A 72,089-nucleotide genomic window follows, 5' to 3' on the forward strand; every position below is an offset into this window, starting at 1 on the left:
GTTATATGGAACGACGTTATACCGTATTACGTTATATTGGATGACGTAATAACGTATTACGTAATATGGGATGACGTTATCACATAATACGTTATATGGTATGACGTTATAACGTAATAGGTTATATGGTATGACGTTATACCGTATTACGTTATATGGAACGACGTTATACCGTATTACGTTATATTGGATGACGTAATAACGTATTACGTAATATGGGATGACGTTATCACATAATACGTTATATGGTATGACGTTATAACGTAATAGGTTATATGGTATGACGTTATACCGTATTACGTTATATGGAACGACGTTATACCGTATTACGTTATATTGGATGACGTAATAACGTATTACGTAATATGGGATGACGTTATCACATAACACGTTATATGGTATGACGTTATAACGTAATAGGTTATATGGTATGACGTTATACCGTATTACGTTATATTGGATGACGTAATAACGTATTACGTAATATGGGATGACGTTATCACATAATACGTTATATGGTATGACGTTATAACGTAATAGGTTATATGGTATGACGTTATACCGTATTACGTTATATGGGATGACGGTATACCGTATTACGTTATATGGGATGACGTTGTAACGTATTACGTTAAATGGGACGACGTTATAACTTATTACGTTATATGGGATGACGGTATAACGTATTACGTTATATGGGACGACGTTATAACATATTACATTATATGGGACGACGTTATAACGTATTACGTTACATGGGATGACGTAATAACGTATTACGTAATATGGGATGACGTTATCACATAATACATTAAATGGTATGACGTTATAACGGAAATAGGTTATATGGTATGACGGTATACCGTATTACGTTATATGGGATGACGTTATAACGAATTACGTTATATGGGACGACGTTATAACGTATTAAGTTATATGGGACGACGTTATAACGTATTGCGTTATATGGAACGACGTTATACCGTATTACGTTATATTGGATGACGTAATAACGTATTACGTAATATGGGATGACGTTATCACATAATACGTTATATGGTATGACGTCATAACGTAAATAGGTTATATGGTATGACGGTATACCGTATTACGTTATATGGGATGACGTTATAACGAATTACGTTATATGGTATGACGTTATACCGTATTACGTTGTATGGGATGACGTTATAACGTATTACGTTATATGGGATGACGTTGTAACGTATTACGTTAAATGGGATGACGTTCTAACGTATTTCGTTATATGGGAGGACGTTATAACGTATTACGTTATATGGTATGACGTTATAACCTATTACGTTATATGGTATGACGTTATAACGTATTACGTTAAATGGGACGACGTTATAACTTATTACGTTATATGGGATGACGTAATAACGTATTACGTTATATGGGATGACGTAATAATGTATTACGTTACATGGTATGACGTTATAACATATTACGTTATATGGAATGACGTTATAACGCAATAGGTTATATGGTATGACGTTATACCGTATTACGTTATATGGGATGACGTTATAACGTATTACGTTATATGGGATGACGTTATAACGTATTACGTTATATGGGACGACGTTATAACGTATTAAGTTATATGGGACGACGTTATAACGTATTGCGTTATATGGAACGACGTTATACCGTATTACGTTATATTGGATGACGTAATAACGTATTACGTAATATGGGATGACGTTATCACATAATACGTTATATGGTATGACGTCATAACGTAAATAGGTTATATGGTATGACGGTATAACGTATTACGTAATATGGGATGACGTTATCACATAATACGTTATATGGTATGACGTTATAACGTAATAGGTTATATGGTATGACGTTATACCGTATTACGTTATATGGGATGACGTTATAACGTATTACGTTATATGGGATGACGTTATAACGTATTACGTTATATGGGACGACGTTATAACGTATTAAGTTATATGGTATGACGTTATACCGTATTACGTTATATGGGATGACGTTATAACGTATTACGTTATATGGGAGGACGTTATAACGTATTACGTTATATGGGACGACGTTATAACGTATTAAGTTATATGGGACGACGTTATAACGTATTGCGTTACATGGAACGACGTTATACCGTATTACGTTATATTGGATGACGTTATAACGTATTACGTTATATGGTATGACGTTATAACGTATTACGTTATATGGGATGACGTAATAACGTATTACGTAATATGGGATGACGTTGTAACGTATTACGTTATATGGGATGACGGTATACCGTATTACGTTATATGGGATGACGTTGTAACGTATTACGTTAAATGGGACGACGTTATAACTTATTACGTTATATGGGATGACGGTATAACGTATTACGTTATATGGGACGACGTTATAACGTATTAAGTTATATGGTATGACGTTATACCGTATTACGTTATATGGGATGACGTTATAACGTATTACGTTATATGGGAGGACGTTATACCGTATTACGTTATATGGAACGACGTTATACCGTATTACGTTATATTGGATGACGTAATAACGTATTACGTAATATGGGATGACGTTATCACATAATACGTTATATGGTATGACGTTATAACGTAATAGGTTATATGGTATGACGTTATACCGTATTACGTTATATTGGATGACGTAATAACGTATTACGTAATATGGGATGACGTTATCACATAATACGTTATATGGTATGACGTTATAACGTAATAGGTTATATGGTATGACGTTATACCGTATTACGTTATATGGGATGACGGTATACCGTATTACGTTATATGGGATGACGTTGTAACGTATTACGTTAAATGGGACGACGTTATAACTTATTACGTTATATGGGATGACGGTATAACGCATTACGTTATATGGGACGACGTTATAACGTATTACATTATATGGGACGACGTTATAACGTATTACGTTACATGGGATGACGTAATAACGTATTACGTAATATGGGATGACGTTATCACATAATACATTAAATGGTATGACGTTATAACGGAAATAGGTTATATGGTATGACGGTATACCGTATTACGTTATATGGGATGACGTTATAACGAATTACGTTATATGGGACGACGTTATAACGTATTAAGTTATATGGGACGACGTTATAACGTATTGCGTTATATGGAACGACGTTATACCGTATTACGTTATATTGGATGACGTAATAACGTATTACGTAATATGGGATGACGTTATCACATAATACGTTATATGGTATGACGTCATAACGTAAATAGGTTATATGGTATGACGGTATACCGTATTACGTTATATGGGATGACGTTATAACGAATTACGTTATATGGTATGACGTTATACCGTATTACGTTGTATGGGATGACGTTATAACGTATTACGTTATATGGGATGACGTTGTAACGTATTACGTTAAATGGGATGACGTTCTAACGTATTTCGTTATATGGGAGGACGTTATAACGTATTACGTTATATGGTATGACGTTATAACCTATTACGTTATATGGTATGACGTTATAACGTATTACGTTAAATGGGACGACGTTATAACTTATTACGTTATATGGGATGACGTAATAACGTATTACGTTATATGGGATGACGTAATAATGTATTACGTTACATGGTATGACGTTATAACATATTACGTTATATGGAATGACGTTATAACGCAATAGGTTATATGGTATGACGTTATACCGTATTACGTTATATGGGATGACGTTATAACGTATTACGTTATATGGGATGACGTTATAACGTATTACGTTATATGGGACGACGTTATAACGTATTAAGTTATATGGGACGACGTTATAACGTATTGCGTTATATGGAACGACGTTATACCGTATTACGTTATATTGGATGACGTAATAACGTATTACGTAATATGGGATGACGTTATCACATAATACGTTATATGGTATGACGTCATAACGTAAATAGGTTATATGGTATGACGGTATAACGTATTACGTAATATGGGATGACGTTATCACATAATACGTTATATGGTATGACGTTATAACGTAATAGGTTATATGGTATGACGTTATACCGTATTACGTTATATGGGATGACGTTATAACGTATTACGTTATATGGGATGACGTTATAACGTATTACGTTATATGGGACGACGTTATAACGTATTAAGTTATATGGTATGACGTTATACCGTATTACGTTATATGGGATGACGTTATAACGTATTACGTTATATGGGAGGACGTTATAACGTATTACGTTATATGGGGCGACGTTATAACGTATTAAGTTATATGGGACGACGTTATAACGTATTGCGTTACATGGAACGACGTTATACCGTATTACGTTATATTGGATGACGTTATAACGTATTACGTTATATGGTATGACGTTATAACGTATTACGTTATATGGGATGACGTAATAACGTATTACGTAATATGGGATGACGTTGTAACGTATTACGTTATATGGGATGACGTTATAATGTATTACGTTATATGGTATGACGTTATAACATATTACGTTATATGGTATGACGTCATAACGTAAATAGGTTATATGGTATGGCGGTATAACGTATTACGTTATATGGGACGACGTTATAACGTATTACGTTATATGGTATGACGTTATAATGTATTACGTTATATGGTATGACGTTATAACATATTACGTTATATGGTATGACGGTTTACCGTATTACGTTATATGGGATGACGTTATAACGTATTACGTTATATGGGATGACGTTATAACGTATTACGTTATATGGGACGACGTTATAACGTATTAAGTTATATGGGACGACGATATAACGTATTGCGTTATATGGAACGACGTTATACCGTATTACGTTATATTGGATGACGTAATAACGTATTACGTAATATGGGATGACGTTATCACATAATACGTTATATGGTATGACGTTATAACGTAATAGGTTATATGGTATGACGTTATACCGTATTACGTTATATGGGATGACGTTATAACGTATTACGTTATATGGTATGACGTTATAACGTATTACGTTATATGGGATGACGTTATAACGTATTACATTATATGGTATGACGTTATAACATAATACGTTATATGGTATGACGTTATACCGTATTACGTTATATGGGATGACGTTATAACGTATTACGTTATATGGGATGACGTTGTAACGTATTACGTGAAATGGGATGACGTTGTAACGTATTACGTTAAATGGAACGACGTTATACCGTATTACGTTATATTGGATGACGTAATAACGTATTACGTAATATGGGATGACGTTATCACATAATACGTTATATGGTATGACGTTATAACGTAATAGGTTATATGGTATGACGTTATACCGTATTACGTTATATGGAACGACGTTATACCGTATTACGTTATATTGGATGACGTAATAACGTATTACGTAATATGGGATGACGTTATCACATAATACGTTATATGGTATGACGTTATAACGTAATAGGTTATATGGTATGACGTTATACCGTATTACGTTATATGGGATGACGTTATAACGTATTACGTTATATAGTATGACGTTATAACGTATTACGTTATATGGGATGACGTTATAACGTATTACATTATATGGTATGACGTTATAACATAATACGTTATATGGTATGACGTTATACCGTATTACGTTATATGGGATGACGTTATAACGTATTACGTTTTATGGGTTGACGTTATACCGTATTACGTTATATGGGATGACGTTGTAACGTATTACGTGAAATGGGATGACGTTGTAACGTATTACGTTAAATGGGACGACGTTATAACGTATTACGTTATATGGTATGACGTTATAACGTATTACGTTATATGGGATGACGTTATAACGTATTACGTTATATGGGACGACGTTATAACGTATTAAGTTATATGGGACGACGATATAACGTATTGCGTTATATGGAACGACGTTATACCGTATTACGTTATATTGGATGACGTAATAACGTATTACGTTATATGGGATGACGTTATAACGTATTACATTATATGGTATGACGTTATAACATAATACGTTATATGGTATGACGTTATACCGTATTACGTTATATGGGATGACGTTATAACGTATTACGTTATATGGGTTGACGTTATAACGTATTACGTTACATGGGATTACGTAATAACGTATTACGTAATATGGGATGACGCTATCACATAATACATTAAATGGTATGACGTTATAACGGAAATAGGTTATATGGTATGACGGTATACCGTATTACGTTATATGGGATGACGTTATAACGTATTACGTTATATGGGATGACGTTATAACGTATTACGTTATATGGGATGACGGTATACCGTATTACGTTATATGGGATGACGTTATAACGTATTACGTTTTATGGGTTGACGTTATACCGTATTACGTTATATGGGATGACGTTATAACGTATTACGTTTTATGGGTTGACGTTATAACGTATTACGTTATATGGGACGACGTTATAACGTATTACGTTACATGGGATTACGTAATAACGTATTACGTAATATGGGATGACGCTATCACATAATACGTTATATGGTATGACGTCATAACGTAAATAGGTTATATGGTATGACGGTATACCGCATTACGTTATATGGGATGACGTTATAACGTATTACGTTTTATGGGTTGACGTTATAACGTATTACGTTATATGGGACGACGTTATAACGTATTACGTTATATGGGATGACGTTATCACGTAATACGTTATATGGGATGACGTTGTAACGTATTAGGTGAAATGGGATGACGTTGTAACGTATTACGTTAAATGGGACGACGTTATAACATATTACGTTATATGGTATGACGTTATAACGTATTACGTTATATGGGATGACGTAATAACGTATTACGTAATATGGGATGACGTTGTAACGTATTACGTTATATGGGATGACGTTATAATGTATTACTTTATATGGTATGACGTTATAACACATTACGTTATATGGTATGACGTCATAACGTAAATAGGTTATATGGTATGACGGTATACCGTATTACGTTATATGGGACGACGTTATAACGTATTACGTTATATGGTATGACGTTGTAACGTATTATGTTATATGGGATGACGTTATAATGTATTACGTTATATGGGATGACGTTCTTACGTATTTCGTTATATGGGAGGACGTTATAACGTATTACGTAATATGGTATGACGTTATAACATATTACGTTATATGGTATGACGTCATAACGTAAATAGGTTATATGGTATGACGGTATACCGTATTACGTTATATGGGACGACGTTATAACGTATTACGTTATATGGTATGACGGTATACCGTATTACGTTATATGGGACGACGTTATAACATATTACGTTATATGGGATGACGTTATAACGTATTACGTTATATGGGATGACGGTATACCGTATTACGTTATATGGGATGACGTTATAACGTATTACGTTTTATGGGTTGACGTTATAACGTATTACGTTATATGGGACGACGTTATAACGTATTACGTTATATGGGATGACGTTATAACGTATTACGTTATATGGGACGACGCTATAACGTATTACATTATATGGGACGACGTTATAACGTATTACGTTACATGGGATTACGTAATAACGTATTACGTAATATGGGATGACGCTATCACATAATACGTTATATGGTATGACGTCATAACGTAAATAGGTTATATGGTATGACGGTATACCGTATTACGTTATATGGGATGACGTTATAACGTATTACGTTTTATGGGTTGACGTTATAACGTATTACGTTATATGGGACGACGTTATAACGTATTACGTTATATGGGATGACGTTATCACGTAATACGTTATATGGGATGACGTTGTAACGTATTAGGTGAAATGGGATGACGTTGTAACGTATTTCGTTAAATGGGACGACGTTATAACGTATTACGTTATATGGTATGACGTTATAACGTATTACGTTATATGGGATGACGTAATAACGTATTACGTAATATGGTATGACGTTATAACATATTACGTTATATGGTATGACGTCATAACGTAAATAGGTTATATGGTATGACGTTATAACATATTACGTTATATTGGATGACGTAATAACGTATTACGTTATATGGGATGACGTTATAACGAATTACGTTATATGGGACGACGTTATAACTTATTACGTTATATTGGCTGACGTAATAACGTATTACGTTATATGGGATGACGTTATCACGTAATACGTTATATGGGACGACGTTATAACTTATTACGTTATATTGGCTGACGTAATAACGTATTACGTAATATGGGATGACGTTATCACATAATACATTAAATGGTATGACGTTATAACGGAAATAGGTTATATGGTATGACGGTATACCGTATTACGTTATATGGGATGACGTTATAACGTATTACGTTGTATGGGATGACGTTCTAACGTATTTCGTTATATGGGAGGACGTTATAACGTATTACGTTATATGGTATGACGGTATACCGTATTACGTTATATGTTGATGACCTTATAATGTATTACGTTATATGGGATGACGTTCTAACGTATTTCGTTATATGGGAGGACGTTATAACGTATTACGTTATATGGTATGACGTTATAACGTATTACGTTATATGGGATGACGTTATAACGTATTACGTTATATGGTATGACGTTATAACATATCACGTTATATGGTATGACGTTATACCGTATTACGTTATATCGGATGACGTTAAAACGTATTACGTTATATGGGATGACGTTGTAACGTATTACGTGAAATGGGATGACGTTGTAACGTATTACGTTAAATGCGACGACGTTATAACGTATTACGTTATATGGTATGACGTTATAACGTATTACTTTATATGGGATGACGTAATTACGTATTACGTAATATGGGATGACGTTATCACATAATACGTTATATGGTATGACGTCATAACGTAAATAGGTTATATGGTATGACGGTATACTGTATTACGTTATATGGGATGACGTTATAACGTATTACGTTATATGGGATGACGTTATCACGTAATACGTTATATGGGATGACGTTGTAACGTATTACGTGAAATGGGATGACGTTGTAACGTATTACGTTATATGGGATGACGTTATAATGTATTACGTTATATGGTATGACGTTATAACATATTACGTTATATGGTATGACGTCATAACGTAAATAGGTTATATGGTATGACGGTATACCGTATTACGTTATATGGGACGACGTTATAACGTATTACGTTATATGGTATGACGTTGTAACGTATTATGTTATATGGGATGACGTTATAATGTATTACGTTATATGGGATGACGTTCTTACGTATTTCGTTATATGGGAGGACGTTATAACGTATTACGTAATATGGTATGACGTTATAACATATTACGTTATATGGTATGACGTCATAACGTAAATAGGTTATATGGTATGACGGTATACCGTATTACGTTATATGGGACGACGTTATAACGTATTACGTTATATGGTATGACGGTATACCGTATTACGTTATATGGGACGACGTTATAACGTATTACGTTATATGGGATGACGTTATAACGTATTACGTTATATGGGATGACGGTATACCGTATTACGTTATATGGGATGACGTTATAACGTATTACGTTTTATGGGTTGACGTTATAACGTATTACGATATATGGGACGACGTTATAACGTATTACGTTATATGGGATGACGTTATAACGTATTACGTTATATGGGACGACGTTATAACGTATTACATTATATGGGACGACGTTATAACGTATTACGTTACATGGGATTACGTAATAACGTATTACGTAATATGGGATGACGCTATCACATAATACGTTATATGGTATGACGTCATAACGTAAATAGGTTATATGGTATGACGGTATACCGTATTACGTTATATGGGATGACGTTATAACGTATTACGTTTTATGGGTTGACGTTATAACGTATTACGTTATATGGGACGACGTTATAACGTATTACGTTATATGGGATGACGTTATCACGTAATACGTTATATGGGATGACGTTGTAACGTATTAGGTGAAATGGGATGACGTTGTAACGTATTACGTTAAATGGGACGACGTTATAACGTATTACGTTATATGGTATGACGTTATAACGTATTACGTTATATGGGATGACGTAATAACGTATTACGTAATATGGTATGACGTTATAACATATTACGTTATATGGTATGACGTCATAACGTAAATAGGTTATATGGTATGACGTTATAACATATTACGTTATATTGGATGACGTAATAACGTATTACGTAATATGGGATGACGTTATCACATAATACGTTATATGGTATGACGTCATAACGTAAATAGGTTATATGGTATGACGGTATACCGTATTACGTTATATGGGATGACGTTATAAAGAATTACGCTATATGGGACGACGTTATAACGTATCAAGTTATATGGGACGACGTTATAACGTATTGCGTTATATGGAACGACGTTATACCGTATTACGTTATATTGGATGACGTAATAACGTATTACGTAATATGGGATGACGTTATCACATAATACGTTATATGGTATGACGTCATAACGTAAATAGGTTATATGGTATGACGGTATACCGTATTACGTTATATGGGATGACGTTATAACGAATTACGTTATATGGGACGACGTTATAACTTATTACGTTATATTGGATGACGTAATAACGTATTACGTTATATGGGATGACGTTATCACGTAATACGTTATATGGTATTACGTTATAACGTAAATAGGTCATGTGGTATGACGTTATACTGTATTACGTTATATGGGATGACGTTATAACGTATTACGTTATATGGGATGACGTTATAACGTATTACGTTATATGGGACGACGTTATAACGTATTACCTTATATGGGACGACGTTATAACGTATTACGTTACATGGGATTACGTAATAACGTATTACGTAATATGGGATGACGCTATCACATAATACGTTATATGGTATGACGTCATAACGTAAATAGGTTATATGGTATGACGGTATACCGTATTACGTTATATGGGATGACGTTATAACGTATTACGTTATATGGGATGACGTTATAATGTATTACGTTATATGGTATGACGTTATAACATATTACGTTATATGGTATGACGTCATAACGTAAATAGGTTATATGGTATGACGGTATACCGTATTACGTTATATGGGACGACGTTATAACGTATTACGTTATAGGGTATGACGTTGTAACGTATTATGTTATATGGGATGACGTTATAATGTGTTACGTTATATGGTATGACGTTCTAACGTATTTCGTTATATGGGAGCACGTTATAACGTATTACGTTATATGGTATGACGGTATACCGTATTACGTTATATGTTGATGACCTTATAATGTATTACGTTATATGGGATGACGTTCTAACGTATTTCGTTATATGGGATGACGTTAAAACGTATTACGTTATATGGGGTGACGTTGTAACCTATTACGTGAAATGGGATGACGTCATAACGTATTACGTTATATGGTATGACGTTATAACATATCACGTTATATGGTATGACGTTATAACGTATTACTTTATATGGGATGACGTAATAACGTATTACGTAATATGGGATGACGTTATCACATAATACGTTATATGGTATGACGTCATAACGTAAATAGGTTATATGGTATGACGGTATACCGTATTACGTTATATGGGATGACGTTATAACGTATTACGTTATATGGGATGACGTTATCACGTAATACGTTATATGGGATGACGTTGTAACGTATTACGTGAAATGGGATGACGTTGTAACGTATTACGTTAAATGGGACGACGTTATAACGTATTAGGTTATATGGTATGACGGTATACCGTATTACGTTATATGGGATGACGTTATAACGTATTACGTTATATGGTATGACGTTATAACATATTACGTTATATGGTATGACGTTATACCGTATTACGTTATATGGGATGACGTTATCACATAATACGTTATATGGTATGACGTTATAACGTAATAGGTTATATGGTATGACGTTATACCGTATTACGTTATATGGGATGACGTTATAACGTATTACGTTATATGGTATGACGTTATAACGTATTACGTTATATGGGATGACGTTATAACGTATTACATTATATGGTATGACGTTATAACATAATACGTTATATGGTATGACGTTATACCGTATTACGTTATATGGGATGACGATATAACGTATTACGTTATATGGGATGACGTTGTAACGTGTTACGTGAAATGGGATGACGTTGTAACGTATTACGTTAAATGGGACGACGTTATAACGTATTACGTTATATGGGATGACGTCATAACGTATTACGTAGTATGGGATGACGTTGTAACGTATTACGTTATATGGGATGACGTTATAATGTATTACGTTATATGGTATGACGTTATAAGATATTCCGTTATATGGTATGACGTCATAACGTAAATAGGTTATATGGTATGACGTTATAACATATTACGTTATATGGTATGACGTCATAACGTAAATAGGTTATATGGTATGACGTTATAACATATTACGTTATACTGGATGACGTAATAACGTATTACGTAATATGGGATGACGTTATCACATAATACGTTATATGGTATGACGTCATAACGTAAATAGGTTATATGGTATGACGGTATACCGTATTACGTTATATGGGATGACGTTATAACGAATTACGCTATATGGGTCGACGTTATAACGTATTAAGTTATATGGGACGACGTTATAACGTATTGCGTTATATGGAACGACGTTATACCGTATTACGTTATATTGGATGACGTAATAACGTATTACGTAATATGGGATGACGTTATCACATAATACGTTATATGGTATGTCGTCATAACGTAAATAGGTTATATGGTATGTCGGTATACCGTATTACGTTATATGGGATGACGTTATAACGAATTACGTTATATGGGACGACGCTATAACTTATTACGTTATATTGGATGACGTAATAACGTATTACGTTATATGGGATGACGTTATCACGTAATACGTTATATGGTATGACGTTATAACGTAAATAGGTTATGTGGTATGACGTTATACTGTATTACCTTATATGGGATGACGTTATAACATATTACGTTATATGGGATGACGTTATAACGTATTACGTTATATGGGACGACGTTATAACGTATTACATTATATGGGACGACGTTATAACGTATTACGTTACATGGGATTACGTAATAATGTATTGCGTAATATGGGATGACGCTATCACATAATACGTTATATGGTATGACGTCATAACGTAAATAGGTTATATGGTATGACGGTATACCGTATTACGTTATATGGGATGACGTTATAACGTATTACGTTATATGGGTTGACGTTATAACGTATTACGTTATATGGGACGACGTTATAACGTAATACGTTATATGGGATGACGTTATCACGTAATACGTTATATGGGATGACGTTGTAACGTATTAGGTGAAATGGGATGACGTTGTAACGTATTACGTTAAATGGGACGACGTTATAACGTATTACGTTATATGGTATGACGTTATAACGTATTACGTTATATGGGATGACGTAATAACGTATTACGTAATATGGGATGACGTTGTAACGTATTACGTTATATGGGATGACGTTATAATGTATTACGTTATATGGTATGACGTTATAACATATTACGTTATATGGTATGACGTCATAACGTAAATAGGTTATATGGTATGACGGTATACCGTATTACGTTATATGGGACGACGTTATAACGTATTACGTTATATGGTATGACGTTGTAACGTATTATGTTATATGGGATGACGTTATAATGTATTACGTTATATGGTATGACGTTCTAACGTATTTCGTTATATGGGAGGACGTTATAACGTATTACGTTATATGGTATGACGGTATACCGTATTACGTTATATGTTGATGACCTTATAATGTATTACGTTATATGGGATGACGTTCTAACGTATTTCGTTATATGGGAGGACGTTATAACGTATTACGTTATATGGTATGACGTTATAACGTATTACGTTATATGGGATGACGTTATAACGTATTACGTTATATGGTATGACGTTATAACATATCACGTTATATGGTATGACGTTATACCGTATTACGTTATATCGGATGACGTTAAAACGTATTACGTTATATGGGATGACGTTGTAACCTATTACGTGAAATGGGATGACGTTGTAACGTATTACGTTAAATGGGACGACGTTATAACGTATTACGTTATATGGTATGACGTTATAACGTATTACTTTATATGGGATGACGTAATAACGTATTACGTAATATGGGATGACGTTATCACATAATACGTTATATGGTATGACGTCATAACGTAAATAGGTTATATGGTATGACGGTATACCGTATTACGTTATATGGGATGACGTTATAACGTATTACGTTATATGGGATGACGTTATCACGTAATACGTTATATGGGATGACGTTGTAACGTATTACGTGAAATGGGATGACGTTGTAACGTATTACGTTAAATGGGACGACGTTATAACGTATTAGGTTATATGGTATGACGTTATACCGTATTACGTTATATGGGATGACGTTATAACGTATTACGTTATATGGTATGACGTTATAACGTATTACGTTATATGGGATGACGTTATAACGTATTACATTATATGGTATGACGTTATAACATAATACGTTATATGGTATGACGTTATACCGTATTACGTTATATGGGATGACGATATAACGTATTACGTTATATGGGATGACGTTGTAACGTGTTACGTGAAATGGGATGACGTTGTAACGTATTACGTTAAATGGGACGACGTTATAACGTATTACGTTATATGGGATGACGTCATAACGTATTACGTAGTATGGGATGACGTTGTAACGTATTACGTTATATGGGATGACGTTATAATGTATTACGTTATATGGTATGACGTTATAAGATATTCCGTTATATGGTATGACGTCATAACGTAAATAGGTTATATGGTATGACGTTATAACATATTACGTTATATGGTATGACGTCATAACGTAAATAGGTTATATGGTATGACGTTATAACATATTACGTTATACTGGATGACGTAATAACGTATTACGTAATATGGGATGACGTTATCACATAATACGTTATATGGTATGACGTCATAACGTAAATAGGTTATATGGTATGACGGTATACCGTATTACGTTATATGGGATGACGTTATAACGAATTACGCTATATGGGTCGACGTTATAACGTATTAAGTTATATGGGACGACGTTATAACGTATTGCGTTATATGGAACGACGTTATACCGTATTACGTTATATTGGATGACGTAATAACGTATTACGTAATATGGGATGACGTTATCACATAATACGTTATATGGTATGTCGTCATAACGTAAATAGGTTATATGGTATGTCGGTATACCGTATTACGTTATATGGGATGACGTTATAACGAATTACGTTATATGGGACGACGCTATAACTTATTACGTTATATTGGATGACGTAATAACGTATTACGTTATATGGGATGACGTTATCACGTAATACGTTATATGGTATGACGTTATAACGTAAATAGGTTATGTGGTATGACGTTATACTGTATTACCTTATATGGGATGACGTTATAACATATTACGTTATATGGGATGACGTTATAACGTATTACGTTATATGGGACGACGTTATAACGTATTACATTATATGGGACGACGTTATAACGTATTACGTTACATGGGATTACGTAATAACGTATTGCGTAATATGGGATGACGCTATCACATAATACGTTATATGGTATGACGTCATAACGTAAATAGGTTATATGGTATGACGGTATACCGTATTACGTTATATGGGATGACGTTATAACGTATTACGTTATATGGGTTGACGTTATAACGTATTACGTTATATGGGACGACGTTATAACGTAATACGTTATATGGGATGACGTTATCACGTAATACGTTATATGGGATGACGTTGTAACGTATTAGGTGAAATGGGATGACGTTGTAACGTATTACGTTAAATGGGACGACGTTATAACGTATTACGTTATATGGTATGACGTTATAACGTATTACGTTATATGGGATGACGTAATAACGTATTACGTAATATGGGATGACGTTGTAACGTATTACGTTATATGGGATGACGTTATAATGTATTACGTTATATGGTATGACGTTATAACATATTACGTTATATGGTATGACGTCATAACGTAAATAGGTTATATGGTATGACGGTATACCGTATTACGTTATATGGGACGACGTTATAACGTATTACGTTATATGGTATGACGTTGTAACGCATTATGTTATATGGGATGACGTTATAATGTATTACGTTATATGGTATGACGTTCTAACGTATTTCGTTATATGGGAGGACGTTATAACGTATTACGTTATATGGTATGACGGTATACCGTATTACGTTATATGTTGATGACCTTATAATGTATTACGTTATATGGGATGACGTTCTAACGTATTTCGTTATATGGGAGGACGTTATAACGTATTACGTTATATGGTATGACGTTATAACGTATTACGTTATATGGGATGACGTTATAACGTATTACGTTATATGGTATGACGTTATAACATATCACGTTATATGGTATGACGTTATACCGTATTACGTTATATCGGATGACGTTAAAACGTATTACGTTATATGGGATGACGTTGTAACCTATTACGTGAAATGGGATGACGTTGTAACGTATTACGTTAAATGGGACGACGTTATAACGTATTACGTTATATGGTATGACGTTATAACGTATTACTTTATATGGGATGACGTAATAACGTATTACGTAATATGGGATGACGTTATCACATAATACGTTATATGGTATGACGTCATAACGTAAATAGGTTATATGGTATGACGGTATACCGTATTACGTTATATGGGATGACGTTATAACGTATTACGTTATATGGGATGACGTTATCACGTAATACGTTATATGGGATGACGTTGTAACGTATTACGTGAAATGGGATGACGTTGTAACGTATTACGTTAAATGGGACGACGTTATAACGTATTAGGTTATATGGTATGACGGTATACCGTATTACGTTATATGGGATGACGTTATAACGTATTACGTTATATGGTATGACGTTATAACATATTACGTTATATGGTATGACGTTATACCGTATTACGTTATATGGGATGACGTTATCACATAATACGTTATATGGTATGACGTTATAACGTAATAGGTTATATGGTATGACGTTATACCGTATTACGTTATATGGGATGACGTTATAACGTATTACGTTATATGGTATGACGTTATAACGTATTACGTTATATGGGATGACGTTATAACGTATTACATTATATGGTATGACGTTATAACATAATACGTTATATGGTATGACGTTATACCGTATTACGTTATATGGGATGACGATATAACGTATTACGTTATATGGGATGACGTTGTAACGTGTTACGTGAAATGGGATGACGTTGTAACGTATTATGTTAAATGGGACGACGTTATAACGTATTACGTTATATGGGATGACGTCATAACGTATTACGTAGTATGGGATGACGTTGTAACGTATTACGTTATATGGGATGACGTTATAATGTATTACGTTATATGGTATGACGTTATAAGATATTCCGTTATATGGTATGACGTCATAACGTAAATAGGATATATGGTATGACGTTATAAGATATTACGTTATATGGTATGACGTCATAACGTAAATAGGTTATATGGTATGACGTTATAACATATTACGTTATACTGGATGACGTAATAACGTATTACGTAATATGGGATGACGTTATCACATAATACGTTATATGGTATGACGTCATAACGTAAATAGGTTATATGGTATGACGGTATACCGTATTACGTTATATGGGATGACGTTATAACGAATTACGCTATATGGGTCGACGTTATAACGTATTAAGTTATATGGGACGACGTTATAACGTATTGCGTTATATGGAACGACGTTATACCGTATTACGTTATATTGGATGACGTAATAACGTATTACGTAATATGGGATGACGTTATCACATAATACGTTATATGGTATGTCGTCATAACGTAAATAGGTTATATGGTATGACGGTATACCGTATTACGTTATATGGGATGACGTTATAACGAATTACGTTATATGGGACGACGCTATAACTTATTACGTTATATTGGATGACGTAATAACGTATTACGTTATATGGGATGACGTTATCACGTAATACGTTATATGGTATGACGTTATAACGTAAATAGGTTATGTGGTATGACGTTATACTGTATTACCTTATATGGGATGACGTTATAACATATTACGTTATATGGGATGACGTTATAACGTATTACGTTATATGGGACGACGTTATAACGTATTACATTATATGGGACGACGTTATAACGTATTACGTTACATGGGATTACGTAATAACGTATTGCGTAATATGGGATGACGCTATCACATAATACGTTATATGGTATGACGTCATAACGTAAATAGGTTATATGGTATGACGGTATACCGTATTACGTTATATGGGATGACGTTATAACGTATTACGTTATATGGGTTGACGTTATAACGTATTACGTTATATGGGACGACGTTATAACGTAATACGTTATATGGGATGACGTTATCACGTAATACGTTATATGGGATGACGTTGTAACGTATTAGGTGAAATGGGATGACGTTGTAACGTATTACGTTAAATGGGACGACGTTATAACGTATTACGTTATATGGTATGACGTTATAACGTATTACGTTATATGGGATGACGTAATAACGTATTACGTAATATGGGATGACGTTGTAACGTATTACGTTATATGGGATGACGTTATAATGTATTACGTTATATGGTATGACGTTATAACATATTACGTTATATGGTATGACGTCATAACGTAAATAGGTTATATGGTATGACGGTATACCGTATTACGTTATATGGGACGACGTTATAACGTATTACGTTATATGGTATGACGTTGTAACGTATTATGTTATATGGGATGACGTTATAATGTATTACGTTATATGGTATGACGTTCTAACGTATTTCGTTATATGGGAGGACGTTATAACGTATTACGTTATATGGTATGACGGTATACCGTATTACGTTATATGTTGATGACCTTATAATGTATTACGTTATATGGGATGACGTTCTAACGTATTTCGTTATATGGGAGGACGTTATAACGTATTACGTTATATGGTATGACGTTATAACGTATTACGTTATATGGGATGACGTTATAACGTATTACGTTATATGGTATGACGTTATAACATATCACGTTATATGGTATGACGTTATACCGTATTACGTTATATCGGATGACGTTAAAACGTATTACGTTATATGGGATGACGTTGTAACCTATTACGTGAAATGGGATGACGTTGTAACGTATTACGTTAAATGGGACGACGTTATAACGTATTACGTTATATGGTATGACGTTATAACGTATTACTTTATATGGGATGACGTAATAACGTATTACGTAATATGGGATGACGTTATCACATAATACGTTATATGGTATGACGTCATAACGTAAATAGGTTATATGGTATGACGGTATACCGTATTACGTTATATGGGATGACGTTATAACGTATTACGTTATATGGGATGACGTTATCACGTAATACGTTATATGGGATGACGTTGTAACGTATTACGTGAAATGGGATGACGTTGTAACGTATTACGTTAAATGGGACGACGTTATAACGTATTAGGTTATATGGTATGACGGTATACCGTATTACGTTATATGGGATGACGTTATAACGTATTACGTTATATGGTATGACGTTATAACATATTACGTTATATGGTATGACGTTATACCGTATTACGTTATATGGGATGACGTTATCACATAATACGTTATATGGTATGACGTTATAACGTAATAGGTTATATGGTATGACGTTATACCGTATTACGTTATATGGGATGACGTTATAACGTATTACGTTATATGGTATGACGTTATAACGTATTACGTTATATGGGATGACGTTATAACGTATTACATTATATGGTATGACGTTATAACATAATACGTTATATGGTATGACGTTATACCGTATTACGTTATATGGGATGACGATATAACGTATTACGTTATATGGGATGACGTTGTAACGTGTTACGTGAAATGGGATGACGTTGTAACGTATTATGTTAAATGGGACGACGTTATAACGTATTACGTTATATGGGATGACGTCATAACGTATTACGTAGTATGGGATGACGTTGTAACGTATTACGTTATATGGGATGACGTTATAATGTATTACGTTATATGGTATGACGTTATAAGATATTCCGTTATATGGTATGACGTCATAACGTAAATAGGATATATGGTATGACGTTATAAGATATTACGTTATATGGTATGACGTCATAACGTAAATAGGTTATATGGTATGACGTTATAACATATTACGTTATACTGGATGACGTAATAACGTATTACGTAATATGGGATGACGTTATCACATAATACGTTATATGGTATGACGTCATAACGTAAATAGGTTATATGGTATGACGGTATACCGTATTACGTTATATGGGATGACGTTATAACGAATTACGCTATATGGGTCGACGTTATAACGTATTAAGTTATATGGGACGACGTTATAACGTATTGCGTTATATGGAACGACGTTATACCGTATTACGTTATATTGGATGACGTAATAACGTATTACGTAATATGGGATGACGTTATCACATAATACGTTATATGGTATGTCGTCATAACGTAAATAGGTTATATGGTATGACGGTATACCGTATTACGTTATATGGGATGACGTTATAACGAATTACGTTATATGGGACGACGCTATAACTTATTACGTTATATTGGATGACGTAATAACGTATTACGTTATATGGGATGACGTTATCACGTAATACGTTATATGGTATGACGTTATAACGTAAATAGGTTATGTGGTATGACGTTATACTGTATTACCTTATATGGGATTACGTTATAACGTATTACGTTATATGGGATGACGTTATAACGTATTACGTTATATGGGTTGACGTTATAACGTATTACGTTATATGGGACGACGTTATAACGTAATACGTTATATGGGATGACGTTATCACGTAATACGTTATATGGGATGACGTTGTAACGTATTAGGTGAAATGGGATGACGTTGTAACGTATTACGATAAATGGGACGACGTTATAACGTATTACGTTATATGGTATGACGTTATAACGTATTACGTTATATGGGATGACGTAATAACGTATTACGTAATATGGGATGACGTTGTAACGTATTACGTTATATGGGATGACGTTATAATGTATTACGTTATATGGTATGACGTTATAACATATTACGTTATATGGTATGACGTCATAACGTAAATAGGTTATATGGTATGACGGTATACCGTATTACGTTATATGGGACGACGTTATAACGTATTACGTTATATGGTATGACGTTGTAACGTATTATGTTATATGGGATGACGTTATAATGTATTACGTTATATGGGATGACGTTCTAACGTATTTCGTTATATGGGAGGACGTTATAACGTATTACGTTATATGGTATGACGGTATACCGTATTACGTTATATGTTGATGACGTTATAATGTATTACGTTATATGGGATGACGTTCTAACGTATTTCGTTATATGGGAGGACGTTATAACGTATTACGTTATATGGTATGACGTTATAACGTATTACGTTATATGGGATGACGTTATAACGTATTACGTTATATGGTATGACGTTATAACATATCACGTTATATGGTATGACGTTATACCGTATTACGTTATATGGGATGACGTTAAAACGTATTACGTTATATGGGATGACGTTGTAACGTATTACGTGAAATGGCATGACGTTGTAACGTATTACGTTAAATGGGACGACGTTATAACGTATTACGTTATATGGTATGACGTTATAACGTATTACTTTATATGGGATGACGTAATAACGTATTACGTAATATGGGATGACGTTATCACATAATACGTTATATGGTATGACGTCATAACGTAAATAGGTTATATGGTATGACGGTATACCGTATTACGTTATATGGGATGACGTTATAACGTATTACGTTATATGGGATGACGTTATCACGTAATACGTTATATGGGATGACGTTGTAACGTATTACGTGAAATGGGATGACGTTGTAACGTATTACGTTAAATGGGACGACGTTATAACGTATTACGTTATATGGTATGACGGTATACCGTATTACGTTATATGGGATGACGTTATAACGTATTACGTTATATGGTATGACGTTGTAACGTATTACGTGAAATGGGATGACGTTGTAACGTATTACGTTAAATGGGACGACGTTATAACGTATTACGTTATATGGTATGACGGTATACCGTATTACGTTATATGGGATGACGTTATAACGTATTACGTTATATGGGACGACGTTGTAACGTATTACGTTAAATGGGACGACGTTATAACGTATTACGTTATATGGTATGACGTTATAACGTATTACGTTATATGGGATGACGTAATAACGTATTACGTAATATGGGATGACGTTGTAACGTATTACGTTATATGGGATGACGTTATAATGTATTACGTTATATGGTATGACGTTATAACATATTACGTTATATGGTATGACGTCATAACGTAAATAGGTTATATGGTATGACGGTATACCGTATTACGTTATATGGGACGACTTTATAACGTATTACGTTATATGGTATGACGTTGTAACGTATTACGTTATATGGGATGACGTTCTAATGTATTACGTTATATGGTATGACGTTATAACATATTACGTTATATGGTATGACGGTATACCGTATTACGTTATATGTTGATGACGTTATAATGTATTACGTTATATGGGATGACGTTCTAACGTATTTCGTTATATGGGAGGACGTTATAACGTACTACGTTATATGGTATGACGTTATAACGTATTACGTTATATGGGATGACGTTATAACGTATTACGTTATATGGTATGACGTTATAACATATTACGTTATATAGTATGACGTTATACCGTATTATGTTATATGGTATGACGTTGTAACGTATTACGTTATATGGGATGACGTTCTAATGTATTACGTTATATGGTATGACGTTATAACATATTACGTTATATGGTATGACGGTATACCGTATTACGTTATATGTTGATGACGTTATAATGTATTACGTTATATGGGATGACGTTCTAACGTATTTCGTTATATGGGAGGACGTTATAACGTACTACGTTATATGGTATGACGTTATAACGTATTACGTTATATGGGATGACGTTATAACGTATTACGTTATATGGTATGACGTTATAACATATTACGTTATATAGTATGACGTTATACCGTATTATGTTATATGGGATGACGTTATAACGTATTACGTTATATGGGATGACGTTGTAACGTATTACGTGAAATGGGATGACGTTGTAACGTATTACGTTAAATGGGACGACGTTATAACGTATTACGTTATATGGTATGACGTTATAACGTATTACGTTATGTGGGATGACGTAATAACGTATTACGTAATATGGGATGACGTTATCACATAATACGTTATATGGTATGACGTCATAACGCAAATAGGTTATATGGTATGACGATATACCGTATTACGTTATATGGGATGACGTTATAACGTATTACGTTATATGGGTTGACGTTATAACGTATTACGTTATATGGGACGACGTTATAACGTATTACGTTATATGGTATGACGTTATAACGTATTACGTTATATGGGATGACGTTATAATGTATTACGTTATATGGTATGACGTTATAACATATTACGTTATATGGGATGACGTTATAACGTAATAGGTTATATGGTATGACGTTATAATGTATTACGTTATATGGTATGACGTTATAACATATTACGTTATATGGGATGACGTTATAACGTAATAGGTTATATGGTATGACGTTATACCGTATTACGTTATATGGGATGACGTTATAACGTATTACGTTATATGGTATGACGTTATAACATATTACGTTATATGGTATGACGTTATACCGTATTACGTTATATAGGATGACGTTATAACGTGTTACGTTATATGGGATGACGTTGTAACGTATTACGTTATATGGTATGACGTTATAACATATTACGTTATATGGTATGACGTTATACCGTATTACGTTATATGGGATGACGTTATAACGTATTACGTTATATGGGATGACGTTGTAACGTATTACGTGAAATGGGATGACGTTGTAACGTATTACGTTAAATGGGACGACGTTATAACGTATTACGTTATATGGAACGACGTTATACCGTATTACGTTACATGGGATGACGTAATAACGTATTACGTAATATGGGATGACGTTATAACATATTACGTTATATGGGATGACGTTATAACGTAATAGGTTATATGGTATGACGTTATACCGTATTACGTTATATGGGATGACGTTATAACGTATTACGTTATATGGGATGACGTTATAACGTATTACGTTATATGGGACGACGTTATAACGTATTAAGTTATATGGGACGACGTTATAACGTATTGCGTTACATGGAACGACGTTATACCGTATTACGTTATATTGGATGACGTAATAACGTATTACGTAATATGGGATGACGTTATCACATAATACGTTATATGGTATGACGTCATAACGTAAATAGGTTATATGGTATGACGGTATACCGTATTACGTTATATGGGATGACGTTATAACGTATTACGTTATATGGGATGACGTTGTAACGTATTTCGTTATATGGGAGTACGTTATAACTTATTACGTTATATGGGATGAAGTTATCACGTAATACACTATATGGTATGACGTTATAACGTAAATAGGTTATATGGTATGACGTTATAACGTATTACGTTATGTGGGATGACGTAATAACGTATTACGTAATATGGGATGACGTTATCACATAATACGTTATATGGTATGACGTCATAACGTAAATAGGTTATATGGTATGACGATATACCGTATTACGTTATATGGGATGACGTTATAACGTATTACGTTATATGGGTTGACGTTATAACGTATTACGTTATATGGGACGACGTTATAACGTATTACGTTATATGGTATGACGTTATAACGTATTACGTTATATGGGATGACGTTATAATGTATTACGTTATATGGTATGACGTTATAACATATTACGTTATATGGGATGACGTTATAACGTAATAGGTTAAATGGGACGACGTTATAACTTATTACGTTATATGGGATGACGTAATAACGTATTACGTTATATGGGATGACGTTATCACGTAATACGTTATATGGTATGACGTTATAACGTAAATAGGTTATGTGGTATGACGTTATACTGTATTACGTTATATGGGATGACGTTATAACGTAATACGTTATATGGGAGGACGTTATAACGTACTACGTTATATGGTATGACGTTATAACGTATTACGTTATATGGGATGACGTTATAACGTATTACGTTATATGGTATGACGTTATAACGTAATAGGTTATATGGTATGACGTTATACCGTATTACGTTATATGGGATGACGTTATAACGTATTACGTTATATGGTATGACGTTATAACATATTACGTTATATGGTATGACGTTATACCGTATTACGTTATATAGGATGACGTTATAACGTGTTACGTTATATGGGATGACGTTGTAACGTATTACGTTATATGGTATGACGTTATAACATATTACGTTATATGGTATGACGTTATACCGTATTACGTTATATGGGATGACGTTATAACGTATTACGTTATATGGGATGACGTTATAACGTATTACGTTATATGGGACGACGTTATAACGTATTAAGTTATATGGGACGACGTTATAACGTATTGCGTTACATGGAACGACGTTATACCGTATTACGTTATATTGGATGACGTAATAACGTATTACGTAATATGGGATGACGTTATCACATAATACGTTATATGGTATGACGTCATAACGTAAATAGGTTATATGGTATGACGGTATACCGTATTACGTTATATGGGATGACGTTATAACGTATTACGTTATATGGGATGACGTTGTAACGTATTTCGTTATATGGGAGTACGTTATAACTTATTACGTTATATGGGATGAAGTTATCACGTAATACACTATATGGTATGACGTTATAACGTAAATAGGTTATATGGTATGACGTTATAACGTATTACGTTATGTGGGATGACGTAATAACGTATTACGTAATATGGGATGACGTTATCACATAATACGTTATATGGTATGACGTCATAACGTAAATAGGTTATATGGTATGACGATATACCGTATTACGTTATATGGGATGACGTTATAACGTATTACGTTATATGGGTTGACGTTATAACGTATTACGTTATATGGGACGACGTTATAACGTATTACGTTATATGGTATGACGTTATAACGTATTACGTTATATGGGATGACGTTATAATGTATTACGTTATATGGTATGACGTTATAACATATTACGTTATATGGGATGACGTTATAACGTAATAGGTTAAATGGGACGACGTTATAACTTATTACGTTATATGGGATGACGTAATAACGTATTACGTTATATGGGATGACGTTATCACGTAATACGTTATATGGTATGACGTTATAACGTAAATAGGTTATGTGGTATGACGTTATACTGTATTACGTTATATGGGATGACGTTATAACGTAATACGTTATATGGGAGGACGTTATAACGTACTACGTTATATGGTATGACGTTATAACGTATTACGTTATATGGGATGACGTTATAACGTATTACGTTATATGGTATGACGTTATAACATATTACGTTATATAGTATGACGTTATACCGTATTATGTTATATGGGATGACGTTATAACGTATTACGTTATATGGGATGACGTTGTAACGTATTACGTGAAATGGGATGACGTTGTAACGTATTACGTTAAATGGGACGACGTTATAACGTATTACGTTATATGGTATGACGTTATAACGTATTACGTTATGTGGGATGACGTAATAACGTATTACGTAATATGGGATGACGTTATCACATAATACGTTATATGGTATGACGTCATAACGTAAATAGGTTATATGGTATGACGATATACCGTATTACGTTATATGGGATGACGTTATAACGTATTACGTTATATGGGATGACGTTATAACGTAATAGGTTAAATGGGACGACGTTATAACTTATTACGTTATATGGGATGACGTAATAACGTATTACGTTATATGGGATGACGTTATCACGTAATACGTTATATGGTATGACGTTATAACGTAAATAGGTTATGTGGTATGACGTTATACTGTATTACGTTATATGGGATGACGTTATAACGTAAAACGTTATATGGGAGGACGTTATAACGTACTACGTTATATGGTATGACGTTATAACGTATTACGTTATATGGGATGACGTTATAACGTAATAGGTTATATGGTATGACGTTATACCGTATTACGTTATATGGGATGACGTTATAACGTATTACGTTATATGGTATGACGTTATAACATATTACGTTATATGGTATGACGTTATACCGTATTACGTTATATAGGATGACGTTATAACGTGTTACGTTATATGGGATGACGTTGTAACGTATTACGTTATATGGTATGACGTTATAACATATTACGTTATATGGTATGACGTTATACCGTATTACGTTATATGGGATGACGTTATAACGTATTACGTTATATGGGATGACGTTGTAACGTATTACGTGAAATGGGATGACGTTGTAACGTATTACGTTAAATGGGACGACGTTATAACGTATTACGTTATATGGAACGACGTTATACCGTATTACGTTACATGGGTTGACGTAATAACGTATTACGTAATATGGGATGACGTTATAACATATTACGTTATATGGGATGACATTATAACGTAATAGGTTATATGGTATGACGTTATACCGTATTACGTTATATGGGATGACGTTATAACGTATTACGTTATATGGGATGACGTTATAACGTATTACGTTATATGGGACGACGTTATAACGTATTAAGTTTTATGGGACGACGTTATAACGTATTGCGTTATATGGAACGACGTTATACCGTATTACGTTATATTGGATGACGCAATAACGTATTACGTAATATGGGATGACGTTATCACATAATACGTTATATGGTATGACGTCATAACGTAAATAGGTTATATGGTATGACGGTATACCGTATTACGTTATATGGGATGACGTTATAACGTAATACGTTATATGGGACGACGTTATAACTTATTACGTTATATTGGATGACGTAATAACGTATTACGTTATATGGGATGACGTTATCACGTAATACGTTATATGGTATGACGTTATAACGTAAATAGGTTATGTGGTATGACGTTATACTGTATTACGTTATATGGGATGACGTTATAACGTAATACGTTATATGGGACGACGTTATAACTTATTACGTTATATTGGATGACGTAATAACGTATTACGTTATATGGGATGACGTTATCACGTAATACGTTATATGGTATGACGTTATAACGTAAATAGGTTATGTGGTATGACGTTATACTGTATTACGTTATATGGGATGACGTTATAACGTATTACGTTATATGGGATGACGTTATAACGTATTACGTTATATGGGACGACGTTATAACGTATTACATTATATGGGACGACGTTATAACGTATTACGTTACATGGGATTACGTAATAACGTATTACGTAATATGGGATGACGCTATCACATAATACGTTATATGGTATGACGTCATAACGTAAATAGGTTATATGGTATGACGGTATACCGTATTACGTTATATGGGATGACGTTATAACGTATTACGTTTTATGGGTTGACGTTATAACGTATTACGTTATATGGGACGACTTTATAACGTATTACGTTATATGGGATGACGTTATCACGTAATACGTTATATGGGATGACGTTGTAACGTATTAGGTGAAATGGGATGACGTTGTAACGTATTACGTTAAATGGGACGACGTTATAACGTATTACGTTATATGGTATGACGTTATAACGTATTACGTTATATGGGATGACGTAATAACGTATTACGTAATATGGGATGACGTTGTAACGTATTACGTTATATGGGATGACGTTATAATGTATTACGTTATATGGTATGACGTTATAACATATTACGTTATATGGTATGACGTCATAACGTAAATAGGTTATATGGTATGACGGTATACCGTATTACGTTATATGGGACGACGTTATAACGTATTACGTTATATGGTATGACGTTGTAACGTATTATGTTATATGGGATGACGTTATAATGTATTACGTTATATGGGATGACGTTCTAACGTATTTCGTTATATGGGAGGACGTTATAACGTATTACGTTATATGGTATGACGGTATACCGTATTACGTTATATGTTGATGACCTTATAATGTATTACGTTATATGGGATGACGTTCTAACGTATTTCGTTATATGGGAGGACGTTATAACGTATTACGTTATATGGTATGACGTTATAACGTATTACGTTATATGGGATGACGTTATAACGTATTACGTTATATGGTATGACGTTATAACATATCACGTTATATGGTATGACGTTATACCGTATTACGTTATATCGGATGACGTTAAAACGTATTACGTTATATGGGATGACGTTGTAACGTATTACGTGAAATGGGATGACGTTGTAACGTATTACGTTAAATGGGACGACGTTATAACGTATTACGTTATATGGTATGACGTTATAACGTATTACTTTATATGGGATGACGTAATAACGTATTACGTAATATGGGATGACGTTATCACATAATACGTTATATGGTATGACGTCATAACGTAAATAGGTTATATGGTATGACGGTATACCGTATTACGTTATATGGGATGACGTTATAACGTATTACGTTATATGGGATGACGTTATCACGTAATACGTTATATGGGATGACGTTGTAACGTATTACGTGAAATGGGATGACGTTGTAACGTATTACGTTAAATGGGACGACGTTATAACGTATTACGTTATATGGTATGACGGTATACCGTATTACGTTATATGGGATGACGTTATAACGTATTACGTTATATGGTATGACGTTATAACATATTACGTTATATGGTATGACGTTATACCGTATTACGTTATATGGGATGACGTTATCACATAATACGTTATATGGTATGACGTTATAACGTAATAGGTTATATGGTATGACGTTATACCGTATTACGTTATATGAGATGACGTTATAACGTATTACGTTATATGGTATGACGTTATAACGTATTACGTTATATGGGATGACGTTATAACGTATTACATTATATGGTATGACGTTATAACATAATACGTTATATGGTATGACGTTATACCGTATTACGTTATATGGGATGACGTTATAACGTATTACGTTATATGGGATGACGTTGTAACGTATTACGTGAAATGGGATGACGTTGTAACGTATTACGTTAAATGGGACGACGTTATAACGTATTACGTTATATGGGATGACGTCATAACGTATTACGTAGTATGGGATGACGTTGTAACGTATTACGTTATATGGGATGACGTTATAATGTATTACGTTATATGGTATGACGTTATAAGATATTCCGTTATATGGTATGACGTCATAACGTAAATAGGTTATATGGTATGACGTTATAACATATTACGTTATATGGTATGACGTCATAACGTAAATAGGTTATATGGTATGACGTTATAACATATTACGTTATATTGGATGACGTAATAACGTATTACGTAATATGGGATGACGTTATCACATAATACGTTATATGGTATGACGTCATAACGTAAATAGGTTATATGGTATGACGGTATACCGTATTACGTTATATGGGATGACTTTATAACGAATTACGCTATATGGGTCGACGTTATAACGTATTAAGTTATATGGGACGACGTTATAACGTATTGCGTTATATGGAACGACGTTATACCGTATTACGTTATATTGGATGACGTAATAACGTATTACGTAATATGGGATGACGTTATCACATAATACGTTATATGGTATGTCGTCATAACGTAAATAGGTTATATGGTATGACGGTATACCGTATTACGTTATATGGGATGACGTTATAACGAATTACGTTATATGGGACGACGTTATAACTTATTACGTTATATTGGATGACGTAATAACGTATTACGTTATATGGGATGACGTTATCACGTAATACGTTATATGGTATGACGTTATAACGTAAATAGGTTATGTGGTATGACGTTATACTGTATTACCTTATATGGGATGACGTTATAACGTATTACGTTATATGGGATGACGTTATAACGTATTACGTTATATGGGACGACGTTATAACGTATTACATTATATGGGACGACGTTATAACGTATTACGTTACATGGGATTACGTAATAACGTGTTACGTAATATGGGATGACGCTATCACATAATACGTTATATGGTATGACGTCATAACGTAAATAGGTTATATGGTATGACGGTATACCGTATTACGTTATATGGGATGACGTTATAACGTATGACGTTATATGGGTTGACGTTATAACGTATTACGTTATATGGGACGACGTTATAACGTAATACGTTATATGGGATGACGTTATCACGTAATACGTTATATGGGATGACGTTGTAACGTATTAGGTGAAATGGGATGACGTTGTAACGTATTACGTTAAATGGGACGACGTTATAACGTATTACGTTATATGGTATGACGTTATAACGTATTACGTTATATGGGATGACGTAATAACGTATTACGTAATATGGGATGACGTTGTAACGTATTACGTTATATGGGATGACGTTATAATGTATTACGTTATATGGTATGACGTTATAACATATTACGTTATATGGTATGACGTCATAACGTAAATAGGTTATATGGTATGACGGTATACCGTATTACGTTATATGGGACGACGTTATAACGTATTACGTTATATGGTATGACGGTATACCGTATTACGTTATATGGGACGACGTTATAACGTATTACGTTATATGGGATGACGTTATAACGTATTACGTTATATGGGATGACGGTATACCGTATTACGTTATATGGGATGACGTTATAACGTATTACGTTTTATGGGTTGACGTTATAACGTATTACGTTATATGGGACGACGTTATAACGTATTACGTTATATGGGATGACGTTATAACGTATTACGTTATATGGGACGACGTTATAACGTATTACATTATATTGGACGACGTTATAACGTATTACGTTACATGGGATTACGTAATAACGTATTACGTAATATGGGATGACGCTATCACATAATATGTTATATGGTATGACGTCATAACGTAAATAGGATATATGGTATGACGGTATACCGTATTACGTTATATGGGATGACGTTATAACGTATTACGTTTTATGGGTTGACGTTATAACGTATTACGTTATATGGGACGACGTTATAACGTATTACGTTATATGGGATGACGTTATAACGTATTACGTTATATGGGATGACGGTATACCGTATTACGTTATATGGGATGACGTTATCACGTAATACGTTATATGGGATGACGTTGTAACGTATTAGGTGAAATGGGATGACGTTGTAACGTATTACGTTAAATGGGACGACGTTATAACGTATTACGTTATATGGTATGACGTTATAACGTATTACGTTATATGGGATGACGTAATAACGTATTACGTAATATGGTATGACGTTATAACATATTACGTTATATGGTATGACGTCATAACGTAAATAGGTTATATGGTATGACGTTATAACATATTACGTTATATTGGATGACGTAATAACGTATTACGTAATATGGGATGACGTTATCACATAATACGTTATATGGTATGACGTCATAACGTAAATAGGTTATATGGTATGACGGTATACCGTATTACGTTATATGGGATGACGTTATAAAGAATTACGCTATATGGGACGACGTTATAACGTATCAAGTTATATGGGACGACGTTATAACGTATTGCGTTATATGGAACGACGTTATACCGTATTACGTTATATTGGATGACGTAATAACGTATTACGTAATATGGGATGACGTTATCACATAATACGTTATATGGTATGACGTCATAACGTAAATAGGTTATATGGTATGACGGTATACCGTATTACGTTATATGGGATGACGTTATAACGAATTACGTTATATGAGACGACGTTATAACTTATTACGTTATATTGGATGACGTAATAACGTATTACGTTATATGGGATGACGTTATCACGTAATACGTTATATGGTATGACGTTATAACGTAAATAGGTTATGTGGTATGACGTTATACTGTATTACGTTATATGGGATGACGTTATAACGTATTACGTTATATGGGATGACGTTATAACGTATTACGTTATATGGGACGACGTTATAACGTATTACATTATATGGGATGACGTTCTAACGTATTTCGTTATATGGGAGGACGTTATAACGTATTACGTTATATGGTATGACGTTATAACGTATTACGTTATATGGGATGACGTTATAACGTATTACGTTATATGGTATGACGTTATAACATATCACGTTATATGGTATGACGTTATACCGTATTACGTTATATGGGATGACGTTAAAACGTGTTACGTTATATGGGATGACGTTGTAACGTATTACGTGAAATGGGATGACGTTGTAACGTATTACGTTAAATGGGACGACGTTATAACGTATTACGTTATATGGTATGACGTTATAACGTATTACTTTATATGGGATGACGTAATAACGTATTACGTAATATGGGATGACGTTATCACATAATACGTTATATGGTATGACGTCATAACGTAAATAGGTTATATGGTATGACGGTATACCGTATTACGTTATATGGGATGTCGTTATAACGTATTACGTTATATGGTATGACGTTATAACATATTACGTTATATGGTATGACGTTATACCGTATTACGTTATATGGGATGACGTTATAACGTGTTACGTTATATGGGATGACGTGATAACGTATTACGTTATATGGTATGACGTTATAACGTAAATAGGTTATATGGTATGACGATATACCGTATTACGTTATATGGTATGACGTTATAACATATTACGTTATATGGTATGACGTTATACCGTATTATGATATATGTGATGACGTTATAACGTATTACGTTATATGGGATGACGTTGTAACGTATTACGTGAAATGGGATGACGTTGTAACGTATTACGTTAAATGGGACGACGTTATAACGTATTACGTTATATGGTATGACGTTATAACGTATTACGTTATATGGGATGACGTTGTAACGTATTACGTGAAATGGGATGACGTTGTAACGTATTACGTTAAATGGGACGACGTTATAACGTATTACGTTATATGGTATGACGTTATAACGTATTACGTTAAATGGGACGACGTTATAACGTATTACGTTATATGGGATGACGTTATAACGTAATAGGTTATATGGTATGACGTTATAATGTATTACGTTATATGGTATGACGTTATAACATATTACGTTATATGGGATGACGTTATAACGTAATAGGTTATATGGTATGACGTTATACCGTATTACGTTATATGGGATGACGTTATAACGTATTACGTTATATGGTATGACGTTATAACATATTACGCTATATGGTATGACGTTATACCGTATTACGTTATATGGTATGACGTTATAACATATTACGTTATATGGGATGACGTTGTAACGTATTACGTGAAATGGGATGACGTTGTAACGTATTACGTTAAATGGGACGACGTTATAACGTATTACGTTATATGGGATGACGTTATAATGTATTACGTTATATGGGATGACGTTATAACGTATTACGTTATATGGTATGACGTTATAACATATTACGTTATATGGTATGACGTTATACCGTATTATGATATATGGGATGACGTTATAACGTATTACGTTATATGGGATGACGTTGTAACGTATTACGTTATATGGGATGACGTTGTAACGTATTACGTGAAATGGGATGACGTTGTAACGTATTACGTTAAATGGGACGACGTTATAACGTATTACGTTATATGGTATGACGTTATAACGTATTACGTTAAATGGGACGACGTTATAACGTATTACGTTATATGGGATGACGTTATAACGTAATAGGTTATATGGGATGACGTTATAACGTATTACGTTATATGGTATGACGTTATAACATATTACGCTATATGGTATGACGTTATACCGTATTACGTTATATGGTATGACGTTATAACATATTACGTTATATGGGATGACGTTGTAACGTATTACGTGAAATGGGATGACGTTGTAACGTATTACGTTAAATGGGACGACGTTATAACGTATTACGTTATATGGTATGACGTTATAACGTATTACGTTATATGGGATGACGTTGTAACGTATTACGTGAAATGGGATGACGTTGTAACGTATTACGTTAAATAGGACGACGTTATAACGTATTACGTTATATGGTATGACGTTATAACGTATTACGTTAAATGGGACGACGTTATAACGTATTACGTTATATGGGATGACGTTATAACGTATTACGTTATATGGTATGACGTTATAACATATTACGTTATATGGTATGACGTTATACCGTATTATGATATATGGGATGACGTTATAACGTATTACGTTATATGGGATGACGTTGTAACGTATTACGTGAAATGGGATGACGTTGTAACGTATTACGTTAAATGGGACGACGTTATAACGTATTACGTTATATGGTATGACGTTATAACGTATTACGTTAAATGGGACGACGTTATAACGTATTACGTTATATGGTATGACGTTATAACGTATTACGTAATATGGGATGACGTTGTAACGTATTACGTTATATGGGATGACGTTGTAACGTATTACGTGAAATGGGATGACGTTGTAACGTATTACGTTAAATGGGACGACGTTATAACGTATTACGTTATATGGGATGACGTTATAATGTATTACGTTATATGGTATGACGTTATAACATATTACGTTATATGGTATGACGTCATAACGTAAATAGGTTATATGGTATGACGGTATACCGTATTACGTTATATGGGACGACGTTATAACGTATTACGTTATATGGTATGACGTTGTAACGTATTATGTTATATGGGATGACGTTATAATGTATTACGTTATATGGGATGACGTTCTAACGTATTTCGTTATATGGGAGGACGTTATAACGAATTACGTTATATGGTATGACGGTATACCGTATTACGTTATATGTTGATGACCTTATAATGTATTACGTTATATGGGATGACGTTCTAACGTATTTCGTTATATGGGAGGACGTTATAACGTATTACGTTATATGGTATGACGTTATAACGTATTACGTTATATGGGATGACGTTATAACGTATTACGTTATATGGTATGACGTTATAACATATCACGTTATATGGTATGACGTTATACCGTATTACGTTATATCGGATGACGTTAAAACGTATTACGTTATATGGGATGACGTTGTAACGTATTACGTGAAATGGGATGACGTTGTAACGTATTACGTTAAATGGGACGACGTTATAACGTATTACGTTATATGGTATGACGTTATAACGTATTACTTTATATGGGATGACGTAATAACGTATTACGTAATATGGGATGACGTTATCACATAATACGTTATATGGTATGACGTCATAACGTAAATAGGTTATATGGTATGTCGGTATATCGTATTACGTTATATGGGATGACGTTATAACGTATTACGTTATATGGGATGACGTTATACCGTATTACGTTATATGGGATGACGTTATAACGTATTACGTTATATGGGATGACGTTGTAACGTATTACGTTAAATGGGATGACGTTTTAACGTATTACGTTAAATGGGACGACGTTATAACTTATTACGTTATATGGGATGACGTAATAACGTATTACGTTATATGGGATGACGTTATCACGTAATACGTTATATGGAACGACGTTATAACGTAACTAGGTTATGTGGTATGACGTTATACTGTATTACGTTATATGGGATGACGTTATAACGTAATACGTTATATGGGACGACGTTATAACTTATTACGTTATATTGGATGACCTAATAACGTATTACGTTATATGGGATGACGTTATCACGTAATACGTTATATGGTATGACGTTATAACGTAAATAGGTTATGTGGTATGACGTTATACTGTATTACGTTATATGGGATGACGTTATAACGTATTACGTTATATGGGATGACGTTATAACGTATTACGTTATATGGGACGACGTTATAACGTATTACATTATATGGGACGACGTTATAACGTATTACGTTACATGGGATTACGTAATAACGTATTACGTAATATGGGATGACGCTATCACATAATACGTAATATGGTATGACGTCATAACGTAAATAGGTTATATGGTATGACGGTATACCGTATTACGTTTTATGGGTTGACGTTATAACGTATTACGTTATATGGGACGACGTTATAACGTATTACGTTATATGGGATGACGTTATCACGTAATACGTTATATGGGATGACGTTGTAACGTATTAGGTGAAATGGGATGACGTTGTAACGTATTACGTTAAATGGGACGACGTTATAACGTATTACGTTATATGGTATGACGTTATAACGTATTACGTTATATGGGATGACGTAATAACGTATTACGTAATATGGGATGACGTTGTAACGTATTACGTTATATGGTATGACGTTATAATGTATTACGTTATATGGTATGACGTTATAACACATTACGTTATATGGTATGACGTCACAACGTAAATAGGTTATATGGTATGACGGTATACCGTATTACGTTATATGGAACGACGTTATAACGTATTACGTTATATGGTATGACGTTGTAACGTATTATGTTATATGGGATGACGTTATAATGTATTACGTTATATGGGATGACGTTCTAACGTATTTCGTTATATGGGAGGACGTTATAACGTATTACGTTATATGGTATGACGGTATACCGTATTACGTTATATGTTTATGACCTTATAATGTATTACGTTATATGGGATGACGTTCTAACGTATTTCGTTATATGGGAGGACGTTATAACGTATTACGTTATATGGGATGACGTTATAACGTATTACGTTATATGGTATGACGTTATAACATATCACGTTATATGGTATGACGTTATACCGTATTACGTTATATCGGATGACGTTAAAACGTATTACGTTATATGGGATGACGTTGTAACGTATTACGTGAAATGGGATGACGTTGTAACGTATTACGTTAAATGGGACGACGTTATAACGTATTACGTTATATGGTATGACGTTATAACGTATTACTTTATATGGGATGACGTAATAACGTATTACGTAATATGGGATGACGTTATCACATAATACGTTATATGGTATGACGTCATAACGTAAATAGGTTATATGGTATGACGGTATACCGTATTACGTTATATGGGATGACGTTATAACGTATTACGTTATATGGGATGACGTTATCACGTAATACGTTATATGGGATGACGTTGTAACGTATTACGTGAAATGGGATGACGTTGTAACGTATTACGTTAAATGGGACGACGTTATAACGTATTACGTTATATGGTATGACGGTATACCGTATTACGTTATATGGGATGACGTTATAACGTATTACGTTATATGGTATGACGTTATAACATATTGCGTTATATGGTATGACGTTATACCGTATTACGTTATATGGGATGACGTTATCACATAATACGTTATATGGTATGACGTTATAACGTAATAGGTTATATGGTATGACGTTATACCGTATTACGTTATATGGGATGACGTTATAACGTATTACGTTATATGGTATGACGTTATAACGTATTACGTTATATGGGATGACGTTATAACGTATTACATTATATGGTATGACGTTATAACATAATACGTTATATGGTATGACGTTATACCGTATTACGTTATATGGGATGACGTTCTAACGTATTACGTTATATGGGATGACGTTGTAACGTATTACGTGAAATGGGATGACGTTGTAACGTATTACGTTAAATGGGACGACGTTATAACGTGTTACGTTATATGGGATGACGTCATAACGTATTACGTAGTATGGGATGACGTTGTAACGTATTACGTTATATGGGATGACGTTATAATGTATTACGTTATATGGTATGACGTTATAAGATATTCCGTTATATGGTATGACGTCATAACGTAAATAGGTTATATGGTATGACGTTATAACATATTACGTTATATGGTATGACGTCATAACGTAAATAGGTTATATGGTATGACGTTATAACATATTACGTTATATTGGATGACGTAATAACGGTTTACGTAATATGGGATGACGTTATCACATAATACGTTATATGGTATGACGTCATAACGTAAATAGGTTATATGGTATGACGGTATACCGTATTACGTTATATGGGATGACGTTATAACGAATTACGCTATATGGGTCGACGTTATAACGTATTAAGTTATATGGGACGACGTTATAACGTATTGCGTTATATGGAACGACGTTATACCGTATTACGTTATATTGGATGACGTAATAACGTATTACGTAATATGGGATGACGTTATCACATAATACGTTATATGGTATGTCATCATAACGTAAATAGGTTATATGGTATGACGGTATACCGTATTACGTTATATGGGATGACGTTATAACGAATTACGTTATATGGGACGACGTTATAACTTATTACGTTATATTGGATGACGTAATAACGTATTACGTTATATGGGATGACGTTATCACGTAATACGTTATATGGTATGACGTTATAACGTAAGTAGGTTATGTGGTATGACGTTATACTGTATTACCTTATATGGGATGACGTTATAACGTATTACGTTATATGGGATGACGTTATAACGTATTACGTTATATGGGACGACGTTATAACGTATTACATTATATGGGACGACGTTATAACGTATTACGTTACATGGGATTACGTAATAACGTATTACGTAATATGGGATGACGCTATCACATAATACGTTATATGGTATGACGTCATAACGTAAATAGGTTATATGGTATGACGGTATACCGTATTACGTTATATGGGATGACGTTATAACGTATTACGTTATATGGTATGACGTTATACCGTATTACGTTATATGGGATGACGTTATAACGTATTACGTTATATGGGATGACGTTGTAACGTATTACGTGAAATGGGATGACGTTGTAACGTATTACGTTAAATGGGACGACGTTATAACGTATTACGTTATATGGAACGACGTTATACCGTATTACGTTACATGGGATGACGTAATAACGTATTACGTAATATGGGATGACGTTATAACATATTACGTTATATGGGATGACGTTATAACGTAATAGGTTATATGGTATGACGTTATACCGTATTACGTTATATGGGATGACGTTATAACGTATTACGTTATATGGGATGACGTTATAACGTATTACGTTATATGGGACGACGTTATAACGTATTACGTTATATGGAACGACGTTATACCGTATTACGTTACATGGGATGACGTAATAACGTATTACGTAATATGGGATGACGTTATAACATATTACGTTATATGGGTTGACGTTATAACGTATTACGTTATATGGGACGACGTTATAACGTAATACGTTATATGGGATGACGTTATCACGTAATACGTTATATGGGATGACGTTGTAACGTATTAGGTGAAATGGGATGACGTTGTAACGTATTACGTTAAATGGGACGACGTTATAACGTATTACGTTATATGGTATGACGTTATAACGTATTACGTTATATGGGATGACGTAATAACGTATTACGTAATATGGGATGACGTTGTAACGTATTACGTTATATGGGATGACGTTATAATGTATTACGTTATATGGTATGACGTTATAACATATTACGTTATATGGTATGACGTCATAACGTAAATAGGTTATATGGTATGACGGTATACCGTATTACGTTATATGGGACGACGTAATAACGTATTACGTTATATGGTATGACGTTGTAACGTATTATGTTATATGGGATGACGTTATAATGTATTACGTTATATGGGATGACGTTCTAACGTATTTCGTTATATGGGAGGACGTTATAACGTATTACGTTATATGGTATGACGTTATAACGTATTACGTTATATGGGATGACGTTATAACGTATTACGTTATATGGTATGACGTTATAACATATCACGTTATATGGTATGACGTTATACCGTATTACTTTATATGGGATGACGTTAAAACGTATTACGTTATATGGGATGACGTTGTAACGTATTACGTGAAATGGGATGACGTTGTAACGTATTACGTTAAATGGGACGACGTTATAACGTATTACGTTATATGGTATGACGTTATAACGTATTACTTTATATGGGATGACGTAATAACGTATTACGTAATATGGGATGACGTTATCACATAATACGTTATATGGTATGACGTCATAACGTAAATAGGTTATATGGTATGACGGTATACCGTATTACGTTATATGGGATGACGTTATAACGTATTACGTTATATGGGATGACGTTATCACGTAATACGTTATATGGGATGACGTTGTAACGTATTACGTGAAATGCGATGACGTTGTAACGTATTACGTTAAATGGGACGACGTTATAACGTATTACGTTATATGGTATGACGGTATACCGTATTACGTTATATGGGATGACGTTATAACGTATTACGTTATATGGTATGACGTTATAACATATTACGTTATATGGTATGACGTTATACCGTATTACGTTATATGGGATGACGTTATAACGTGTTACGTTATATGGGATGACGTTATAACGTATTACGTTATATGGGATGACGTTATAACGTATTACGTTATATGGGACGACGTTATAACGTATTACGTTATATGGGATGACGTTATCACGTAATACGTTATATGGGATGACGTTGTAACGTATTACGTGAAATGGGATGACGTTGTAACGTATTACGTTAAATGGGACGACGTTATAACGTATTACGTTATATGGTATGACGGTATACCGTATTACGTTATATGGGATGACGTTATAACGTATTACGTAATATGGGATGACGTTATAACATATTACGTTATATGGGATGACGTTATAACGTAATAGGTTATATGGTATGACGTTATACCGTATTACGTTATATGGGATGACGTTATAACGTATTACGTTATATGGGATGACGTTATAACGTATTACGTTATATGGGACGACGTTATAACGTATTACGTTATATGGAACGACGTTATACCGTATTACGTTACATGGGATGACGTAATAACGTATTACGTAATATGGGATGACGTTATAACATATTACGTTATATGGGTTGACGTTATAACGTATTACGTTATATGGGACGACGTTATAACGTAATACGTTATATGGGATGACGTTATCACGTAATACGTTATATGGGATGACGTTGTAACGTATTAGGTGAAATGGGATGACGTTGTAACGTATTACGTTAAATGGGACGACGTTATAACGTATTACGTTATATGGTATGACGTTATAACGTATTACGTTATATGGGATGACGTAATAACGTATTACGTAATATGGGATGACGTTGTAACGTATTACGTTATATGGGATGACGTTATAATGTATTACGTTATATGGTATGACGTTATAACATATTACGTTATATGGTATGACGTCATAACGTAAATAGGTTATATGGTATGACGGTATACCGTATTACGTTATATGGGACGACGTAATAACGTATTACGTTATATGGTATGACGTTGTAACGTATTATGTTATATGGGATGACGTTATAATGTATTACGTTATATGGGATGACGTTCTAACGTATTTCGTTATATGGGAGGACGTTATAACGTATTACGTTATATGGTATGACGTTATAACGTATTACGTTATATGGGATGACGTTATAACGTATTACGTTATATGGTATGACGTTATAACATATCACGTTATATGGTATGACGTTATACCGTATTACTTTATATGGGATGACGTTAAAACGTATTACGTTATATGGGATGACGTTGTAACGTATTACGTGAAATGGGATGACGTTGTAACGTATTACGTTAAATGGGACGACGTTATAACGTATTACGTTATATGGTATGACGTTATAACGTATTACTTTATATGGGATGACGTAATAACGTATTACGTAATATGGGATGACGTTATCACATAATACGTTATATGGTATGACGTCATAACGTAAATAGGTTATATGGTATGACGGTATACCGTATTACGTTATATGGGATGACGTTATAACGTATTACGTTATATGGGATGACGTTATCACGTAATACGTTATATGGGATGACGTTGTAACGTATTACGTGAAATGCGATGACGTTGTAACGTATTACGTTAAATGGGACGACGTTATAACGTATTACGTTATATGGTATGACGGTATACCGTATTACGTTATATGGGATGACGTTATAACGTATTACGTTATATGGTATGACGTTATAACATATTACGTTATATGGTATGACGTTATACCGTATTACGTTATATGGGATGACGTTATAACGTGTTACGTTATATGGGATGACGTTATAACGTATTACGTTATATGGGATGACGTTATAACGTATTACGTTATATGGGACGACGTTATAACGTATTACGTTATATGGGATGACGTTATCACGTAATACGTTATATGGGATGACGTTGTAACGTATTACGTGAAATGGGATGACGTTGTAACGTATTACGTTAAATGGGACGACGTTATAACGTATTACGTTATATGGTATGACGGTATACCGTATTACGTTATATGGGATGACGTTATAACGTATTACGTTATATGGGACGACGTTGTTACGTATTACGTTAAATGGGACGACGTTATAACGTATTACGTTATATGGTATGACGTTATAACGTATTACGTTATATGGGATGACGTAATAACGTATTACGTAATATGGGATGACGTTGTAACGTATTACGTTATATGGGATGACGTTATAATGTATTACGTTATATGGTATGACGTTATAACATATTAAGTTATATGGTATGACGTCATAACGTAAATAGGTTATATGCTATGACGGTATACCGTATTACGTTATATGGGACGACTTTATAACGTATTACGTTATATGGTATGACGTTGTAACGTTTTACGTTATATGGGATGACGTTCTAATGTATTACGTTATATGGTATGACGTTATAACATATTACGTTATATGGTATGACGGTATACCGTATTACGTTATATGTTGATGACGTTATAATGTATTACGTCATATGGGATGACGTTCTAACGTATTTCGTTATATGGGAGGACGTTATAACGTACTACGTTATATGGTATGACGTTATAACGTATTACGTTATATGGGATGACGTTATAACGTATTACGTTATATGGTATGACGTTATAACATATTACGTTATATGGTATGACGTTATACCGTATTATGTTATATGGGATGACGTTATAACGTATTACGTTATATGGGATGACGTTGTAACGTATTACGTTAAATGGGATGACGTTGTAACGTATTACGTTATATGGGATGACGTTGTAACGTATTACGTTATATGGGACGACGTTATAACGTATTACGTTATATGGAACGACGTTATACCGTATTACGTTATATGGGATGACGTAATAACGTATTACGTTATATGGGATGAAGTTATCACGTAATACACTATATGGTATGACGTTATAACGTAAATAGGTTATATGGTATGACGTTATAACGTAATAGGTTATATAGTATGACGTTATACCGTATTACGTTATATGGGATGACGTTATAACGTATTACGTTATATGGGATGACGTTGTAACGTATTACGTTAAATGGGATGACGTTGTAACGTATTACGTTAAATGGGACGATGTTATAACTTATTACGTTATATGGGATGACGTAATAACGTATTACGTTATATGGGATGACGTTATCACGTAATACGTTATATGGTATGACGTTATAACGTAAATAGGTTATGTGGTATGACGTTATACTGTATTACGTTATATGGGATGACGTTATAACGTAATACGTTATATGGGATGACGTTATAACGTATTACGTTATATGGGACGACGTTATAACGTATTACGTTATATGGAACGACGTTATACCGTATTACGTTACATGGGATGACGTAATAACGTATTACGTAATATGGGATGACGCTATCACATAATACGTTATATGGTATGACGTCATAACGTAAATAGGTTATATGGTATGACGGTATACCGTATTACGTTATATGGGATGACGTTATAGCGTATTACGTTATATGGGATGACGTTATAACGTATTACGTTATATGGGACGACGTTATAACGTATTACGTTATATGGGATGACGTTATCACGTAATACGATATATGGTATGACGTTATAATGTATTACGTTATATGGGATGACGTTCTAACGTATTTCGTTATATGGGAGTATGTTATAACGTACTACGTTATATGGTATGACGTTATAACGTATTACGTTATATGGGATGACGTTATAACGTATTACGTTATATGGTATGACGTTATAACATATTACGTTATATGGTATGACGTTATACCGTATTATGTTATATGGGATGACGTTATAACGTATTACGTTATATGGGATGACGTTGTAACGTATTACGTGAAATGGGATGACGTTGTAACGTATTACGTTAAATGGGACGACGTTATAACGTATTACGTTATATGGTATGACGTTATAACGTATTACGTTATATGGGATGACGTAATAACGTATTACGTAATATGGGATGACGTTATCACATAATACGTTGTATGGTATGACGTCATAACGTAAATAGGTTATATGGTATGACGATATACCGTATTACGTTATATGGGATGACGTTATAACGTATTACGTTATATGGGTTGATGTTATAACGTATTACATTATATGGGACGACGTTATAACGTATTACGTTATATGGTATGACGTTATAACGTATTACGTTATATGGGATGACGTTATAATGTATTACGTTATATGGTATGACGTTATAACATATTACGTTATATGGGATGACGTTATAACGTAATAGGTTATATGGTATGACGTTATAATGTATTACGTTATATGGTATGACGTTATAACATATTACGTTATATGGGATGACGTTATAACGTAATAGGTTATATGGTATGACGTTATACCGTATTACGTTATATGGGATGACGCTATAACGTATTACGTTATATGGTATGACGTTATAACATATTACGTTATATGGTATGACGTTATACCGTATTACGTTATATAGGATGACGTTATAACGTGTTACGTTATATGGGATGACGTTGTAACGTATTACGTTATATGGTATGACGTTATAACATATTACGTTATATGGTATGACGTTATACCGTATTACGTTATATGGGATGACGTTATAACGTATTACGTTATATGGGATGACGTTGTAACGTATTACGTGAAATGGGATGACGTTGTAACGTATTACGTTAAATGGGACGACGTTATAACGTATTACGTTATATGGAACGACGTTATACCGTATTACGTTACATGGGATGACGTAATAACGTATTACGTAATATGGGATGACGTTATAACATATTACGTTATATGGGATGACGTTATAACGTAATAGGTTATATGGTATGACGTTATACCGTATTACGTTATATGGGATGACGTTATAACGTATTACGTTATATGGGATGACGTTATAACGTATTACGTTATATGGGACGACGTTATAACGTATTAAGTTATATGGGACGACGTTATAACGTATTGCGTTATATGGAACGACGTTATACCGTATTACGTTATATTGGATGACGTAATAACGTATTACGTAATATGGGATGACGTTATCACATAATACGTTATATGGTATGACGTCATAACGTAAATAGGTTATATGGTATGACGGTATACCGTATTACGTTATATGGGATGACGTTATAACGTATTACGTTATATGGGATGACGTTGTAACGTATTTCGTTATATGGGAGTACGTTATAACTTATTACGTTATATGGGATGAAGTTATCACGTAATACACTATATGGTATGACGTTATAACGTAAATAGGTTATATGGTATGACGTTATAACGTAATAGGTTATATAGTATGACGTTATACCGTATTACGTTATATGGGATGACGTTATAACGTATTACGTTATATGGGATGACGTTGTAACGTATTACGTTAAATGGGATGACGTTGTAACGTATTACGTTAAATGGGACGACGTTATAACTTATTACGTTATATGGGATGAGGTAATAACGTATTACGTTATATGGGATGACGTTATCACGTAATACGTTATATGGTATGACGTTATAACGTAAATAGGTTATGTGGTATGACGTTATACTGTATTACGTTATATGGGATGACGTTATAACGTAATACGTTATATGGGATGACGTTATAACGTATTACGTTATATGGGACGACGTTATAACGTATTACGTTATATGGAACGACGTTATACCGTATTACGTTACATGGGATGACGTAATAACGTATTACGTAATATGGGATGACGCTATCACATAATACGTTATATGGTATGACGTCATAACGTAAATAGGTTATATGGTATGACGGTATACCGTATTACGTTATATGGGATGACGTTATAACGTATTACGTTATATGGGATGACGTTATAACGTATTACGTTATATGGGACGACGTTATAACGTATTACGTTATATGGGATGACGTTATCACGTAATACGCTATATGGTATGACGTTATAACGTAAATATGTTATATGGTATGACGTTATAACGTAATAGATTATATGGTATGACGTTATACCGTATTACGTTATATGGTACGACGTTATAACGTATTACATTATATGGGACGACGTTATAACGTATTACGTTACATGGGATGACGTAATAACGTATTACGTCATATGGGATGACGCTATCACATAATACGTTATATGGTATGACGTCATAACGTAAATAGGTTATATGGTATGACGGTATACCGTATTACGATATATGGGATGACGTTATAGCGTATTACGTTATATGGGATGGCGTTATAACGTATTACGTTATATGGGACGACGTTATAACGTATTACGTTATATGGGATGACGTTATCACGTAATACGCTATATGGTATGACGTTATAATGTATTACGTTATATGGGATGACGTTCTAACGTATTTCGTTATATGGGAGGATGTTATAACGTATTACGTTATATGGTATGACGTTATAACGTATTACGTTATATGGGATGACGTTATAACGTATTACGTTATTTGGTATGACGTTATAACATATTACGTTATATGGTATGACGTTATACCGTATTACGTTATATGGGATAACGTTATAACGTATTACGTTTTATGGGATGACGTTGTAACGTATTACGTGAAATGGGACGACGTTGTAACGTATTACGTTAAATGGGACGACGTTATAACGTATTACGTCATATGGTATGACGTTATAACGTATTACGTTATATGGGATGACGTAATAACGTATTACGTAATATGGGATGACGTTGTAACGTATTACGTTATATGGGATGACGTTATAATGTATTACGTTATATGGTATGACGTTATAACATATTACGTTATATGGTATGACGGTATACCGTATTACGTTATATGATGATGATGTTATAATGTATTACGTTATATGGTATGACGTTATAACATATTACGTTATATGGTATGACGTTATACCGTATTACGTTATATGGGATGACGTTATAACGTATTACGTTATATGGGATGACGTTGTCACGTATTACGTTATATGGGATGACGTTATGATGTATTACGTTATATGGTATGACGTTATAACATATTACGTTATATGGTATGACGGTATACCGTATTAGGTTATATGTTGATGACGTTATAATGTATTACGTTATATGGGATGACGTTCTAACGTATTTCGTCATATGGGAGGACGTTATGACGTATTACGTTATATGGTATGACGTTATAACGTATTACGTTATATGGGATGACGTTATAACGTATTACGTTATATGGTATGACGTTATAACATATTACGTTATATGGTATGACGTTATACCGTATTACGATATATGGGATGACGTTATAACGTATTACGTTATATGGGATGACGTTCTAACGTATTTCGTTATATGGGAGGATGTTATAACGTATTACGTTATATGGTATGACGTTATAACGTATTACGTTATATGGGATGACGTTATAACGTATTACGTTATTTGGTATGACGTTATAACGTATTACGTTATATGGGATGACGTTATAACGTATTACGTTATATGGTATGACGTTATAACGTATTACGTTATATGGGATGACGTAATAACGTATTACGTAATATGGGATGACGTTATCACATAATACGTTATATGGTATGACGTCATAACGTAAATAGGTTATATGGTATGACGGTATACCGTATTACGTTATATGGGATGACGTTATAACGTATTACGTTATATGGCATTACGTTATAACGTATAATTCGTTATATGGTATAACGAAATGACGTTTTACGTTACATGTTATAACGTTATAACGTATCACGCTATACGGTATATCGAAATGACGTTTTACGTTGTATGATATAACGTTATAACGTATTACGTTATATGGTATAACGTTATACCGTATTACGTTATATGGTATAACGAAATGACGTTTTACGTTATATGGTATTACGTTATAACGTAATACGTTATATGGTATAACGAAATGACGTTTCACGTTATATGGTATTATGTTATTACGTATTACGTTATATGGTATAACGTTATAACGTATTACGTTATATAGTATGTCGTTATAACGTATTACGTTATATGGTATAACGTTATAACGTATTACGTTATATGGTATAACTATATAACGTATTACGTTATATGTCATTACGTTATAACGTATTACGTTATATGGTGTAACGTTATACCGTACTATGTTTTATGGTATAACGAAATGACGTTTTACGTTATATGTTATAACGTTATAACGTATCACGTTATACGGTATATCGAAATGACGTTTTACGTTGTATGGTATAACGTTATACCGTATTACGTTATATGGTATTACGTTATAACGTATTACGTTATATGGTATAACGTTATAACGTATTACGTTATATGGTATAACGTTATAACGTATTACGTTATATGGTATAACGTCATAACGTATTACGTTATATGGTATTACGTTGTCACGTATTACGTTATATGGTATAACGTTATAACGTATTACGTTATATGGTATAACGTTATAACGTATTACGTTATATGGTATAACGTTATCACGTATTACGTTATATGGTATTACGTTATAACGTATTACGTTATATGGTATAACGTTTTAACGTATTACGTTATATGGTATAACGTCATAACGTATTACGTTATATGGTATTACGTTGTCACGTATTACGTTATATGGTATAACGTTATCACGTATTACGTTATATGGTATTACGTTATAACGTATTACGTTATATGGTATTACGTTATAACGTATTACGTTATATGGTATAACGCCATAACGTATTACGTTATATGGTATTACGTTGTCACGTATTACGTTATATGGTATAACGTTATAACGTATTACGTTATATGGTATTACGTTATAACGTATTACGTTATATGGTATAACGTTATAACGTATTACGTTATATGGTATAACGTTATAACGTATTACGTTATATGGTATAACGTTATAACGTATTACGTTATATGGTATAACGTTTTAACGTATTACGTTATATGGTATAACGTTATCACGTATTACGTTATATGGTATAACGTTATAACGTATTACGTTATATGGTATAACGTCATAACGTATTACGTTATATGGTATAACGTTATCACGTATTACGTTATATGGTATTACGTTATAACGTATTACGTTATATGGCATTACGTTATAACGTATTACGTTATATGGTATAACGAAATGACGTTTTACGTTACATGTTATAACGTTATAACGTATCACGCTATACGGTATATCGAAATGACGTTTTACGTTGTATGATATAACGTTATAACGTATTACGATATATGGTATATCGTTATAACGTATTACGTTATATGGTATAACGTTATACCGTATTACGTTATATGGTATAACGAAATGACGTTTTACGTTATATGGTATTACGTTATAACGTATTACGTTATATGGTATTACGTTATAACGTATTACGTTATATGGTATAACGCCATAACGTATTACGTTATATGGTATTACGTTATCACGTATTACGTTATATGGTATAACGTTATAACGTATTACGTTATATGGTATTACGTTATAACGTATTACGTTATATGGTATAACGTTATAACGTATTACGTTATATGGTATAACGTTATAACGTATTACGTTATATGGTATAACGTTATAACGTATTACGTTATATGGTATAACGTCATAACGTATTACGTTATATGGTATTACGTTGTCACGTATTACGTTATATGGTATAACGTTATAACGTATTACGTTATATGGTATAACGTTATAACGTATTACGTTATATGGTATAACGTTATCACGTATTACGTTATATGGTATTACGTTATAACGTATTACGTTATATGGTATAACGAAATGACGTTTTACGTTATATGGTATAACGAAATGACGTTTTACGTTATATGGTATTACGTTATAACGTATTACGTTATATGGTATTACGTTATAACGTATTACGTTATATGGTATAACGCCATAACGTATTACGTTATATGGTGTTACGTTATCACGTATTACGTTATATGGTATAACGTTATAACGTATTACGTTATATGGTATAACGTCATAACGTATTACGTTATATGGTATTACGTTATCACGTATTACGTTATATGGTATAACGTTATAACGTATTACGTTATATGGTATAACGTTTTAACGTATTACGTTATATGATATAACGTTATCACGTATTACGTTATATGGTATTACGTTATAACGTATTACGTTATATGGTATAACGAAATGACGTTTTACGTTATATGGTATTACGTTATAACGTATTACGTTATATGGTATTACGTTATAACGTATTACGTTATATGGTATAACGTCATAACGTATTACGTTATATGGTATAAAGTTATAACGTATTACGATATATGGTATATCGTTATAACGTATTACGTTATATGGTATAACGTTATACCGTATTACGTTATATGGTATAACGAAATGACGTTTTACATAAATATGGTATTACGTTATAACGTATTACGTTATATGGTATAACGTTATCACGTATTACGTTATATGGCATTACGTTATAACATATTACGTTATATGGTGTAACGTTATACCGTACTATGTTTTATGGTATAACGAAATGACGTTTTACGTTACATGTTATAACGTTATAACGTATCACGCTATACGGTATATCGAAATGACGTTTTACGTTGTATGATATAACGTTATAACGTATTACGTTATATGGTATTACGTTATAACGTATTACGTTATATGGTATTACGTTATAACGTATTACGTTATATGGTATAACGCCATAACGTATTACGTTATATGGTGTTACGTTATCACGTATTACGTTATATGGTATAACGTTATAACGTATTACGTTATATGGTATAACGTCATAACGTATTACGTTATATGGTATTACTTTATCACGTATTACGTTATATGGTATAACGTTATAACGTATTACGTTATATGGTATAACGTTTTAACGTATTACGTTATATGATATAACGTTATCACGTATTACGTTATATGGTATTACGTTATAACGTATTACGTTATATGGTATAACGAAATGACGTTTTACGTTATATGGTATTACGTTATAACGTATTACGTTATATGGTATTACGTTATAACGTATTACGTTATATGGTATAACGTCATAACGTATTACGTTATATGGTATTACGTTATCACGTATTACGTTATATGGTATAACGTTATAACGTATTACGTTATATGGTATAACGTTATAACGTATTACGTTATATGGTATTACGTTATATGGTATAACGTTATCACGTATTACGTTATATGGTATAAAGTTATAACGTATTACGATATATGGTATATCGTTATAACGTATTACGTTATATGGTATAACGTTATACCGTATTACGTTATATGGTATAACGAAATGACGTTTTACATAAATATGGTATTACGTTATAACGTATTACGTTATATGGTATAACGTTATCACGTATTACGTTATATGGCATTACGTTATAACATATTACGTTATATGGTGTAACGTTATACCGTACTATGTTTTATGGTATAACGAAATGACGTTTTACGTTACATGTTATAACGTTATAACGTATCACGCTATACGGTATATCGAAATGACGTTTTACGTTGTATGATATAACGTTATAACGTATTACGTTATATGGTATTACGTTATAACGTATTACGTTATATGGTATAACGTCATAACGTATTACGTTATATGGTATAACGTCATAACGTATTACTTTATATGGTATTACGCTATCACGTATTACGTTATATGGTATAACGTTATAACGTATTACGTTATATGGTATAACGTTATAACGTATTACGTTATATGGTATAACGTTATAACGTATTACGTTATATGGTATTACGTTATATGGTATAACGTTATCACGTATTACGTTATCTGGTATAACGTTATAACGTATTACGATATATGGTATATCGTTATAACGTATTACGTTATATGGTATTACGTTATAACGTATTACGTTATGTGGTATAACGTTTTAACGTATTACGCTATATGGTATAACGTTATAACGTATTACGTTATATGGTATAACGAAATGACGTATTACGTTATATGGTATTACGTTATAACGTATTACATTATATGGTATTACGTTATAACGTATTACGTTATGTGGTATAACGTTTTAACGTATTACGCTATATGGTATAACGTTATAACGTATTACGTTATATGGTATAACGTTATAACGTATTACGTTATATGGTATGACGGTATACCGTATTACGTTATATGGGACGACGTTATAACTTATTACGTTATATGGGATGACGTAATAACGTATTACGTTATATGGGATGACGTTATCACGTAATACGTTATATGGTATGACGTTATAACGTAAATAGGTTATGTGGTATGACGTTATACTGTATTACGTTATATGGGATGACGTTATAACGTAATACGTTATATGGGATGACGTTATAACGTATTACGTTATATGGGACGACGTTATAACGTATTACGTTATATGGAACGACGTTATACCGTATTACGTTACATGGGATGACGTAATAACGTATTACGTAATATGGGATGACGCTATCACATAATACGTTATATGGTATCACGTCATAACGTAAATAGGTTATATGGTATGACGGTATACCGTATTACGTTATATGGGATGACGTTATAACGTATTACGTTATATGGGATGACGTTATAACGTATTACGTTATATGGGACGACGTTAGAACGTATTACGTTATATGGGATGACGTTATCACGTAATACGCTATATGGTATGACGTTATAACGTAAATATGTTATATGGTATGACGTTATAACGTAATAGATTATATGGTATGACGTTATACCGTATTACGTTATATGGTACGACGTTATAACGTATTACATTATATGGGACGACGTTATAACGTATTACGTTACATGGGATGACGTAATAACGTATTACGTCATACGGGATGACGCTATCACATAATACGTTATATGGTATGACGTCATAACGTAAATAGGTTATATGGTATGACGGTATACCGTATTACGTTATATGGGATGACGTTATAACGTATTACGTTATATGGGATGACGTTATAACGTATTACGTTATATGGGACGACGTTATAACGTATTACGTTATATGGGATGACGTTATAACGTATTACGTTATTTGGTATGACGTTATAACATATTACGTTATATGGTATGACGTTATACCGTATTACGTTATATGGGATAACGTTATAACGTATTACGTTTTATGGGATGACGTTGTAACGTATTACGTGAAATGGGACGACGTTGTAACGTATTACGTTAAATGGGACGACGTTATAACGTATTACGTCATATGGTATGACGTTATAACGTATTACGTTATATGGGATGACGTAATAACGTATTACGTAATATGGGATGACGTTGTAACGTATTACGTTATATGGGATGACGTTATAATGTATTACGTTATATGGTATGACGTTATAACATATTACGTTATATGGTATGACGGTATACCGTATTACGTTATATGGTATTACGTTATATGGTATTACGTTATAACGTATTACGTTATATGGTATAACGTTATAACGTATTACGTTATATGGTATAACGTTATAACGTATTACGTTATATGGTACAACGTTATAACGTATTACGTTATATGGTATAACGTTATCACGTATTACGTTATATGGTATTACGTTATAACGTATTACGTTATATGGTATAACGTTTTAACGTATTACGTTATATGGTATAACGTCATAACGTATTACGTTATATGGTATTACGTTGTCACGTATTACGTTATATGGTATAACGTTATCACGTATTACGTTATATGGTATTACGTTATAACGTATTACGTTATATGGTATTACGTTATAACGTATTACGTTATATGGTATAACGCCATAACGTATTACGTTATATGGTATTACGTTATCACGTATTACGTTATATGGTATAACGTTATAACGTATTACGTTATATGGTATTACGTTATATGGTATTACGTTATAACGTATTACGTTATATGGTATTACGTTATACCGTATTACGTTATATGGTATTACGTTATAACGTATTACGTTATATGGTATAACGTTATAACGTATTACGTTATATGGTATAACGTTATAACGTATTACGTTATATGGTATAACGAAATGACGTTTCACGTTATATGGTATTATGTTATTACGTATTACGTTATATGGTATAACGTTATAACGTATTACGTGATATGGTATGTCGTTATAACGTATTACGTTATATGGTATGACGTTATAACATATTACGTTATATGGTATGACGGTATACCGTATTACGTTATATGTTGATGACGTTATAATGTATTACGTTATATGGGATGACGTTCTAACGTATTTCGTCATATGGGAGGACGTTATGACGTATTACGTTATATGGTATGACGTTATAACGTATTACGTTATATGGGATGACGTTATAACGTATTACGTTATATGGTATGACGTTATAACATATTACGTTATATGGTATGACGTTATACCGTATTACGTTATATGGGATGACGTTATAACGTATTACGTTATATGGGATGACGTTGTAACGTATTACGTGAAATGGGATGACGTTGTAACGTATTACGTTAAATGGGACGACGTTATGATGTATTACGTTATATGGTATGACGTTATAACATATTACGTTATATGGTATGACGGTATACCGTATTACGTTATATGTTGATGACGTTATAATGTATTACGTTATATGGGATGACGTTCTAACGTATTTCGTCATATGGGAGGACGTTATGACGTATTACGTTATATGGTATGACGTTATAACGTATTACGTTATATGGGATGACGTTATAACGTATTACGTTATATGGTATGACGTTATAACATATTACGTTATATGGTATGACGTTATACCGTATTACGTTATATGGGATGACGTTATAACGTATTACGTTATATGGGATGACGTTGTAACGTATTACGTGAAATGGGATGACGTTGTAACGTATTACGTTAAATGGGACGACGTTATAACGTATTACGTTATATGGTATGACGTTATAACGTATTACGTTATATGGGATGACGTAATAACGTATTACGTAATATGGGATGACGTTATCACATAATACGTTATATGGTATGACGTCATAACGTAAATAGGTTATATGGTATGACGGTATACCGTATTACGTTATATGGGATGACGTTATAACGTATTACGTTATATGGCATTACGTTATAACGTATTACGTTATATGGTATAACGAAATGACGTTTTACGTTACATGTTATAACGTTATAACGTATCACGCTATACGGTATATCGAAATGACGTTTTACGTTGTATGATATAACGTTATAACGTATTACGTTATATGGTATAACGTTATACCGTATTACGTTATATGGTATAACGAAATGACGTTTTACGTTATATGGTATTACGTTATAACGTAATACGTTATATGGTATAACGAAATGACGTTTCACGTTATATGGTATTATGTTATTACGTATTACGTTATATGGTATAACGTTATAACGTATTACGTTATATGGTATGTCGTTATAACGTATTACGTTATATGGTATAACGTTATAACGTATTACGTTATATGGTATAACTATATAACGTATTACGTTATATGTCATTACGTTATAACGTATTACGTTATATGGTGTAACGTTATACCGTACTATGTTTTATGGTATAACGAAATGACGTTTTACGTTATATGGTATAACGTCATAACGTATTACGTTATATGGTATTACGTTATCACGTATTACGTTATATGGTATAACGTTATAACGTATTACGTTATATGGTATAACGTTATAACGTATTACGTTATATGGTATTACGTTATATGGTATAACGTTATCACGTATTACGTTATGTGGTATAAAGTTATAACGTATTACGATATATGGTATATCGTTATAACGTATTACGTTATATGGTATAACGTTATACCGTATTACGTTATATGGTATAACGAAATGACGTTTTACGTTATATGGTATTACGTTATAACGTATTACGTTATATGGTATAACGTTATCACGTATTACGTTATATGGCATTACGTTATAACATATTACGTTATATGGTGTAACGTTATACCGTACTATGTTTTATGGTATAACGAAATGACGTTTTACGTTACATGTTATAACGTTATAACGTATCACGCTATACGGTATATCGAAATGACGTTTTACGTTGTATGATATAACGTTATAACGTATTACGTTATATGGTATTACGTTATAACGTATTACGTTATATGGTATAACGTCATAACGTATTACGTTATATGGTATAACGTCATAACGTATTACTTTATATGGTATTACGCTATCACGTATTACGTTATATGGTATAACGTTATAACGTATTACGTTATATGGTATAACGTTATAACGTATTACGTTATATGGTATAACGTTATAACGTATTACGTTATATGGTATTACGTTATATGGTATAACGTTATCAGGTATTACGTTATCAGGTATAACGTTATAACGTATTACGATATATGGTATATCGTTATAACGTATTACGTTATATGGTATAACGAAATGACGTTTTAAGTTATATGGTATTACGTTATAAAGTATAACGTTATATGGTATAACGTCATAACGTATTACTTTATATGGTATTACGTTATCACGTATTACGTTATATGGTATAACGTTATAACGTATTACGTTATATGGTATAACGTTATACCCTATTACGTTATATGGTATAACGAAATGACGTATTACGTTATATGGTATTACGTTATAACGTATTACATTATATGGTATTACGTTATAACGTATTACGTTATATGGGATGACGTTGTAACGTATTTCGTTATATGGGAGTACGTTATAACTTATTACGTTATATGGGATGAAGTTATCACGTAATACACTATATGGTATGACGTTATAACGTAAATAGGTTATATGGTATGACGTTATAACGTAATAGGTTATATAGTATGACGTTATACCGTATTACGTTATATGGGATGACGTTATAACGTATTACGTTATATGGGATGACGTTGTAACGTATTACGTTAAATGGGATGACGTTGTAACGTATTACGTTAAATGGGACGACGTTATAACTTATTACGTTATATGGGATGACGTAATAACGTATTACGTTATATGGGATGACGTTATCACGTAATACGTTATATGGTATGACGTTATAACGTAAATAGGTTATGTGGTATGACGTTATACTGTATTACGTTATATGGGATGACGTTATAACGTAATACGTTATATGGGATGACGTTATAACGTATTACGTTATATGGGACGACGTTATAACGTATTACGTTATATGGAACGACGTTATACCGTATTACGTTACATGGGATGACGTAATAACGTATTACGTAATATGGGATGACGCTATCACATAATACGTTATATGGTATGACGTCATAACGTAAATAGGTTATATGGTATGACGGTATACCGTATTACGTTATATGGGATACGTTATAACGTATTACGTTATATGGGATGACGTTATAACGTATTACGTTATATGGGACGACGTTATAACGTATTACGTTATATGGGATGACGTTATCACGTAATACGCTATATGGTATGACGTTATAACGTAAATATGTTATATGGTATGACGTTATAACGTAATAGATTATATGGTATGACGTTATACCGTATTACGTTATATGGTACGACGTTATAACGTATTACATTATATGGGACGACGTTATAACGTATTACGTTACATGGGATGACGTAATAACGTATTACGTCATATGGGATGACGCTATCACATAATACGTTATATGGTATGACGTCATAACGTAAATAGGTTATATGGTATGACGGTATACCGTATTACGTTATATGGGATGACGTTATAGCGTATTACGTTATATGGGATGGCGTTATAACGTATTACGTTATATGGGACGACGTTATAACGTATTACGTTATATGGGATGACGTTATCACGTAATACGCTATATGGTATGACGTTATAATGTATTACGTTATATGGGATGACGTTCTAACGTATTTCGTTATATGGGAGGATGTTATAACGTATTACGTTATATGGTATGACGTTATAACGTATTACGTTATATGGGATGACGTTATAACGTATTACGTTATTTGGTATGACGTTATAACATATTACGTTATATGGTATGACGTTATACCGTATTACGTTATATGGGATAACGTTATAACGTATTACGTTTTATGGGATGACGTTGTAACGTATTACGTGAAATGGGACGACGTTGTAACGTATTACGTTAAATGGGACGACGTTATAACGTATTACGTCATATGGTATGACGTTATAACGTATTACGTTATATGGGATGACGTAATAACGTATTACGTAATATGGGATGACGTTGTAACGTATTACGTTATATGGGATGACGTTATAATGTATTACGTTATATGGTATGACGTTATAACATATTACGTTATATGGTATGACGGTATACCGTATTACGTTATATGTTGATGATGTTATAATGTATTACGTTATATGGTATGACGTTATAACATATTACGTTATATGGTATGACGTTATACCGTATTACGTTATATGGGATGACGTTATAACGTATTACGTTATATGGGATGACGTTGTAACGTATTACGTTATATGGGATGACGTTATGATGTATTACGTTATATGGTATGACGTTATAACATATTACGTTATATGGTATGACGGTATACCGTATTACGTTATATGTTGATGACGTTATAATGTATTACGTTATATGGGATGACGTTCTAACGTATTTCGTCATATGGGAGGACGTTATGACGTATTACGTTATATGGTATGACGTTATAACGTATTACGTTATATGGGATGACGTTATAACGTATTACGTTATATGGTATGACGTTATAACATATTACGTTATATGGTATGACGTTATACCGTATTACGTTATATGGGATGACGTTATAACGTATTACGTTATATGGGATGACGTTGTAACGTATTACGTGAAATGGGATGACGTTGTAACGTATTACGTTAAATGGGACGACGTTATAACGTATTACGTTATATGGTATGACGTTATAACGTATTACGTTATATGGGATGACGTAATAACGTATTACGTAATATGGGATGACGTTATCACATAATACGTTATATGGTATGACGTCATAACGTAAATAGGTTATATGGTATGACGGTATACCGTATTACGTTATATGGGATGACGTTATAACGTATTACGTTATATGGCATTACGTTATAACGTATTACGTTATATGGTATAACGAAATGACGTTTTACGTTACTTGTTATAACGTTATAACGTATCACGCTATACGGTATATCGAAATGACGTTTTACGTTGTATGATATAACGTTATAACGTATTACGTTATATGGTATAACGTTATACCGTATTACGTTATATGGTATAACGAAATGACGTTTTACGTTATATGGTATTACGTTATAACGTAATGCGTTATATGGCATAACGAAATGACGTTTCACGTTATATGGTATTATGTTATTACGTATTACGTTATATGGTATAACGTTATAACGTATTACGTTATATGGTATGTCGTTATAACGTATTACGTTATATGGTATAACGTTATAACGTATTACGTTATATGGTATAACTATATAACGTATTACGTTATATGTCATTACGTTATAACGTATTACGTTATATGGTGTAACGTTATACCGTACTATGTTTTATGGTATAACGAAATGACGTTTTACGTTATATGTTATAACGTTATAACGTATCACGTTATACGGTATATCGAAATGACGTTTTACGTTGTATGGTATAACGTTATACCGTATTACGTTATATGGTATTACGTTATAACGTATTACGTTATATGGTATAACGTTATAACGTAATAACGTATTACGTTATATGGTATAACGTCATAACGTATTACGTTATATGGTATTACGTTGTCACGTATTACGTTATATGGTATAACGTTATAACGTATTACGTTATATGGTATAACGTTATAACGTATTACGTTATATGGTATAACGTTATCACGTATTACGTTATATGGTATTACGTTATAACGTATTACGTTATATGGTATAACGTTTTAACGTATTACGTTATATGGTATAACGTCATAACGTATTACGTTATATGGTATTACGTTGTCACGTATTACGTTATATGGTATAACGTTATCACGTATTACGTTATATGGTATAACGTTTTAACGTATTACGTTATATGGTATAACGTCATAACGTATTACGTTATATGGTATAACGTTATCACGTATTACGTTATATGGTATAACGTTATCACGTATTACGTTATATGGTATTACGTTGTCACGTATTACGATATATGGTATATCGTTATAACGTATTACGTTATATGGTATAACGTTATACCGTATTACGTTATATGGTATAACGAAATGACGTTTTACGTTATATGGTATAACGTCATAACGTATTACGTTATATGGTATTACGTTATCACGTATTACGTTATATGGTATAGCGTTATAACGTATTACGTTATATGGTATAACGTTTTAACGTATTACGTTATATGGTATAACGTTATCACGTATTACGTTATATGGTATTACGTTATAACGTATTACGTTATATGGTATAACGAAATGACGTTTTACGTTATATGGTATTACGTTATAACGTATTACGTTATATGGTATTACGTTATAACGTATTACGTTATATGGTATAACGCCATAACGTATTACGTTATATGGTATTACGTTATCACGTATTACGTTATATGGTATAACGTTATAACGTATTACGTTATATGGTATTACGTTATAACGTATTACGTTATATGGTATAACGTTATAACGTATTACGTTATATGGTATAACGTTATAACGTATTACGTTATATGGTATAACGTTATAACGTATTACGTTATATGGTATAACGTCATAACGTATTACGTTATATGGTATTACGTTGTCACGTATTACGTTATATGGTATAACGTTATAACGTATTACGTTATATGGTATAACGTTATAACGTATTACGTTATATGGTATAACGTTATCACGTATTACGTTATATGGTATTACGTTATAACGTATTACGTTATATGGTATAACGAAATGACGTTTTACGTTATATGGTATAACGAAATGACGTTTTACGTTATATGGTATAACGTTATAACGTATTACGTTATATGGTGTATCGTTATAACGTATTACGTTATATGGTATAACGTTACACCGTATTACGTTATATGGTATAACGAAATGACGTTTTACGTTATATGGTATTACGTTATAACGTATTACGTTATATGGTATAACGTTATCACGTATTACGTTATATGGCATTACGTTATAACGTATTACGTTATATGGTATAACGAAATGACGTTTTACGTTATATGGTATTACGTTATAACGTATTACGTTATATGGTATTACGTTATAACGTATTACGTTATATGGTATAACGTCATAACGTATTACGTTATATGGTATTACGTTATCACGTATTACGTTATATGGTATAACGTTATAACGTATTACGTTATATGGTATAACGTTCTAACGTATTACGTTATATGGTATAACGTTATCACGTATTACGTTATATGGTATAACGTTATCACGTATTACGTTATATGGTATTACGTAATAACGTATTACGTTATATGGTATAACGAAATGACGTTTTACGTTATATGGTATTACGTTATAACGTATTACGTTATATGGTATTACCTTATAACGTATTACGTTATATGGTATAACGTCATAACGTATTATGTTATATGGTATTACGTTATCACGTATTACGTTATATGGTATAACGTCATAACGTATTACGTTATATGGTATTACGTTATCACGTATTACGTCATATGGTATAACGTTATAACGTATTACGTTATATGGTATAACGTTTTAACGTATTACGTTATATGGTACAACGTTATCACGTATTACGTTATATGGTATAACGTTATAACGTATTACGTTATATGGTATAACATTTTAACGTATTACGTTATATGGTATAACGTTATCACGTATTACGTTATATGGTATAACGTTATCACGTATTACGTTATATGGTATAACGTTATAACGTATTACGTTATATGGTATAACGTTATAACGTATTACGTTATATGGTATAACGTCATAACGTATTACGTTATATGGTATTACGTTGTCACGTATTACGTTATATGGTATAACGTTATAACGTATTACGTTATATGGTATAACGTTATAACGTATTACGTTATATGGTATTACGTTATAACGTATTACGTTATATGGTATTACGTTATAACGTATTACGTTATATGGTATAACGTCATAACGTATTACGTTATATGGTATTACGTTATCACGTATTACGTTATATGGTATAACGTTATAACGTATTACGTTATATGGTATAACGTTTTAACGTATTACGTTATATGGTATAACGTTATCACGTATTACGTTATATGGTATAACGTTATAACGTATTACGTTATATGGTGTATCGTTATAACGTATTACGTTATATGGTATAACGTTATACCGTATTACGTTATATGGTATAACGAAATGACGTTTTACGTTATATGGTATTACGTTATAACGTATTACGTTATATGGTATAACGTTATCACGTATTACGTTATATGGCATTACGTTATAACGTATTACGTTATATGGTATAACGAAATGACGTTTTACGTTATATGGTATAACGTTATAACGTATTACGTTATATGGTATAACGTTATAACGTATTACGTTATATGGTATAACGTTATAACGTATTACGTTATATGGTATAACGTTTTAACGTATTACGTTATATGGTATAACGTTATCACGTATTACGTTATATGGTATCACGTTATAACGTATTACGTTATATGGTATTACGTTATCACGTATTACGTCATATGGTATAACGTTATAACGTATTACGTTATATGGTATAACGTTATAACGTATTACGTTATATGGTATAACGTTTTAACGTATTACGTTATATGGTATAACGTTATCACGTATTACGTTATATGGTATCACGTTATAACGTATTACGTTATATGGCATTACGTTATAACGTATTACGTTATATGGTATAACGTTATAACGTATTACGTTATATGGTATAACGTTATAACGTATTACGTTATATGGTACAACGTTATAACGTATTACGTTATATGGTATATCGTTAAAACGTATTACGTTATATGGTATAACGTGATACCGTATTACGTTATATGGTATAACGTCATAACGTATTACGTTATATGGTATAACGTTATAACGTATTACGTTATATGGTATAACGTTATAACGTATTACGTTATATGGTATATCGTTATAACGTATTACGTTATATGGTATAACGTTATACCGTATTACGTTATATGGTATAACGAAATGACGTTTTACGTTATATGGTATTACGTTATAACGTATTACGTTATATGGTATTACGTTATAACGTATTACGTTATATGGTATAACGTCATAACGTATTACGTTATATGGTATTACGTTATCACGTATTACGTTATATGGTATAACGTTATAACGTATTACGTTATATGGTATAACGTTTTAACGTATTGCGTTATATGGTATAACGTTATCACGTATTACGTTATATGGTATAACGTTATAACGTATTACGTTATATGGTGTATCGTTATAACGTATTACGTTATATGGTATAACGTTATACCGTATTACGTTATATGGTATAACGAAATGACGTTTTACGTTATATGGTATTACGTTATAACGTATTACGTTATATGGTATAACGTTATCACGTATTACGTTATATGGCATTACGTTATAACGTATTACGTTATATGGTATAACGAAATGACGTTTTACGTTATATGGTATAACGTTATAACGTATTACGTTATATGGTATAACGTTATAACGTATTACGTTATATGGTACAACGTTATAACGTATTACGTTATATGGTATATCGTTATAACGTATTACGTTATATGGTATAACGTGATACCGTATTACGTTATATGGTATAACGTTATAACGTATTACGTTATATGGTATAACGTTATAACGTATTACGTTATATGGTATAACGTTATAACGTATTACGTTATATGGTATATCGTTATAACGTATTACGTTATATGGTATAACGTTATACCGTATTACGTTATATGGTATAACGAAATGACGTTTTACGTTATATGGTATTACGTTATAACGTATTACGTTATATGGTATTACGTTATAACGTATTACGTTATATGGTATAACGTCATAACGTATTACGTTACATGGTATTACGTTATCACGTATTACGTTATATGGTATAACGTTATAACGTATTACGTTATATGGTATAACGTTATCACGTATTACGTTATATGGTATAACGTTATCACGTATTACGTTATATGGTATAACGAAATGACGTTTTACGTTATATGGTATTACGTTATAACGTATTACGTGATATGGTATTACGTTATAACGTATTACGTTATATGGTATTACGTTATCACGTATTACGTTATATGGTATAACGTTATAACGTATTACGTTATATGGTATAACGTTTTAACGTATTACGTTATATGGTATAACGTTATCACGTATTACGTTATATGGTATTACGTTATAACGTATTACGTTATATGGTATAACGTTATAACGTTTTACGTTACATTTTATGACGATATAACGTAATAGGTTATATGGTATGACGTTATAACGTATTACGTTATATTTTATGACGTCATAACGGAAATAGGTTATATGGTATGACGGTATACCGTATTACGTTATATGGGATGACGTTATAACGTATTACGTTATATGGTATAACGTTATAACGTATTACGTTATATGGTATTACGTTATAACGTATTACGTTATATGGTATTACGTTATAACGTATTACCTTATATGGTATAACGTCATAACGTATTACGTTATATGGTATTACGTTATCACGTATTACGTTATATGGTATAACGTTATAACGTATTACGTTATATGGTATAACGTTTTAACGTATTACGTTATATGGTATAACGTTATCACGTATTACGTTATATGGTATAACGTTATAACGTATTACGTTATATGGTATATCGTTATAACGTATTACGTTATATGGTATAACGTTATACCGTATTACGTTATATGGTATAACGAAATGACGTTTTACGTTATATGGTATTACGTTATAACGTATTACGTTATATGGTATTACGTTATAACGTATTACGTTATATAGTATAACGTCATAACGTATTACGTTATATGGTATTACGTTATCACGTATTACGTTATATGGTATAACGTTATAACGTATTACGTTATATGGTATAACGTTTTAACGTATTACGTTATATGGTATAACGTTATCACGTATTACGTTATATGGTATAACGTTATAACGTATTACGTTATATGGTGTATCGTTATAACGTATTACGTTATATGGTATAACGTTACACCGTATTACGTTATATGGTATAACGAAATGACGTTTTACGTTATATGGTATTACGTTATAACGTATTACGTTATATGGTATAACGTTATCACGTATTACGTTATATGGCATTACGTTATAACGTATTACGTTATATGGTATAACGAAATGACGTTTTACGTTATATGGTATTACGTTATAACGTATTACGTTATATGGTATTACGTTATAACGTATTACGTTATATGGTATAACGTCATAACGTATTACGTTATATGGTATTACGTTATCACGTATTACGTTATATGGTATAACGTTATAACGTATTACGTTATATGGTATAACGTTCTAACGTATTACGTTATATGGTATAACGTTATCACGTATTACGTTATATGGTATAACGTTATCACGTATTACGTTATATGGTATTACGTAATAACGTATTACGTTATATGGTATAACGAAATGACGTATTACGTTATATGGTATTACGTTATAACGTATTACGTTATATGGTATTACGTTATAACGTATTACGTTATATGGTATAACGTCATAACGTATTACGTTATATGGTATTACGTTATCACGTATTACGTTATATGGTATAACGTCATAACGTATTACGTTATATGGTATTACGTTATCACGTATTACGTTACATGGTATAACGTTATAACGTATTACGTTATATGGTATAACGTTTTAACGTATTACGTTATATGGTACAACGTTATCACGTATTACGTTATATGGTATAACGTTATAACGTATTACGTTATATGGTATAACATTTTAACGTATTACGTTATATGGTATAACGTTATCACGTATTACGTTATATGGTATAACGTTATCACGTATTACGTTATATGGTATAACGAAATGACGTTTTACGTTATATGGTATTACGTTATAACGTATTACGTGATATGGTATTACGTTATAACGTATTACGTTATATGGTATAACGTTATCACGTATTACGTTATATGGTATAACGTTATAACGTATTACGTTATATGGTGTATCGTTATAACGTATTACGTTATATGGTATAACGTTACACCGTATTACGTTATATGGTATAACGAAATGACGTTTTACGTTATATGGTATTACGTTATAACGTATTACGTTATATGGTATAACGTTATCACGTATTACGTTATATGGCATTACGTTATAACGTATTACGTTATATGGTATAACGAAATGACGTTTTACGTTATATGGTATTACGTTATAACGTATTACATTATATGGTATTACGTTATAACGTATTACGTTATATGGTATAACGTCATAACGTATTACGTTATATGGTATTACGTTATAACGTATTACGTTATATGGTATAACGAAATGACGTCTTACGTTATATGGTATTACGTTATAACGTATTACGTTATATGGTATTACGTTATAACGTATTACGTTATATGGTATAACGTTATAACGTATTACGTTATATTTTATGACGATATAACGTAATAGGTTATATGGTATGACGTTATAACGTATTACGTTATATTTTATGACGTCATAACGGAAATAGGTTATATGGTATAACGTTATCACGTATTACGTTATATGGTATAACGTTATAACGTATTACGTTATATGGTATTACGTTATAACGTATTACGTTATATGGTATAACGAAATGACGTCTTACGTTATATGGTATTACGTTATAACGTATTACGTTATATGGTATTACGTTATAACGTATTACGTTATATGGTATGACGTTATAACGTATTACGTTACATTTTATGACGATATAACGTAATAGGTTATATGGTATGACGTTATAACGTATTACGTTATATTTTATGACGTCATAACGGAAATAGGTTATATGGTATGACGGTATACCGTATTACGTTATATGGGATGACGTTATAACGTATTACGTTATATGGTATAACGTTATAACGTATTACGTTATATGGTATTACGTTATAACGTATTACGTTATATGGTATTACGTTATAACGTATTACCTTATATGGTATAACGTCATAACGTATTACGTTATATGGTATTACGTTATCACGTATTACGTTATATGCTATAACGTTATAACGTATTACGTTATATGGTATAACGTTTTAACGTATTACGTTATATGGTATAACCTTATCACGTATTACGTTATATGGTATAACGTTATAACGTATTACGTTATATGGTATAACGTTATCACGTATTACGTTATATGGTATAACGTTATCACGTATTACGTTATATGGTATAACGAAATGACGTTTTACGTTATATGGTATTACGTTATAACGTATTACGTGATATGGTATTACGTTATAACGTATTACGTTATATGGTATTACGTTATCACGTATTACGTTATATGGTATAACGTTATAACGTATTACGTTATATGGTATAACGTTTTAACGTATTACGTTATATGGTATTACGTTATCACGTATTACGTTATATGGTATAACGTTATAACGTATTACGTTATATGGTATAACGTTTTAACGTTTTACGTTATATGATATAACGTTATCACGTATTACGTTATATGGTATAACGTTATAACGTATTACGTTATATGGTGTATCGTTATAACGTATTACGTTATATGGTATAACGTTATACCGTATTACGTTATATGGTATAACGAAATGACGTTTTACGTTATATGGTATTACGTTATAACGTATTACGTTATATGGTATAACGTTATCACGTATTACGTTATATGGCATTACGTTATAACGTATTACGTTATATGGTATAACGAAATGACGTTTTACGTTATATGGTATAACGTTATAACGTATTACGTTATATGGTATAACGTTATAACGTATTACGTTATATGGTACAACGTTATAACGTATTACGTTATATGGTATATCGTTATAACGTATTACGTTATATGGTATAACGTGATACCGTATTACGTTATATGGTATAACGTTATAACGTATTACGTTATATGGTATAACGTTATAACGTATTACGTTATCTGGTATAACGTTATAACGTATTACGTTATATGGTATATCGTTATAACGTATTACGTTATATGGTATAACGTTATACCGTATTACGTTATATGGTATAACGAAATGACGTTTTACGTTATATGGTATTACGTTATAACGTATTACGTTATATGGTATTACGTTATAACGTATTACGTTATATGGTATAACGTCATAACGTATTACGTTATATGGTATTACGTTATCACGTATTACGTTATATGGTATAACGTTATAACGTATTACGTTATATGGTATAACGTTATCACGTATTACGTTATATGGTATAACGTTATCACGTATTACGTTATATGGTATAACGAAATGACGTTTTACGTTATATGGTATTACGTTATAACGTATTACGTGATATGGTATTACGTTATAACGTATTACGTTATATGGTATTACGTTATCACGTATTACGTTATATGGTATAACGTTATAACGTATTACGTTATATGGTATAACGTTTTAACGTATTACGTTATATGGTATAACGTTATCACGTATTACGTTATATGGTATTACGTTATAACGTATTACGTTATATGGTATAACGTTATAACGTTTTACGTTACATTTTATGACGATATAACGTAATAGGTTATATGGTATGACGTTATAACGTATTACGTTATATTTTATGACGTCATAACGGAAATAGGTTATATGGTATGACGGTATACCGTATTACGTTATATGGGATGACGTTATAACGTATTACGTTATATGGTATAACGTTATAACGTATTACGTTATATGGTATTACGTTATAACGTATTACGTTATATGGTATTACGTTATAACGTATTACCTTATATGGTATAACGTCATAACGTATTACGTTATATGGTATTACGTTATCACGTATTACGTTATATGGTATAACGTTATAACGTATTACGTTATATGGTATAACGTTTTAACGTATTACGTTATATGGTATAACGTTATCACGTATTACGTTATATGGTATAACGTTATAACGTATTACGTTATATGGTATATCGTTATAACGTATTACGTTATATGGTATAACGTTATACCGTATTACGTTATATGGTATAACGTCATAACGTATTACGTTATATGGTATTACGTTATCACGTATTACGTTACATGGTATAACGTTATAACGTATTACGTTATATGGTATAACGTT

This window comes from Bombus vancouverensis, chromosome 7 (genome assembly GCF_051014615.1).
Source record: "Bombus vancouverensis nearcticus chromosome 7, iyBomVanc1_principal, whole genome shotgun sequence".
In the NCBI taxonomy this organism is placed as follows: domain Eukaryota; kingdom Metazoa; phylum Arthropoda; class Insecta; order Hymenoptera; family Apidae; genus Bombus; species Bombus vancouverensis.